The sequence below is a fragment of the Mugil cephalus genome, chromosome 8 (assembly GCF_022458985.1).
Source record: "Mugil cephalus isolate CIBA_MC_2020 chromosome 8, CIBA_Mcephalus_1.1, whole genome shotgun sequence".
Taxonomy (NCBI): Eukaryota; Metazoa; Chordata; class Actinopteri; order Mugiliformes; family Mugilidae; genus Mugil; species Mugil cephalus.
Genome location: NC_061777.1, coordinates 15,107,378 through 15,179,466, shown reverse-complemented (window position 1 = coordinate 15,179,466; position 72,089 = coordinate 15,107,378). Strand labels below are relative to the sequence as shown.

At 41.5% G+C, this 72,089-nt stretch overlaps 2 protein-coding genes across 2 annotated transcripts; one reads left to right on the top strand and one right to left on the bottom strand.

Annotated features, from left to right (window-relative positions):
* Positions 1-44,012: 44,012 nt before the first annotated feature.
* Positions 44,013-52,102, top strand: hapln1a (hyaluronan and proteoglycan link protein 1a). Its single transcript, XM_047592789.1, has 4 exons — positions 44,013-44,292; positions 48,729-49,070; positions 50,000-50,302; positions 50,432-52,102. The coding sequence occupies exons 1-4, from the start codon at positions 44,205-44,207 to the stop codon at positions 50,719-50,721; spliced, it is 1,023 nt and encodes a 340-aa protein (XP_047448745.1). The 5' UTR covers positions 44,013-44,204; the 3' UTR covers positions 50,722-52,102.
* Positions 52,103-53,689: 1,587 nt separating this feature from the next.
* Positions 53,690-66,305, bottom strand: LOC125012567 (versican core protein-like). Its single transcript, XM_047592565.1, has 8 exons — positions 60,235-66,305; positions 60,037-60,150; positions 59,811-59,924; positions 58,390-58,548; positions 58,092-58,174; positions 56,322-56,466; positions 55,779-55,961; positions 53,690-55,686 (listed from the first exon to the last, which is right to left on the bottom strand). The coding sequence occupies exons 1-8, from the start codon at positions 66,275-66,277 to the stop codon at positions 55,529-55,531; spliced, it is 6,999 nt and encodes a 2,332-aa protein (XP_047448521.1). The 5' UTR covers positions 66,278-66,305; the 3' UTR covers positions 53,690-55,528.
* Positions 66,306-72,089: the final 5,784 nt, after the last annotated feature.

Below are 72,089 nucleotides of genomic sequence, written 5' to 3'. Positions count from 1 at the left end.
CACTATAATCAGTACTGCTGCTCAAGTATCACACAATCCTGTGTAATTGCTGTAAATTTCTAAATCCTCACAGGCCTTTTGCAAAAGGAATGTTAAGTGGTGCAAAAAGGGTAGGTAGCTAAAAACACGTAGCAAGTGACATGTCTGACGGGGATGTAGAAGTGTGAGGTAACATGCAAATTTGTTCTTACATATGGCTTATAATTTGAGTCATAGGAGCTAATTTGAGCTGCTTTCATCGTTCTGGTATCTGGTATTCATGGTCTTCATGATGTGGGAAACCAGTGCCGTCAAAGTCAGACACCTATTCGTGCAGTATATACTGATCAGCCATTACAACATTAAAACTACTAACAGGAGTCGTCAATAACATAAGCAGGATGTAGCCTGACACAGGCACACACACAAAAACAGTTGACCTGGCCTCCAAATTTACTAGATCCAAAACCGATCAAGTATCTGTGGGACGCACTGGAACAAGCCTGACGCACAAGGCCCCTCCCCTCAACCCACAGGACCCAACAGGACACCCTCAGAACACCCATGTCCATTGTCTTATAAGTCAGAACTGTTTTGGGGGAGATCTACACAATATTAGGCAGGTGGTCATAATGTTATGCCTGATTAGTGTATATTCTGTTCCATCCAGTCAGAGGTCTGACGCTCAACATTCATGGTGTGTTCAAGGTGCACTACGCTAAATGTAAACATGAAGCCAATGTCAACACATCATTTCTTATACACTAACACTGAATTCTGCGTGATTACGTAATAGTGTGTATTATTTTGATTTATTATGAAATCATTTTCTTTCCATTTTAGTTTATAGTTTACAATAAAGTGGTACTCCATGAAGCTGAGGTAAATGCATTTGCTCCGCGTAAACAAACAGGAAATCTGACTGAGTACTGTTTCTTCAACATTTATGAGTTTGGAAAATCTCAGCTTCGCAGTTGAGGCATTAAACAGTGAGAGCAGATGTATCTTTTCAGAATATTCCCACAACTGCAAGAGGTCCCGTAGTAGGTTAACATTGCATGGGAGTGTTCCACCATCATCGTGTTTCTAGTCTCCAGTGTAAGCTTATAAAAACAATTCGCATGTGTTTGATTTGGACCCTTACTACAGCCAGTATAGTCATAATGATCTCTGCTCCACAGGGTGAATCTACACACAATGTTCACTTCATTTGTTTTGACTTCTTACCAGATTTGTAAAAACTGTGGTGACAAATTCCAGATTTGCCTCAGCTAGAGGCAAATAACTGGGACAGCTCACCTAGCATTTAAGTTATATATAGTGTCACTTATCATATGGACTAAATTTGTCTGCATGCTGCTCTGTTTGTTGCATAGAGTATTGAGGGCAAATGAGTTTCAAGTGATCCGTGATATCTCTCTTGTTATCTTGTTTGTGTAGCCTTTGGGGAATTTTTGGCAGAACTGGGCCAGCGTGTATGCACTGTTCACTTCTCTAATGAAACTGATGCAAATGTTATTTTTGGCTCAGCTATTGTACCTGTAGTTAGTTATGAGGGAGAGAAACTGCCACTAATAAGCTACTGAAAGCCTTAAACTATCTCTTTTACTGAGGTCAGCTGGAATTCCTCCTTGAGGAAAGATGGAAGTGAGTCACGGGTTGTTTCAAGTTTCAGAACACAACACATGAACAATACACAGTTCAGTCAAAGTAGGTGTTACAAGGGCATTTTAGAGGTATCTTGGAGAGAATCTGTGGTTCAAAACACTTTTTTTATTCATTATTTTAACTAAAGCTTTCATGGTGGTGCATGTCTGCAAGAAAAATAAGACCCTAATGTCCTCTTCATGGGTCTTCTAGATGCTCAAGGCCCCAATTAGTCAAACAGTGGACAATAGTTATTATTTTCCCTAAAGTTTAACAAACCACGCATAAATGGTACAGCGCGTAGTATATCAGTGGGTAAAGGACCACAACATTATCTGATTCAAACTCTCTCACCAGGCATCAGGGACCTAACTTGGGCTGGAGTTTTTTGACATCTAAATCGCAGCCTGTCAAAGCTCAGCTCAGTCTCCTTCAGCATCACAGCACTGCCAACAATTACTTTAAAACATTCACTTTAAGACTAGATCTTCTCAAGGTGATCAAACACATGTGTCTTCAACCTTTTTTGAGATCTCGAGGTAATCATTGATTCTCCATTGTCTTGATTTTTGTATAGTTATAAGTAACATGTTAGATGCATTTCAATGGCAATAAAGTGAGGGTAAAAGAGAACAGATTGTAGAGTCTGAAAATCAAAGCCTGTGAAGGATATGATGGGAGACAGGAGATCACAAAGTCATTTCATCTAGAGATGAATTCCTCGTTCCTCAGAGATGATGTGACTGGATGAAGGAGGTGACCAGAACTTTGCAGCAGAGTCAATGAAAGATACATGAGCTGAGCTTCAGTGAAGCTCCAGTCCATGTCAAGAGAAACGTGAGTGTCTGGGGCCTGTGAGAGTCACCTCTTCAAACACGCTGCAGAAAAACGGCCTAAAATACTCAGCATTTTAGGCAATGTTTAAAGGTTTGAGAACACAAGCAAAAGTTTAGAATCAGGGCAGATCGTCCTTGGAGACCTGAAAACTTCCTTAGGTAAGTATTTATCAAATGACATTATTATTTTTACAGTCAAACCTGTTTATTCTGCACCTTTGTACAACAAAAATGTTTAATATTTTCATTATATCTATGTCAAATTGTCCAAGATCCTGAACATCGTGACTACATGTTACTGCTAACTGATAAATTATATCTATTATAAGTTATTTAGCAAATCATTACTTTTATTGTTAATGATTTCTATTGAAATCATGCGTTTGTTTTCACAACCACCAGTTATACTTTTCTACAAGTAAATCTTTGTTATGATGGTGATTCATGATTGTGAGAAAATGTTTGATTTAATGTCTCAAAAATAGTTATTTTCTTCCCGCTCTGTGTAGAGGGGACCACATGGACACATCAATCCATTGTTTGGCCATAAGCGACTTTTGAATGGAGTTTCTTGACTTCTGAATAACTCTAAATAGCTTTGGAGTATTTTATGGTGGCGCTCAAGTTTTGTTGCCTCAAGCCTTGCAAAACATGCTCAAATTACTTCTTCATGTGGTGGTCCAAAGTGTGCATGCCTCTCCTCTCCAGATCCTCTGTGGACCCCATTAAAATCAAATAGTACAAACAACGTCCCTCGTGGTTGTGATAGCTGAGGCTTGTATCTGCGGTGATGTGGGGCTCTCTGAGCACAATTTCACAGTGTATATTTTATAACTGTACTATGGCTCTGCATTGTTTAGTTTTTTGAATGTCTGCTATTGCTTTTTAATGCATTCCTGTGCCCTGAAACACAACAGAACCCACAAAACGCAATACACTGCATTAATCCTCATCTGTTTTCTAATCGGAGCTATTTAGGACACATACTGTCAAGGTGATATGATTTTTGGTCTTGAATGACTTGTCATCCATTCATTTCTTTTCGGATTCTACCCAAATATTAAACTAAGTTCAAGGTTAGTAGTTGGAAATCGAGTTGTAATTTAATTTTTTGTTCTATGCAGATTTAATTTAATTCTGAATGCAGAATGAAACTTATCATTTGTGGTGAAAGAAATAATCAATCTTCTGTTGATGCCGATTCTCTTAGCTTGTTATGTAGGATGATGTCCATGTTAAAAAAACAAAACAAAAAACAATGCAGTACTATAATGGAGAAGTAATCCAAAGTATTTAAAATAGGTCCCTCAAATCCAATTACATTTGAAGGTTTTGTATTTGTTGTGAAAAGCATTGTTTATTGTTCCACACCAGTGACTGTCCACTACCAGGAATGTTGCCATCATCATTTTATCCCTCAGAAAATATTTTGTACTGACTAGTGGTCCCTGCAGCAGGGTGTTCCACTCCCCTAGTCCAAAGGCAGCATACATGTACAATGTGTGTGTATGAGAGACTGTAGAGTGTTACAATAGCCGTTCAGGCTCACAAACTGTCAAAGCTGCAGGAGGTGAGAACGCTGTCAGATTTGACGATGTAAGCTCTTTTTTTCTCTATATATCATGGTGAGACTGTCCTCTAACATCAATGCTGAGCAGGGCTTTAGTAGGATATGTGAAGAGACGTTGTTATCTAGAGGATAAACATACTATCTCATTCATGATCAGAACCCCAAGGACATTTTAACTAGACAGAGGTTGAATCCCTGGGTCAGTGTGATGGATGTGGCAGCTTCGTCTTTACTGATAAGACAAGAGTTGTACAGCTGAACAAATGAATGCACGCAACCTAATCCAATGGGGCATTTCAGCGTCGGGTAGGAATTCATGTTTTGTTGAGAATCAAAGAAGCAAGAAATAATCTGCAACACAACAAAAGATTGGTACTGACTCTCCCCTTTAAGTTACATTGATTTCTTCAATTCCTATTTGCATGTGCAAAAAAATCTCCAAATTGCATATATACATGCATATTTCTTGAATCCCATCCCCACGTTGAATTATATAGTCTACTTTCTGCTTCATTTGCATATTGTAAATTACGTACGAAAAAAAATAATCAAAACTTGTCATCGAGTACAAAGAACGACTCAGTCTGCATATTCATATGTTTTTCCTGCAGCATGTAATGCACACAGATATCCTCCTCTGGTATCATATAAGTAAACAAACATTTGAGCCCCTGCAGAAATATGAAATCCTCCTCATTTGCATTTTTCTTTTTATTTACAATTTGAGATGGCAGCGGAGATCATATCAAATTGGCATGAAAGCCCAATGAGCCATTTGGGTGCAGCGTTACACTTCAGAGAGCCTTTCAAACCCGCCGCCCTCTCATCTCTGCCAATGAATGCTCCATGTCATTAAAGCCTAACGCCAAAACATAGGAAGCGTCTCAGTAGTTTTATCAAGAGCGAAAAACTGCGACTTGAAATCCACATCAGAAAAAGGGGGGGGAAAAGATATGAAGAGGAAATGAAAAGGAATAACCACCGATCTCATCTCTGCAGTCATACAAGTTTCATTGCATGAAATATATTCAGGGCTGAAAGTGAGTTCACAGGAACTAAAAGGAGCTGCAGCGTACTCGGCGCTCGCAGGAAACTTTATCTTCATTCTGTGACTTCAGACTGATTGCTGGTTAATGGTCGTAAACAGCAGGTAGGCCGCGCTATTCACAGCTGTTGTAAATATTTTTATTAACAATATCGGGAGAGTGTGTATTTAATTTAAGTTTATTTGTAGACAGGCTATAGGAGAAATGAATAGAGGGACAAGAAGAGTGGTATGGGTATGAGATGAAAAGGGGTGAGGGGAAAGGAATGAAAAGGTTAGAAGGGGGTGGGATGTAAAGGTGTGAAAGGGGTCGAGGGGATGGGACAGAAAGTTGTTGAAGGGAAGACATGAAGGGGTGGAATGTGTGTGAAGCTTCAGATCCTTGTCCCCTGGTTCCTGTAATGAACGGCAGAAGAGGAAGACAAGAAAATGGAGGGTTGGGAGGATTGGGGTTTATAACTGGGTATTGATAGGATTTTATTGATACCTATTCTTATTGATTCTGCTTATCGGTCCAATTCTTTATCAATTCCTCCTGTTTTTTCCAGAAGAAGTAGCCGTGGTTTCATGTAAACAACAGCAATTATACTGTAAACAAGATATAAGAGCTTGTGTTAGAAACCTCTGCCAACGCGTCTTTCTTGTTGTCACATGAGCGTCACGTGATGTGAATGACGTGCTTCAATGTAAAGATTCTTTTTTTGTTTAATGGCGGTTGGCAAACAACTTTTAGGTGCATTACCGACACCTTCTGGACTGGGATGTAAAGATTCGGCACCAAAAGTATTGATAAGGGAAATTGATAAGCATGAAGGATAATGATGTTGATGAATTGAACCAGTTGGAACTGGTTCTTTAAAAGAATCGGTTATCGATGCCCATCCTTAGAACTGAGATGAACAGAAAAGAGGGAGAAGAAACAGAAACAAGTCAGGCAAGCTTGTGATAGGTTTTCCCCACCGAGTTTTCCTGTTTAAACATCAGCTTCCCACCAGTCTCTCAGAACTGAAGAAGCTACTCGGATGAGTGGCGAAACGTCTTCGAGAAATTCTACAAGTCCAGTTGCCTTTCTTCAAACGCCTTTCGGAAAGAGAGAGAAGATTAGGACACACTTATAGGTAAGCGCTGCAAACAGAATGATACGTGTGTTTGTCTAGTTCCAAACTTAAGTTACAGTAACTTCATTAAAAAAGTTATTTTGTGAGTCGACTGGAAGATATGTTACTAGTTTAATCCTCTTGCCTTGCTGACTGTAAACTTTTCGTGCGGTCATAAATTGCTTTTAGGGAGAGTTTGGCTTTTTGTGAACTTCAAATCTCTGCAGTTATCTCTAACACAGCACTTTTTTTTTAAATTCCAACATTCAGCAGACCTGAATATAGAGCAGCTCTGACCTTAACCAAACCTACAGCAACCCTTAAAGCTTGAGAGACATGGGAGGATGAAGACGGGATCACGGGGCAGGATGTGACTGGCAAGAGGAAATAGCTTCAATGCCTGCAATTTCAATCTGGTCAATCCGCAATCAGCGCACTGAAACACTAATGAGGGGTTTCAGCACAGGATTTCAGCAGGACTGCTGCTGATGCAGATGGGATATGACAGCCAGATCAGCTACGGGAATCAGCCTATGTGGTGCTCTGATGGAGCGAGCTGCACAGTCGCTCTGATTTGAAGGGTTATAAGAGAAAAAGACAATATTGTATTCCTGCAGGTATGACACCAGAGGCAGAAGGAAGTACGAGTCAAACAGCCCAGGAGAAGCGATAATAATATATGTGCCTGATATTTCACACTCTCAGATGTGAGAAACCCAGTTTTATAATATTCTCAATCCGTCTGCTGATATGTGTTACCGCAGTCGGTTTTTCAGCACAACAGGGCTTTTTATATTTTTTTGCTGTTTCTTTCCTTCTTATACCACCAGTATGTAATAATGCTGCATTAAAAACTGTTTTGTGAAACCGGAACTCAATCTGATTCATACCATGATATCCTAACATACCAACATCTGGACCTCTGGCTATAAAATCATGCACCTGTGTGTAAATCGCGACATCTGGTTGCATGTTTGTGAGTATTTGCAGTAGATAGTATATCTCTTAAAGACAAATACTGACAAGGACATAATACGTTCTTTCTGGAGTAGATATCGGTTTAATAAAGAAGTATGTGAACAAGTAAGTGTGTGTCCAGGTTTGGTAACTGCCTGAGCAGCGACTCCAGTCCGAGGGCTGCTTTGACAACTCAGCCTAATAAAACTCCCCATTGCTCTCCAAATGGTTGCATCTGTCCACAGCATCTGTCCTCGCTTGTGTTCTCATCTGCTTGGGTCAGGCCGCCTATCGTGACCTCTTTTGCCTGGCTCGGGGCTCGGACATCATCAGGATTGATGCCACCAGTTGTACAGCTACCAGGACAGGTGAACTGCCTGGGATGCATTGCTCAGCCTGTCTGATGTACATCACAAGTCTAACATGGGACTTTCAGCCAGCTCTTCTCATCAGTAGGCCACGATTCAAGTATGAGCAGTCTACAGGGGTCCAACAGATGGCAACAGCGGATAGTGGGGATTCATCAGATTAGATTGGTTTGACAAACAACACAGAACAGTTCATTTTAAATTCTCCCAAGGCTTTTCCCCCTATTCTTTTAACGACATGATTGAGGATCTAATATATGGTATTATCTCTTTGTATATATATATATATATATATATATATATATATATATATAAAATGCAGGAAAATTATTATTTTGTTGTTTAGTTCATATCCAGGATATTCTCCCCAGTATATTTGCAGGATGTTTTCATCCAATAATTCACCAATGAGAATACATTTCATTACTGTCAGTTTGAGCACAGTTTAACGGTAATACAATTATAGAACATGGCATTACAAATCTCATAGAAAATAATAGTAAAATGAGATTTTGCTTCAGCACTATAGCCATGCACCCCCATTACCAGTCTGCTGGCGCTGTTAGCAAATGTTATTGTTGGTGTGTGCGTGCACGCATTACCAAAGGTGCACTCAAACTCTCTGTCGCATGTTTTTTTTTTTTTCACACAAGGCTGAAAAGACTGTGTGTCATCATCTGGGGTTTGAAATGGATAAAAGCAGCATGAAATATAGACGCGCTAACTGTTCAAACAAGGGTTCCAAATTTACCCTTTATGTTACATCATGTTCAATTTCACAATGTCTTCTCCTTGTGATATCTCCGCTGTAAAGGGAATAAGTCCTTTACTGCTTGTTGTGAGATGATTTGTGTAGGTGTAGGTCTCCCATGTGCTTCCAAAACAACTCATCAGAGAATGACATGGGCCTTCTGAGGATGTCCTGTGGTGTCTGGCACCACAATGTTAGTGAGGACCTTTGGGTCCTATGGGTTGAGGGGAGGGGCCTCTGTGGATCAGGCTCGTCTCCAGTACATCCCACAGATACTTGATCAGTTTGGGATCTGGTGAATTTGAAGGCCATGTCAACACCTTGTGGTGTTCCAGTGGAATAAGTGGATAATCAGTGTATTTCACATAAACATTATTATTAGGGCTGCACAATAAATCGTTAAAAAATCGTGATCTTGATTTACACGTGATCTAATTTCGAAACACAACGATCCTTAAGCATTTTATTTCGCGAGCAGCGTCACAAACAAATGTTCCCATTTCTTCCTGGATTTTTTTGAGCGCCCCTAAAGGCAGCACTGCCGCTGACTCCTCCCTTGACCTATGGTAAAGCGTCTTTACAGCACGTGATTCCGTCAATGGAGGAAGCCCGTCTGCAGTTGAGTGTGTGGAAACAATGAGGGAGAGAAGCAGAGTGAAGTCAGCGGTAAAGAAAGTTAAATGGATGTCTAACAAGGTAACACGCCCATTGTTCAAACGTATGCTCTACATTCTAAGGAAATCTCAGTGTTTGATACTCTACTCGAATGACAATTTGAATGTTGTTGTTTTTGTTTTGTTTTGTTTTTTGTTAAAGTTCATTGGTGCAATCGTGATCTCAGTTCTAAGCAAAAAAAAAAAAAAAAAAAAAAATCGTGATTCACATTTTTTCCAGAATCCTGCAGCCCTAATTATTATTCATAAAAAATAACCAGGCAAACCAACAAGCTGCAGTTCCATTTATAACAGCGGCGTGAAACTGTCTGCGTGGCTCGTCTGAAAGGAGATATGCTTATATGTTCATTACTACACGTATGTTTTCACAAGCTACACTTCCATGGTCACATGGCAACACGCGTCTACGATGTGAAGTTTAAGGGCTGTGAATCGTCAGCGTTTGTGGTCATGAAACCTAATTTGCTTCTTTAATGAGATATCTGCACGAGGCGACAAACCAGTCTCCAAGAAATGTAATTGGCTAATTGTCAAAATGCAGTGCGGTCTGTCGCAGCCACATATATCCCATTAGTGAGATAGCTGATGTGAGGGTGGTAGCGGCGCGTGGTTCTGTCCGAGAAACAGGCAAGCTCTATCTTCCACGCACGCCTGCATTAAGAGCTGTCTGTGAGGTCTGATAAGGGACCACAAATAATGACATTTTAATTACTGGGCCATTTGGTCTCTGTGCTTTTGTTTTATAACACGGATAGTAAAATAACATTTAAGATGCTCACTATGCTCACAGCCCCTGTTCCATAAAAGACAACAAAGCTGGGCGCAGTGTTAACATACCGTACCACGTTAATATCAGTCAAAAGGAAATCATTTGCTGATAAGAAAAATAGTTACAAGTATGTTAACAGGATACTTGTCTCCCAATCAATACGGCCTTTTGTATGTTGTCAGCTCTCTGTGAACGTCATTATCCCCCTGGTGTCTGTGTCTACACCACTTCAAAATCTGTGCACTTGGTTTTCACACCTCATGCAAAGTCACACCATCACGCTGTCTGTCTTCCCCGGCAAAAGTCATATTTCATCTAACGGCTTCACAGTTTGAAGTCAACACTCTTCATTAGTTCTACACACAGTCGCTCATCACAAATGTGAACGGCAGTATGTTAACTCAAGTATGTGCTGAGAGTTGTTTCGTTTTTACTTGAATCAATTGTAAACATGATAATTTCTATCTTAAGGTGTCAATTAAATCTGATGACTTATGAATTTATTTTTTTTTCCCAGTAGACACTCTCTTACAGCAGCTTCTAATTGCAACCTCTCTTTTGCAATTTGCAGTAAATGTGACAGCACGAAATTGACTCTTGGCGAATGTAGGATATGAAGTGGCTGTTTGTTTTTTTTCCCTCGTACCCTTTAGTTTTTAAGCACCAACACTTAAACAAGCAAGACTCCTTTGTTACTTCTTAAGAGTAAAATTGTATAATTGGCAATATTGCAATGTGAGACAATAGGAGCGATACTTGTTAAGACTGTTATTTTTCTGTGAACTTCTCGCTAAGTATGTAACTGACAAATTACTATAATTCACTGTACAAGTCACAAAATAGGATGACTGCCAATGGTCGCATTTTTAAGCTAAATAATAGCCCAACTAGAACAGTTATGCCTCATGCAATCACCTCATTTAGAATAAACTGACCTAATTGGAAGGAATTTTCTATTGGACTGATAGGAGTAAACCTTTTGAGAGTGTGTTGAAAATTATTAATGTTTAATTACCTTGTAAATGCTTGACCTAGTCGTCCTGTCTTGCTCTGGCTTGTCCCACATGGGAAAACAATTTGGTGCGACGTCTTTCTAAAGGGACAAACAAAAGGCTTTAATCTAGTGTTTGAAAAGACAGACAGAGCCGTAATCTATGTGGGCGTTGCAACTGAAAACGTTGTCTGCTTCTGTCCGACTTTGTATTCCTTCTTTGTTCAATGGCTTTTTCTTCTCTCTTTTTTAGCATCTGTTTAAAGAGTTTAGGTGGACTCTCTAACCCAGAGGTCTTCAACGCTTTTCAGTCCAAGGACCCCCAAACTGATGGAGTGATTAAGTAGGGGTCCCGTACCTACTATATGCCTAATACGTGTTATGTATTAAACAAGGCCTAGTGCTGTTTATAAATACATATTATTATTATCGTTTTGCGTTCAATATTAAGCTAATCAAATCTTTTTTTTATTTATTTCAAACATGTGCAACAGCCATGCAACTGCCATAAACACAAACATACCTGTATATATCATGCACTGTTAGCTTTAATTTCTTCTGCTAATATTGCAACATTTTGCGACTCCCTTGCAGTACCTCCACGGACCACCTAGGGGTCGCGGAGTCCCCGTTGGAGACCTACGACTCTAGACGATTGCATTCTGTTGGACTATAACAAGGAGGCTGGTGTTAATGTCCCGTGTGTAGACAACTCATTAACTTGTTAGGATTACAAAAACAACATGGTTTGGTTTACATTTACTTTGGAAACATTAAGATTATGTTATAAGCAAACTTCTCTCATGGCCGTCTGCTGCTATCGGGCCTGTTTTGTGTTTATGTGTAAGCATATGCGCTTGTTTGTTTTTCTGTAGGTACCTTAGTCGGCAGGCCTTAATTTGAGAAACTGGGAGCACCTGTTCAGTCTTCCTGAGCCTTTAAAGTCAGGCAGTCACAGTCCTCATTCGTGCTCCTGCTCAGCGGTGCCAGAAAAACTGTGATTATCATATTTAGCCAATAATATTCCAATAATATTACCCTCTGTCAATAAATCAATAAATCCAAAAATTTCATAATGTACAATAATTTGACGCCTCCAACACATGGATATTAGCAAACACAAACAATGCTGTTAGTTTATTTAAACGTAAAACTGCGTTATGAGCTATTCTATATGGTCTGTGGTAATGTTTTACTGTAGTGGATGGTCCTGCGTAACATTACATCAGGTATGCACGTTCATTTTCCTCAAAATACGATAATTTGTCCTTCTTCTCGACCTCAACTCCTCCGACATCGCGTTTTTGCTTTGTTGGCTTCCGCTTAGTTATTTTATTTTCGCACCCTTCAACATTACACACACTAACAATGCACGCATCGAGACACTGATACTCGCACCTCATTTTGTTAATGTTTAGCTGCTGTCTGTAGTTAAACAAATGTGTTCGATTTTGCAGTTTGCTTGCGTCTCCCCGTTTGTTTGTTTTTGTTGTTGTTGTTGTTGTTGTTTTTTGTCATGGCTTACGAGGCAAGTCATGATATCTCCAGTCTACAACAAGCTCCTCAGCCATTTTCATGGCATGGTGTTGAGTCTCAGCCCAGCTTGGAGATATTAAATACATTTATTCACCAGCCACACAACGTAAACACCTTATAAATACAACCACAACTGTTTTGGTGGGGTTTTGCTGCTGCGTCTGATGCATGCTAAATCCAGTGTCTTCATATGCTCTTAGGATTACTCCAACTTTTAACATAAGCGTGGCAACTGTTATGGTAAAAGAGTACTGCGGCACCTAGACGTTGTAACTTATGTGTGAAGCCTGTGCCGGTGGGAGCCATTTATACTTCTGCGTTCATCAGTCTGGCTCGCTCTGTAAAAACAGAAACACTGTTTTTTTTAGGTTCATTTGCAGTTCATGCTTCATTTTCAACAATGACAATGGAAAGTTTCAGTTACATTACTAGGGTCTCCAAAGGCTCTGCGTAGGTGTCCGTGTTGTTGCCATAGCGACATATATAGCTCCTATAATACATTGTTTCAAAGTCAAATTATTGGACTATTGATAAAAAGTTAGACGGTCAATGTTTACCAAATTGTATTGCAACCTGTCCAATGAAATAAATGACGATGAATTTATGAAAATTAAATTCATAAAAATCAAGTTGATAACTATTCATCTTATTTTCAGCCGAGCACTTTTGTGACAGCACAAAACTGTTTCTCGTGTAGTTTTCCTTGTAGTGATGATCGTATCGTTAATATTTATAATGCGTCTGATGGAGAAACCGCAGTGCCTCTTCTCCTTGTATCACCGGAATTGCTTTATCGCATCCAGCTCTGCAACATCATGAAAGCAAAGACAACAGATACAGCGAGACCTGTTTCTGGTGATTTTCCAGCGTGTAGCCGGAGAGGGGGAACGCTGTCGGCGTGGCAGACGTTTCATTAGGATATGAAAAAGAAGAGGACGGGGAAAAGCGCATTTGCATGAAAACAACATTAGTGAAATAGCAATCAGATGGCGTGGGACCATGCTGAAAGTGTCATCCTCCTGGGACAAGACTAGGGTTATATCTTTAATTGAAAGGAGATAGGGGGAGAAAACCTTTCACAGATAAGATGCACAAGCACTTTCATCTTTTTTTTCACTCAGTGTTCTCATATTGTCTTCCATTTTCTGCTGTTGTTTTTCTCTCCACTCACTATTTCATTACTTATTTATCTGCTGTTTTTGGCATAGCCTGTTCTGGGATTACTATGCTGTGAATGGAATGACTATAAGTTGCCATGTAACTTCCTGATCCAGACAGATATTACTGCAGTGCCCAAAGCTAGCTGTGTGAATGCTGGCAGACAGGAATTGCTTGCCAGTGGCAGATAAACATCAGCCCGTATACAGCCTAGTATACAGTGCTATGTGATTGGACGCGAACAAACCAAATGTAAATGATAAGGTGGAAGTTTCTTCTTCTTTCAAGATTCCAAAGTAAACCTAGATTAAGCTTCAGAAGACACGGGGGAGGATTTTAAATCATTTAGATATGCCTTTGGTATATGTCTGTGTGCATGCATTCATCTCCCCACTGTATGTGAAAGCGAGAATACATTAATGCTCATGTGCACTTGAAGAGCACAGCGAGCTCTGTTACAATTCCTACGTGATTAAAGAACCTTTCAAGTTCCAAAATCAGTGTCGCTAAGTCGCCAGCTCCGCAGAAGGGACGTATCATTCATCGGTCGAAATAAGAATAGGGCTAATGAGTTAGCTGTGGTCTGCTGTGGTATCGCGTTGGGCCACATGGTCCTGTAATGCTCTAACAAGGAAAAATGGCCAAGGCATGAAGAGAAGCCAAGAGGCAGGGTGAAGGCCACTAATTCCCCCATCTGGAACCAGAGATAAGCGACAGATTAAGATTAACAACGTCCACCCTGTTGAAACGTTAATTATGAAGCACCCGGTGCTGTTCTGTAGGTGGCATCTCACAAAGGATGCCTGGAGTATGTCCACTTGTTGTTTGTGTGTGTGCATGTGCCCTGCGTGCCCCCTTTTCTCTTTAGTTCCCTTTGTTCAGTCTTCGCAGAGCTTCATATGTTTCACATGTCAGCTTTTTCCACCTTTCATGGCCTCACACAACAACTCGGCTCCTCTCATCTATTAGAGGCTGACAGCCCGGTGCCATTATTAGTTTGTATCCATCCAGCTTCAAAGGTGTTTTGCTTTAGTTAGGCTTGCTGTGGATGCGCTTCCTGATAATACTCTATATTTAATTATATTTTGAACAATTTATTGGTTTTTAAGCCCTTCCTGGCAGCACACTGAGCTATAGGTACATCACTGACATGTTATTGAATTATGAAGGTGATATGGGAATGTTTTTTGTGTATATATCTGGTAGGGAGTTATTAACTTCAATTTGGAGATAGGTGTCAGGTCAAACTGAGTGTTTAAAACTCAGTTTTCTTTTTTTACAGTTCATCTCACCCGATATGTGTAACATTTAGAAGCTGACATGCTGTAGCTATGCATCCTGGTGTTTAGTGTCGGAATTTGTTTAATGAGAAAAGCAAGAATAAGCTACAACAGCAAAGTACCAGAGACAGGGGGGATCTACAGAGCTCAGTGATAATTGTCGGACAGTTCATGACACCAACTGACCCCGTTACATAAATAATTAGTCAAAAGAATATAAAAATATTGTTCGAGTAGTTCTGGGTCTGTAAGCTCAGGTGTTCTCAGCACTCATATAGTTAAACATTTGGACCAGATTAGAGCTCATAAACATCAAGGTCTATCAGAGAACGAGTGACCAAATCACCCTTATTTCCATAAAATTAACTTGAGTCCAAGGAGTACATGCAAATCGCCACTGCCATTTAATATGCATGATTAATCTTCTGCAGCTAATTAGGGACACCATCCGCATCATCCACACCTGTACCAAGTGAGGAGCGCTAACGCTTTCTACGTGCAGCATCAATCAGTAAAACAAAGGAGGACGAACGCCAACCTATAAGCAGGCGGCGTGTAGCACGCTGCTGCTGACATCGGGTTTGTAAATTTTGATCACTGAAGCGATTTTACTGTGGCTCTTGTTTCCCGGCCCAGAACAGAACAACAGATGGAGAGACCTGAGAATTTCCTTTTAAAGCAGTTCTCCGCCGTTGGCCAATAAAGTGCAGTCTCAGACTGTCTTATGAGCCTGAAGGAGAGGGAGCACAGTCAGCTGTGGTGTGAGCCAGCGGGAGTAGTTCACACATGCACAAAAGTTCACACAAATATGCATGTGTCCTATACGCATGTGCCGCATACACATGTATTCTCTCGTGTTAATGTGTTGGAAAGAGCACAGAGAGAGCACTTGTCTAGGTCTATTTAATAAAGTTGGGCAAGTAACAATACAGTATGGCTCTGCTCAACTGTAACTGTGAATATCTTAGTGTTTCTTTTTATATCCAGCCTTCCCTTCCTCTCTCATGAATAATGCATATCTGTCACCTGTGCTCTGTCTGAGCGACTAACTCTTTGCATCAAAGGAATTTCTGACCTACGAAGGACTTCTCTTCAAAACCGGTGCACACAAGTACACAAACACAGGCACACAAATGCCTGCGCAGTGATAATTTGATGACTAAAGCCTCCGTTTCTTTCTCGCAACTTCTATTTCTCTTTTAGATTCGGTTAATGTGACTCTAGGTGGTCTGTGCTAGATCTTAGTTTTTTAAAGTCGACTAACGTGATGAAAATCGAGTCAGCGTCGACTAGTCGATGACATCACATAACAACAGAGAAGCAATGCTTTGCAACAAATCTTTATTTTTTGACCTGAAAACATGTTGGAGCGTTTCACACACAAAAAAAAAAGCTACAGAGGCTTTTCTGCAAAGTAATTGAACACGGGTTTGCGTCGGCCGTAACCCACGTCGACACCATAAACACAGTCAGTCTGACACTTCTAATACGTGTCTCTCGCTAGGCAAAAAAACAACAAAAAAAAAGACACTCTACAATCAGAGCAGCACTGTCGACCAGTTAGATCTTAACATGAACACAAGAGCTCATCAATACTGTGTGCTGTAGATAGCCTAGATAAATCTAACAACTTTAGACAATGAAATCCGGCGATTCACAGCCTCTCTGTTACCTCAGGACGTTTGATGAAGTTGTTACTTGACTGCTGCTGAGTGGATTTGGTCCATTCCTCCGCTAGTGTCAGCATTTGCCTTTTCAGTTGAGTGTGCATTGCAGTAACACATTTGTTGTATTTCATTTACATATACTGCATGTCACAGTAGAATGGGCTTCCTTTTTAATGAAGTCTTTCCGCATACTTGATGAACTGCTGCTAGTTTACTGCAATGACCAACTGGACATAATGACTGCATGGCACAGCAGTGAAGTTCAGACTAAGGTTCTTTTAAACTCTTTTAACATAGTGCCAAGTCTATACACCCAACGAGCCCCAAATGTGTGCCAATGAATGCATAGATTTGATCACTTTCAGAATTAGATTCATATACAACAATTTCATTTTTTTTCCCTTCTTAAATGAATTTGAAAAGATTTATTTTATCTCATTCATTCGTTTATACACACCAACCAAGCGGCAACTTCTGGAGCTGAAAATGAACCCGACACTGAACGACCACTTCAGGCTCACTCCGAAATCTCTTTATAGCAGAGATAAGCATGTTTGTAGTCCAGTGCAGTCTGGTACAAAAGTACAGTATTTTTCTCATTTATGACAACTGTACTGGGGTGAAATTTTCCTAAAACTGATTTACTGTTTTAATATCAACTCTTAAAGTTATGTATAATTTCTTTCATTAGCTGCTGTATTTTAAAAGTTACCATGAGATATGTTAAAGAACAAATTTAAGCTATGATTGTATCCGTGCTGCAATAATTGCTGTGAGCAGTAATTTCTTCTTTGAACATCTTCCATACTTACATTTTGCTTTTTGCACTGTTAGATGCTTTCAGACAGCAAGAAAACATCTTCTAACATCATACAATATGTTATCCCTTTACAGGATTGCTTTTTCTGTCATTTCATTATTAATCACAACCTCTTGTTATGGTGACTGAACCGGGCGCCCGTTCAGTTGTGCCAATGCCACACAAACATCTTCCTCCTCCTCCTCTTCAGATTTTAGCCTACAGCCTCTGCTCTTAATGTGCGAAAAGATGTTGCAGATTTTTTTCACAACTGTTTCCATGAAGCTTTTTGGCAGTTCATCTACTCTTTATGAGTTTGTAAAACAAAATCAGTCTTATTGTGTGGGCTAGCAGCTACCCACATTAAAGTACAAAAAGGAGAAGGCTGTTTATCGTAAGTTTGGACAGAAATAATTGTAATTTCCAATGCAGCACGCACGCCAAACATCATTAATATTAGTCTTTTTAGGAAAGGTGGGCGGCATTGCCAGTTCATCGTACACACACTGGTTTTAATGGTTGGTTCCCTGCTAGCCGCAGAGCTGCCTTCACTGTTTGAATTCCTCTTCGGTTTGTGCCGTGGAGCCAAACATGCACGTTGCATCCAAGTCAAACAGTGTTGCTCTATGGCACACACAGATAATTGGTAAAATCTCGCAGCCTGCAGTGATGTATTCTGTTCGTCACTAAATCAGACTGAAGATGGAGTCTTAGGAGGGCTCTCAGTTTCTGCTAGTGTAAAAACATCCGTCCAGTTGTTACACGTCTGTTATTGTAATTTTTTTATTTTTTTTTTTTTTACATTCTAATACTCCTTCTATGATACACTGGGAACAAAACGTGTGCTTAAATCATCATCCAGACACTCAGCATGCGATTCAGTCACAAAGACGAAATGTGTGCCTGTGAGATTCCTTTTAAATACAGCGGCTTGGTTTCAGACTCTTTCCTTATCATTTAGTGGAGGCAGAAAATTAAAACCAGACCGTGCAACCGGATGACTGTCAGTCTAAGTGTGCACATGGATGTTGTTAAAGCACCTGGAGGAGGGAAAAGAAGGGGGGGAATCCAACACCAAATCTTAGCTCTGGCTCCATCTGGTCTCCCAGTCACACTGAACGGCTCAGTCACTGCTGCTGGTATCATCGCGCACAGAAACACACCCGCTCACTTATCATGCTCAGCGCTAAACCCCTCATCATCCAGTGCATTGGTGTGTGGCAGTGATTGAATGAAGATTCAGATGTAAATACTTGAATATTTAGGCAGATGCTTTGGTTTTTTTTTTTCTCTTTTTACCCTGGGAGCACTGTGGAAGCTTACAAAGCTGTCTTTTTGGAGCTACAATTTCCAGGACGATGTATTCCTGTGTGCTCTTGAGCACAGGCCAGCGAGCTCTGCAGATGGCACATTTATAATTATTCCACACATGGTACGCAATTCTAAAGGATCTGCCCCGTTACAGGAGGCTTTCATTTGCATTGTATTCAGAAATTAAGTTACACAAAATTGAACACTAGTGGAAACATATGGCAGCCGGTGGAAGACAAAACTGTAAACTGTATTAGTTCTGGCACATTTTCCTTTGAAGCGATAAAATTCTGCCCATGTAAGTCTCCCCGTGACCTCGTACAGGTCGCGGGTTTAATTGCCTTGGCATTCCTGGTGATCTCGCTTCCACCTTTTTTTTATGTATGGGCATCACATACCTGACTGGAAAGACACAGCCCGGAAAGATTGAAACTTCTGAATAAAACACCCAACGAGAAGAAAGAACTGGCAGAAATTAGACAGGAGGAAATCTATAGTATGACATTTGTTGACCTGCGCAGTTCAGATACCGAACTACAGTGAAGAATTCTGACCCTTGCTGGGTATCGGATGCTTTGCTAACTCATGTGTGAAAGAAAGCATAGGATACGTCTGGGGGCTCCAGGAGGAAATGTTTGATGATCCACATCTTGCAGGACTATAGCTTAAGCTGACAGCAGCGCTGACAGAACGTTGAAGTCTTTCGTGGGTTCGCGTGTTTCTGACTTGGACACAGGACCAAGAAAAATCAATAGAATCACTAAAATTATTTGTTTTGTTGGTAAAGAATCAAACTCAGAGCGTAGAGATGTCCCAAACGTACCTGTATGTACATGACTGTATGCATCACCCACTGGATGTGTAAAGATTTATCTTCAGATGTCGCCATGTTGGCAGGAACTGACTAATTCGAATAGGCTGTGATAGCATGCACCTGTCACTCCAAGCCTCCACACGTTCATTCATTTTCTGGACTTGCTTGTCCTCTGGCGGGTCGCAGGGGAGCTGGAGCCTGTCCAGGACAGGTCGCCAGTCTCTTTTAGGGCTAACACAGCTATGGCCAGTTTAGAATCACCAGTTAACCTAAAGAGCATGTCTTTGGATGGAGTGAAGAGGCCAGAGCACCTGGAGAGAACCCACACAGACACAGGGAGAACATCCACATAGAAAGGCCCCAGTTGGATTTGAACACAGAACACTTATTGCTGTGAGGCATCTGTTCTAACGACCAAACCATTGCACCACCCCATGCACCTCCTATGCATTACTTAAATTAAGTCCTCATATAGTGTAAACAGGTGAGTCCAACCATGTACAGTCGTGAATGAGGAACATAAGGCTCTAATTTGCTCAAACTATAGTTTGGCACCTGTTGTCTTCTTTTTTCCTTGTTGACATCTACCTTCTTCCTCAGTGCACAGTGTTTATTTATTTTGTTTTTTGTACTTTTATTATTATTGTGTATTAACTTTTTTTGTGGTCCTTGCAGCAGCACGTCCTCCAGCAGGATGCGGCCACCTACGTTGCCTACGCCAAGAGCCCTACTCCCTTTTGCAGCCAGACTCAGGGTTCTATTAAAGGCACTGCAGATTTTAGCAAATCCATGTTGGCATTTGTTTATTTAATATTTTTGTCCATTTGCGTCCGCATTTGGGAGTCAGATTTGTTTTTTTGTTTTTTTTACCATTAATCTTGTTGATAGGGATTAGGGCCACTGAACTCAACGTCGATGACGTTAAAAGGCAGCCAGGGTCCATTGAAAGATTATTAACAAAAGGGAATTGCTTGTCTCAGAGCAGCCCTGACCTTAATTTAAATATAGCTTGTCTACTACAACTGATTCACAGACTCTGACCTGGTGTGCAGCCCTCTGGTCATGCTGCAGTATGTTCAATAATGCAGGGATAGGAGGCAGCAATGGAGGAGTGGGGCGCAGGGTGAGTTAAGGATGTTTTTCAATAATATTTCTCTCTTCTTCCAGCACAGAGAGCAAGGACAAAACAATTAGCTAGAAAGACAAAAGACAACACAAGAGGTAGCCTTGATATCTGAATATTGGGGGAAATCAACAAAAAACAATTTCCTCCCATGTGTCCTCTCTGTAAACTGGAGAGGGTCTGAGAGGATGTCATTAAAACCAAACCGACCATCAACATTTACCATCATGGTCAAGAGGAAAAAAAAAGTAATTTCCACTTAGCAGACCATCTGAGGTTTTAGCTGGAGCTCGCTGATCTCGCAGCTGGACCGAGCAGCAGGGGGACCGGAGGAAGGTATCTTAACACTTCAGCGTAGACTTATGCTTTCCAAACTGACCAAAGACCCACTGGGCCTAATCACTGCCATTATGGAGGATTCTCACAGCGGAAGATCCACTAATGGAATTTATAATCACCTGGTTTTAATGCCATAGCAGGAGGCAATGTCTCTTTAGGACACATTTTAATTACAGTGGTGTTTTGTTTGTAAGGGAGACATCATGACGTTTGCTGTGGTGCTGCTGTTTTGTTTCATTTTTTTTAATTTTTTTCATGAAGAAAATGGCTAATTTAGGAGAAAATGGGACACCTCAACTCCCCCAGCTCAACAAATACCCTCTCCCGCTGGATCTATCGCGTGAGAGCAAAAACGACTTTAAATGCTTAAATCTGTAGTCCGTCCAGTTTTCGACTTAAAGCTCCATTTACTTTCAAACACAGATGACTTCTACCTAAAGTCTCCATTCATGACCATTTGCCTATTCATCTCTCTGCTATTATTAAGTCCATTTCCATTCAACGTACTTTTTTTTCTCCCCCTTTTCAAATAAACTCATTAACTGTATCTTTTGTCGGGCAGTCTCTTGAGGGAGGACACAAAAGCAGGAGTACAGTTCCAGGCAGCCCTGTAGCACTTTCACCGCTGCAGACCGAACAACAAAACATTTCACTCCCATGTGTGTCGCCGAGGCTCCCCAAAGAACATCGGGAATTACGAAAAGAGACCTTCAGTCGCACACATTTGACAGTCACGGTTCAGCAGCAGTCTGCGTCAGAAGACAAAAGATGGCACGCAGTGCTTTTAAGGTTGCACTACTTTATCCATTGGGTAACTAATGGTACCTATTAATAATTTCATTCATCAAGTCTGTGACATTTTAAAAAAAAATAACTGCATTGCATGTTAGCAAGCCATGCAAGATAGCTGTGTGTATTTGCAACTAAAAGGGTGAATTTAGTATATTTTTTGTTTCCTAATGTTTTTATGGTTATGGAGTATCTCTGTCTACTTTATGTTTCCATGCAGCTAGTCACATCTTTACAGAATAACAGCCAGGCAGCAGCCTTCCACCTACAGACGTACTGTACATCTTGTCCTGCACCTTTGCTTAACAAATAACCAACAACAAGCTGTCACCAGGGGAAAGTAATGCTAACTGCTTTTTGCAGGGTGGAAAAGGTTGTTGGCTGGTCAGCTGCTCAGGTCCTTTCCTCCTCTTGTTAAGTATCCGTGCTTCGTCCGTGGTTTGTAATCTGCAGCATGTGTTTGTTTGCTTTGTCTGTCCTTCTCCTGCTGGAACTGAGCCTAAAGCAGCTGTCAGTCAAACTCTGGAAAGCCACATGTTCCAGGTTTACTGTATATACACACAAAACTTTATTAAATTTATTTAAAAAAGAAAAAAAAAGCCCCCCTGTCAGTTATCAGATCGTAGTTTTTGGAGCAGCGCTTAAAACCCCCACCCGAAAACTGTGCTTAAGTGCCATTTGCCTCGTTACTTTCCATCGCCCCTTGCATATTGAGCTTGTCAGAAAACGCTGTGTGTCTGTGAAAAGCAGCAAAACAAAAATCTGCATTTCTGAGTCGCAGGCTTTCAAAAGACTGAGGCTCCGCTGAACCCGGCCAATGAAAAAAACATCTGAGGATCTGTTGGTTCGCATCTTCAGTGGGTGCCATCATCCTCCGACTTTCTTGCAGCACTGTTACAGCACGCATACATCTATGTAATGACTCCCCCCAGTGTAATGTTATGCAATGCACCCCATTGGAGACGCTTTTTTCGGTACACTGGGTCAGCAAGACTTCGCTTATTTTCATACATCTCTTGATGCGCTTTAAATTTGGTCCCCGTGAGAACAGACGTGAACTGCAGGTATCAAAGGAGCTGTTTAGGATCTAAATATTCCACAACTATTTTTGTGGCGATTTAAAATAGAAAATGTGATGTGAATGTGTGAAAGGCCAGGAGAGAGAGCCTTGTACGTGCACATCCAGAGAGCAGTGATTGCATCCACCCACACCCATTCAACCCACATCTGTGCTTTGCACATTCGCAAAGAGAGTGGGGGAAACGTATAAATGGGGCATGATGTGTCCAATGGTGCTATCTGCTGTTCACTGGGTCACACTGCACCTTAATACATATTATGCTTTCAGGTTTAAATCCATTAAATCTGGGCTTCAATCTGAACTTGTCTATTGTTCATAAAATACCCCAGGGTTGAACTGTATAATGAACTGAAACTGCTTTGTTTTTGTCGCGTAACGTCCACGAAATTATGACTTTCCACTAAAATACACGAAGTTGTGATGGCAGCCGACAGAATCTATTGGGTTCTGGGTTCATCAACTGTGCAGACGGCGCCACCTGCTTTATTTCAAAGTTGCATGTTGACTGAGTTAGAATAGATGTACTGTCTTGAATGTGAATGTACTGCATCTGTCTTCCTTCCAGAGTCTTTAAATGATTCTTTGTTTTTTGAAAAACAATAAAGCAGTAATCCTGAGCGTGGAGTAGCAGGCTTCTTTGTGAGTGGGCTGAAAAAACATCTTACTCAGCAGAGGGCAGCTGATGTATAATAACACATACACACTAAATGCACTATTGTTTAACCCCTCTCCCTCCCCTTCTTCTTTTTCTCTTTTTTTCATACTCTTTCATGTTTTAATCTTTGAAATGAGGGGGTGGTCCTACCCCATTACCAGCCCCAGGAGAGACATTATCCCTGTGGTGATATCCATCACAGCGCTGGCCCTTCAGAGACTAATAAGGAGAGAAAAAACTGGGGCACCTGGAGGCTGCAATGATTGATGATGTGGTGAGGTCAATGTGACCAGCCAATCATAGCTCAATAAGGCCTACACTACGCAAGAACATCTCAGGCCTGTTGCCGTGTGGGTGAAAAAGAGACGCTGTCTGGCTGTAACAGTTTCATTTCAGTGTGGTTATTCTTGTTGTCTGGACCTGAAAATGGTGTCACCGTCGCGCCTGACGTCTCTTATCTGCGGCAATCTGATGCCCAAGGTGGATCAGCGGAGGCAGCGATGAAACAGCTGTCTGCCTCCCGCTGTTATGTGACATGTAACTCAGGATGTCAGTGATTTCCTGACGCTGTCGTTTGCCTGTTCAAACGTGCCCATCACGAAGACGAGCTAACGTTTGCTGTGAGGAGCGAGGGCGCGTGTGTGCTTGCACGGCGACAGCATTCTTCTCACAGTAATTTTGCGTCAAGTGACAAGCATTTTGGTTTCTTTACCAAAAAAAAACAAAAACAAGAAACAAACCTCCAGCAGAAATGCCGATTTACCATTTCGTTCGTTTCTGCAAACCTTTGCGAAGTTTGGCCGAAGTTTCCGTCACCTCAAAAGTCGTCTGAGTCCATCGTCCTTTCATTAATGTGTGTGAGGGAACATGAAAGGTCCGGAGAAATCCGCTCTCCAATGTATTGTCTGCCTCTGGTCTCCCAGTCGGAAGAATGTAGGCACACACAGAAAGTCAATATTGAGTCCAGACCGCTGCCTTTTCACCTTCACTGAATGATACTGATTGTCTTTGACCTTTGACCTGCCTTACACTTTGTTTGAGTGGCCACAAACTCTGCTTACTGTGAAATTTGACTTTCTCGGCCGCTGACGCCGTCCCTGTATGTGACTGCTCTGGTGGGCAGAAGAAGGTGTTGGAATCAGGGAGTTGCGGAGTGACTGAACCATGAACCATGTAGACGTAGGCCGTGCAAACAGTAATGAAACCTACTGCGTCGTGACTGGTTGAAACGTTGTGTGTGAACGTGCAATGCAATTTTTGCGCTCGAACACTATTTTATAATTCTTACAAATCAATACCAATAAAAAGAAACATCTTCCCAACGTTCACAGGAGTTTAAACTCCTCCTGACTGGCTCGCCACACTGCAGAAAGACACCAGCTCAGTAAGTTATCCTGACTTGTTTCTATCCTTTAAATCTTAAATAAGATAATGAGGAAAGAAATTTCAACTTGATTTAATGAGTTCTTGCTGTTCCAATTTAAGGGCTTAAGCCAGTCAGTTAAATGGAGATTTCAGTGTGTGAATATTGAAGCGCCATAAAAAATGTCAAAAGCTGCTTTAAAGTTGGATTTAGTTGCAAATGGTGTAAATTATTTCAATTGGTCATTAATTAAGCATTTTCTACTGTATATCTTACAAATAAACTCAGCTTTCGAACTTAAGTTTATGCATTTAAGGTTAAGTTTATAAATTAAACCAACCTGACATTTATGACAGCGCTCCTTTAACTCCTCTAAGAACTGGAATGGACTGAATCTGTGTGGAGGTTATATTTAAGTAACCCTTTAAAAGCCCTGTTTGCCTCAGTGTGTACTAATAGTCTGCTATGAGCACTGCTATTAATACTAGTAGAGGGAAGAGGGTGACAACAGATTTTTTGTGAAGAAACTGCTGAAAACATAAAATGAACTTTACTTCTCATCTGCAGCAGCAGGATGCTGCAGATCAAAATATTGATCTATTTATAAAGAGTAATTGAGGGCAATTTCCCGCCCATTTATTTCGATTTTTCTTTTGCAGCATGCAAGTTCAAAATGTTTGCGTTTGACTTTTGACCCTGAGCAAATAGGAACAGAATGGGCTCATCCTTTGAACTTGTCCCGCGACCTGGTGCTTCTCCTCAAACGCTGACATGTGTGAAAGCAAATATTAGTCCGGCAGCCAAAAACCATAGTGGGAGTTAAACACCGGCTTTAAAGTATTCCGCCCATTTTCAGCAGCTCCTTTGCTCGCTGCATTCTTCTGTTTAAGATGAGAGCAGATTATCCAAAGAGGCTCTGAGGCGGCCGCTTTACAGTCTGCAAACTGCAGTTCTGTCCAGTCAGCAGAATTATTTTATTGCATTTGTTGCATAAGAGCTTTGATCATATGGCAAAGCTTGTGGATAATTCGTCATGTATACCCTCCTTGGTCTTTTATTCCTCTCGTGTTCACTTGTTTTTCCTTCACTTCCTTTGCTTTCTTATGTCAGTGGTTCTATATATTTCCACACGGGGGATTATTGTGGCTTTTGATGATAGCAGACACAGTCGTTTCCATTGCTCTGGGTCCTATCTTTGGAGAGAAAACAAGCTGGTGCAGTTCAATCGACCTGTCAAAAAATAGAAGCATAACCATAGATAATCCTTATGAGAATTCACCCAGAGAAAAAAAAAAAAAAAAAGATGGGGCTGGCATCGTCCCTGCATCAGAGACTGCTGCTGTGCATTCAGTTGACTCCCTCCTCTCCTGTCGCCTCCACCCCCCACCCCCGCCCACCCCGCTTTTCCCACGTCGGCGGGGGAGAAAAGTGGAAAAGCGAAACGAAAGGGCGAAACCAAAAAAAGTGCTTTTGAGATTCGTTTCTGAAACCAACACACACACGCAGTGGCGCCGTCCGCCGTCACTTTTCCCATTTCGCCTCTCGCGGATCTTTTGTCCTGGAAACTCCAGAGTTCTATAATCCATAAAAGTTCCAGAAACCGGACCCATCGTCAGGTACGCACACGGGAAATCAAATTCTGCCATCCGTTCACCTCCCTCCTCCCTCACATTTGAAGGATGTGTGCAGAAGCCTCTCAACGGTGTGAAATTACTCCCCTGGGTGGGCAGAGAAAAGGCAGTCAGCCAAAGAATGTCACCTGGATCCCATTCAATGTCCCCTCATTTGTCACGACTCCACTGCACAGGACAGGCCCAGCTTACTTACTGAGATGTCCTTTTTTTTTTTTTTTTTTTTTTGTGATGCACTCTAAACTCTTGTTGCTGTTTTTTTTTTCTTCTCCTCATGTTGAGGAACACTGACGAAGCCTGTGGTGTTGTTGTTTCCCATGTATATTGCCTTTAGTTCCATTAACAATTCAGCAGCATCAGAAAATAGCTCTCTCAGCTGCATATACTTTTACAGTGACTTAGCTCTTTTCGTGCGTTCCCTCGCACGCACCTTATTACCATAAGTCTTCCTCCGAAAATCCTTGAAGTAACACAAAATAAAACTGCGAAAGGTGAAAATGTAGAAAAGAAAGTTAGGCGGCGCCGACGTGTTTGTGGCAGACTCTGCACCTGATTGGTTTGAATGTCACATTGTGCCCCAGGAGTGTGAAGGGGTGTCGTTACATCCTCAGAGGAAGCAGGGGAGAGTCTCTTTTTGAACTCTACGCATTTGTTTTGAAGTTTGCTTCCAATTATCATGACTAAGGCACTTCCTCGGGCTTAACATTTGGCATTTAATGTGAGCATGTCACACGCACTCTCAAAGCTGGTGCTCATTTGTGAATGTGTGCCGTGTGAATGTGTCCTGCATATGTTCTGCTTTTTAGAAAACCGGAAAGCTTTTCCATACATCCATGTCCAATTTAAACATTAATAATCAAATATTATATTTTTCATGGAATATAGTTGAGTTAAACCAGAATTCAGTCAGAGCTGGGTCTGCGTGTGCAGTCTCTGCAGGATGAACTGTTACCAGTAGGTCAAATTCTCTCATAACCAATAAAGCTGCACTGCAGGTTTTCTACCTCGAGTTGGCACACAGCTGTATCAACATGGCCTTTATGGGCTCTGCTTACGTCACCACTCACTTGTGCGTGTAAGTATGCCAAAAAAACTATTAAGCGTGTTTCTTTTAGCGTAATAAATGCTGCATGTACCATGTCCACAACTAAAAAATCTCCGAGAGTCCTAGTTGAGAGACACCAGCAGTCAAACTGTTTGAGGAGAAAGAGTGAGTCTGTGTTAAACAGGAGTTTTGAAATTCTGATTATTTTGTTAAATGTAGATTCACTCAAGGTCATGAAATGTTGCCGCGCATCACACCAGTGTCCTCACATTACTGCTAACCTGTGTGAACATGTCTGAATGCTCATGAACGCACGAGTCTGTAACTGGCTTTGTGTCTCTGTTTTGCTTATCTTGTTCTGTTTTGTTTTGTTTTGTTTTCTGTGCAGCCATGGAGCCTCGCCGAGCTTTCTGTGGGTGTTTTATTGGCCGTCGCTCCAGCGAACCAGCTCGTCTCCTCACCCAGGTGCTGTTTTGCCACAGTTTGCCCAAGGAATCTCACTGGGGTGGTTGAAGCTGGAATCTGATATTTTTTTATTTTACATGTCATATTCCTTTTGAGAAACACAATGACCCTGCTTTGCTTCTTTGTTGGGAAAGAACATTCAGCATAGTTAAAAAGTTAGCAGAGAGTTTAAAAAGTCACACAGGTTCTCTTGCTCTTAATTTCACATACAAATTCCAGTGCACAGAGGGAATGACATAACCAGCACATCACCAGAAGAACTTGCTACAGACTCAGTGCTCTGCTGTATATTTTACATGTGTGCATGTCTTTTTAGCCCAAGAGTCCACAGGGCTTGATGTTTTAAGTAGCCTCTGCTCCACAGAAACACAGTGCAGCTGTATGGCCATGCAAATGTAATAAACCTAAATCCACTCTTTATGCGTCGTATGCAACTCTTTATCCTTCCTTTATGAACCCAACTATCATGCAGATGTTCTACTGAGTTATGCAATGCATCTTATATGACAGGACACACGGAGGGACCTCTGGCCAAGAACACTATCTGCTGCACATTTCATTCTGGTTTTAGTCTCCTTTTTCTTCATTATATCGACGTTTATTAAGTAGCCACATGCTGCCCCTGCATTACATTACATCGATTGCGTGATGTTACACCAGCTGCACTGGGTCATATCTTCAGTAATTTATGATATCATATCACTGGTGGTTTTTCATCAGCCCGACGCAGTATGGACTGTTGCACGATGTCAGTTTAATGACATGAGTCACCATTACCGCTTCATGTCATTAGAAGCACTCGAACAAACTGAGTTAATTGTGTAGAGATGGCCATTAAGTTAACATAATAGTAGCTAAATAATACTAATGTAAAGGCTTGGTCAGATCTGCTCCGTTTAGCGCAAACTTAAGTACCTAATGTGAGGAATTTGTACCTGAGTATTTATATTTTATGGTTTTCTACTCATTTCAGAAGGAGATGCCGTCCTTTCTACTCTTCTGAAATGACAGTTTTAAAACGTAACTCACCTTTAAAGACTAAACCAGTGGTTTCTGTCTTACAGAAAGCACTTTGTAGTTAGGGTCATATTTCATTTTTTTATTTTTTATTTTTTTCCACTACCCCTTCAAAGTCCCATATGGTTTCATTTCAATCAATGTTCAGTTGATCCAATAAAAAATTGGAGAAACTGTCCAAAAAACTCAAAACAGATTTGTGTATCAGAACAATTTTTTTCCCTCTTTCCTCTCCAGTCATTTCTCTCATAACCCCTGAGATTTATCTGCTGTCTTTCTATATAAAACTGTACATAAACCATAATTTCCATCTCCAGATGTGCTCTTCTTAATAAATACTAATAATCAGGGGGCCAAAGCATCACCTACCCAGCACTTTTACTTCAGGACTTTAACTACATTTTATTGCTAGAACTTATGTAAGGCTTTTATTCATTCTGTGGTGTTTCGCGTTGCTGTCCTTCTCGCTTAATTCAAGTGAAAGCTCTGAGTACTCCTTCCACCCCTTTCTGTCAGTGAACGGTAGCCAAAACGTTTCGAGGCTCAAATAATAAACAATGTTTGGGGCTGTGACACCCACGTTGACCTGTGTGCTCAGCAGCGTGTGGGGCATTCGAAGAACAGCAGTATGCGCATTAGTGCCATGAAATAAATAATTCACAAGGAAATTACCCAACGGGGGCTGTGGAATAAGTGAGGACAACTCTCTAGTGAGGCTACTTGAAAGAATTACAAAACATTTATTTTTTTTTTTTTTTAAAAAAAGGACCATTTTGTGGCTGCGTTGCTGCACTTGACTCAGCTGGTTTAAGGAAAAAAAGTGAGGGAAATATATGACTAAAGCCCTGCGCTAAAGAATAGTTAGGTTAGACCAACTTTTACTTTTACCTTTACTTCACACAATAAAGTAATTCCCATCATTTTGCGTAGCTTATTAAGACACAGTGCCCCAAAACTATGTAATTCATCCTCAGAGGAAGCAGGGGAGGTCCATGTTTTGAACCGAGCGTGCTTGTTTAGAAGCTGACTTCCAATTATCATGTCGCTTCCTCGGGGTAACATTTGGTATTTAATATGGATATGTCACACCAAGTCTCAAAGCAAAGCAAACAAACCAACCTTTATTCTCCATATATTATACACACGTGGGTATACTTTATTTATAGAGTGCTGAAGGAGTTTTGTTTGACGGAGTAAGTTAGAATCGATGCAATAAAATCATTGCCCTCTCAGTGGTAACTCCTGTCAATTTCGTCAGCTTTATAGGTGCTGTAAATATAGCTTTTATCTTGAAAGTCTGAGTCTGATCCCGAGTCTGTGTTGAGTGTAAAATCTTCTACTGCCACTTATCCTCACTCTCATCGGACGAGAGCCGCCAGTCTATCACAGGGCTAACACAAAGACAAGCAACCGTTCACACTCACGCTCAAACCTTCGGGGCAATTTAGAATTCATCAGTTAACCTAACGAGCATGTCTTTGGAGGCTTGTAGGAAACCGGAGTATCCGGAGAGAACCCATGCAGACGTGGGGAGAACATACCACCCAGCGTGAAAAGCTATTTGAGAAATTTGTTTCTATTTAGGCGAGATCTGTGGGTTCCATTATTACGCCCAACTCATGGATTTCAAACTAACACAACTTCTTGTGGTGCCTGAGAGCCTGGAGTTGAGTCATATCTCAGCCTTAAGATAATGCCTTAATAATGAGCAGCAGGTCATAGGAAAAGAAACACTGGATTTGATGGTTTTAAATCGGGGAACATGCTGTTAATGCTGCAGCGTTATTAAGTAGGACACACTCTAAATAGCAAAAGCCCAAAGCCGTAGCTGTGCCAGTGCAACCGCTGAGCCATCAGCCGCAATAATGATAATTTATGGAGTTGTCTGCTGATGATGTGATTAGCTAATTAAATGCTGTGCACCTATGAGGCCAGCAGAGGCCAGGGCATATTAATAGTTTCTGCTTGTGCTGAGAGGAAGTATTCTGAGGGATTCGCTTCAATTTAATGATTACTGTTATTTATTATCCTGTCATTACAGCTTTAATTGCCGTCCCACGTTAGGGAGTGAACTTTATTTATAGTATCCTTGTCTTTATTTCGCCCATGCTTCTTCTGCATAATTAATTATAGTTTGTGTATACTTTGGCACTGTCACATAGCGAGAAAACGGTTTTAATCCAATGTGAGTTTCTGTGCTCTCTTATCTGCACGGAGATACTCCAGGTGCTCTTGTTTTCGTCCCATGGACTGAATTAAAAGGTCTGCTTGTGATATCAGATGCTTTCTGTGTATGATGTGGATTGTGCCTCTTGCCCAGTAGGAGCTGGGAGACGCTCCAGCACAGGATGAGCGGGCTCAGATAATATATTTTTTTATTGTATTTCCATTATTTAATCAAGACAGATCTGTAACATCACGAGAGAGAGAGAGCTAAATGAGAAAATACCTGGCAACTATGCCACTGTCTGGTATTCAACCAGCTCTGAAGCAAATTTTGTGCTGGCTGTTATTAAATGGGCATTATGAGTTTTCTATCATCCTAACGGATGAATCAGTAAACAGTAGCTCCCGCCTGCTGTGAACAACTGAGTTCAGGTTTTTTTTTTCGTATGCAAATTTTATCTTATGTCAGCACCATCAGTGATGAAGTGAGCGTGACGGGATTTTTCCATGTTCATTAATACCACCACTAGTTATGCAGTTGTTTCCTGCACGGGTCAAGCCAGCCGTGGGAGCTGGTAAGTGAACCTCTGAATACTGAAAGAATACACAGTATGTGAGCATCAACAATAATTAAAACCAGCCCGGCCGCCCTCAGTTTGCGTTGTACTCGAGCAGTGTGTGCTTGCGTTAAAAATGGGCGTTGAGGGGAAATGAGCTATCAAGAGCTGTTGCTGAATTGTGAGATTTAATTTGCAAGAACATCCAAGTACCTCTAGAGACTACTTATGCTTCAGACATGAGAATGAATTGGTACAAAGGAGGTGTTCTGCACTATCATATAAACACCCTCCCCCTTCCTCATCCAAGAACATTATCAGAATTATCATCTTCCTCACTGGAGCTTCAGCTGCTTGAGGAAACATATGGAACTCCTCTGAACTAAGTGGTTCCAAATGTTTTTTCCCCTTCATTTTTTGCAACAATGGTTCAGTGTTGAGCGGAATCATTTGCAGGAGTGCGAGCGGGGTGGCGCTTGTTTCCAACGCTTCGGTCGAAGCCAGCCAATCTCCAAGCTTGAGAAAGCTTGTCCATCAGGTTGCTGTCAGTGGGCTTTCAAGTCGATTGCAAACATGTGCAGAAAATAATGATTATTGTGCTGCATAGATCTAACTTAAATATATTACTGACTTTATTCCAAATCTGTAAAAGAATGCCGTTTCTGTTACTGCCCGGCTTATTTAATATGATATTACATTGTCAGCTGCCAGCACGCTGTAAACAGTACTCTTTATTTCATCCATATGTTCCCCTCTTTCGTCCCAACTAGACATCAGAGCTTAGCATTAAAGCCCTGTAGATAGGTGATGGCAGGACTAACAGTTTACATAATCCCACTGAGGCCTGCTGGGATCTACTTGTTACTGAGCACAAATCTGGACCTCCCTCAAAGTGACAATTGCTCAAGCTGAGACTAACTCAGCTATGATGTCTGCTGAATCAGCTTTAAGCTACAGTCCAGACACCGTGGTTCAGGCTCTACCGCCATTGGATGTGAAGGCAGATTTCTTGTCTCTCTTTGTAGCAGATGTCAAGTCAATCATATAATCATCTACTTGGTCAGTGTGGAGAGCTTAAGTTTTAACTTGAGCTGCTGTTTCTTTACATTTGAGGGCGTGGGTGTTCAGTATCGAGAAATGATTTAAGGTCAGAGAGGAGCCAGCATTGTGACTGGCTGCTTTCCACTAAGTGTCACTGGAGATGAATTGTAAATTTCCTACATCAAGTTCTCGCTCTCGGAGTGACGGAACGGGGGAAGACAGACAAATCCTATGACCCTGTTCAAATCCTTTACAGGATGACAAACGCTTAACCTAAACCAGACTCCAAAATTCATAAACAAATTGCAATATACCATAAATTAAGCAGGGAATCGCTGCTGATGTCCTTCCATTACTGTGTCACACGCTTCCACTGCTGCGGTTGCACACTCAGTGTCATGCGGCACTGACATGCAGAACATAGAAAAATTATGTGCTGCCAAAGTTTTGAAAGCCTTTAATTTTCTACATAAAAAGAAGCCAAACCGGACAAATAGCATCTCAGAGGGTTTCTGCCCTTTGAGTCGGACAAGATGTTTTAGTTGATCCACTCAAATATTGACAGCAACCAAAGGCCCGTTCAGAGTTTCCACATTGCGTCAGATGGTTCTGAAAGAAATATCACCTCCGCGTTGCTACATACCCACTGTTACTATAAACCAGAGAGATGACGATACCAGGCGCGGATATCTTGACTTTCACTTTTTCTCTTTCAAGCTTTTCCACCTATACAACATCATCAATAATAAATTAAACACCGAAGCGGCACAGAGCACATAGAGGACTATGTATTCTTGTCACAACATCAACCGCTGGTGGGAGAGTCAGAGGAATAGATTCGAAACAAGTCAATGTTCAGTAGCCTGTGAGTTTTATTTCCCAGCAGGGGACACGGCATGCATGTGGTCCATTTCAGCCGGACAGTGATCTGTAAAGTGCAGACCCCCATAGAGGAGTATAATTATACTAACATTGAAGGTTTTACTTTCTCTTTGAAGGTGGCCTTTATTATTATTCACGGGGGACATTTTAATAAATTCCATGAGATAATGTCACTCTAGTCTTGTTTTTTTTTTTTCAGGCTACAACACGATTTACTATCTAAGACAGATGAAGACTTAATAGGAACTCCCTGTATAATCCGTTACGGTTTTACTGTGGTTCTTTGAAGCGAACCACATATGGAGTTTTCACGTTTTTCCCCTCTTTGTCCCCTGCAAACAGTAAGTAAGGTCACATGTACGGCTTTAGCCTACATTTACACTCAGAAGGCCTTTTATTTGTCCTTGTATGTAGTGCAGCGAGAGTATGGTAAAAACATGGATTTTTATTTTTTATTTGTTTTAATGAAAAACAGCTGATTAACCCTCATTTACTCATGGTCTGTGAGATATTGTACTAAATATTGATTGAAGTGGTTAGTAATGGAGTTAAAATTAGATATACACAAGGTTTATTGAGGTCTTTGTGGTTTCTGACACTTTTACTTAATTAAACATGGCCCCACTAACTCAGGAGCATCGTTGCTGTTCCTGGGAAACGAGCGTAACGGGAGGGTTAAAGTCATCTCCTCCGTGGCTTTGTATAAGAGCTAAAGGGAAGATATTAGAGAAACACAGTATCAAAAAAGCAACACAACTACTCAGTGGTAATAAATAGGTCAAAGCAGCAGGAATATGTGTGGATATAGATACACTGTATAGACTTTATTCATCCACAGGAGAAATTGCTTGGTCACAGTAGCTCAGTTGCACATAAAAGACACTCTTGAGAACCACAAGTATCTGGATCAGGATGGTGTAAATGGTCAAATTTAGACAGATGTTGTATCACATGTAAAATGCAAGGGTGGAAATGTGGAACCCATTCTCATATTACACAGAAATTTAGCAATGACACCGTGTTTTTCTTTCAACTGAATAATTATCCAGGGTGAGGAGTAACCCCATTTGCTGCGAGCAGCCAACAGTAGCAGCTGATTCGTGCAGCGCATCTGGTCGTGTGTTGAAGGTAAACATGGCTATGTGGAACTCATAGTGAGTGTGGACTTGGACAGAAAAAGATTTGAAAGAGACTTCAGCTGATACGTTTTCCCTGTAACGGACATGAATCCAGGCTGACTTCAACTGCTGTTCTCTTTCATGTTTTTAGGTGGTGAATTTCTCTTTTATGAGAGAGACATCATTATAGAGATGAAAGGAAACTAGGGGAAGGAAAGATGGGAAAAGACTTAAACCTTGGACATTGCAGTTAATGTTCAGCATGTTAAACATCCACCAGGACACCCAACATCAAATAGGCTTTTTTTTTTTTTTTTTTAACTGGACTAAAAAGTTTCTTCAGTCTTCTTTGAGGATGTCTTCCACACTTATATTATAAAACCTGTAACATCCATACTATAGTCAGGCCCCAGATGAAGATTCTAGGCCATTTTATGCTTTCTGTCTCTATACCCATTCATTGTTCTCATGCCTATACTTTGTAGAGCACATGTGGAACCTATTCTCATGTTGCAGTGCAGGACATAGATCAGGGAGGCAGCTTGAAGCAGCTGCACATCACTGTTAAAACGGCAGCAGAGTCAATCAGACTGATTTAACTGATACTGATACACCCTACACCAGAAGAAACTGTAAAATGGTTTGGAGAGCGAGTGGAATCAGCAGTTTCCTTTTTTTTTTCTCTTTGCACACGTACAGTATATCATGTCCAGCGAGCCTTGTGACCGAGCCCTTTTTTTGGATTATGAAACGACACTATTTTGTACAGTAATATTAATGTAACTGGCAAAGGGAGGAGTGAATAGTCTAAGGGAAAGTGTTGTGCTTAGCAGTGTAGAAGAAAGGAGGTGTGAAGAGACAAGGGCAGACGGGAAACAGACCGTGAGGAGAATGAAAGGGAATGGGCATGAATAGAGCATTACACACCGCAATAAAAGAGTGCTGTTACTGTGCCCAGAGCGCACAAATGCTGGGCAGCTGATGCTGAAATCTGAACTTTTTTAGATTACATTATGGGACAAAATCTGGGTTGAGGCTGCACTTTACAATTCACTGCACTTGAGAAAATCTTCATTTCTTGTCAGAAAAAAAAAGAATATCTTGACCTTTGACGAGAGGTAAACATCTATCTTAGCCTAGCCTTAGGTTGGTCACCAGCACAGTAAATTACAAAATACACTTTTAATTTGTTACATTCTGCAAACAAACAAAGGGACAATGTGGAGTAGGTTACGCTGAACACGGCAAGGCAGATAAAAGCAACCTATTTAAAAGTCTCCATTAAACCCATGTGTTGCTTCGGTTTAAGCTTTGAGGGACCTCAGAGGTAAACAGGAGCAGCTGGGCATTTTACTACAACCCTGTCCCAGAACCCCATTTGGGGTGCTGAGAGTGGCCTTCGTGTCGAGTGCTTTAGAAATGTGGGGTGGTCCTGAGACCTTAGTTCCCCTAGCTCAACCCAGTTCCCAGCACTGGGACTGCTCAAATGCACTTTGTGTTTATAACCTCTCCAGACATGGACAGTTTACACATACGCCCAAGACTCTAATGAAAGATGTGGACTGATACATGAAATAGTCATTCCCAAAACTGCCAACTCATTCACTTGGGTGGGTGGGTGTGGTGTGTTAATGTGAAATTAAAAAAAAAAATGTTTTTTTTTTACTGGACAGTAAAACAATACATACAGTACTTTGTAGTGTGTTATCTTGGACAAAGTACGTCAATGTTTCAATGAATCACTGACCATTAATCCTCATATTTAACCTCTGAGTGTGATCATCCAGATTTTTCAGTGAGAACAACCCTACAGGCCATGTGTCTTTTAGGTATTACTATAAAACCGGTAATGAGATAAAGTCAGTTTGAAGTAAAGGTTGGAGGGTTTTCAAAGTAATATTATTGGGTTTTATGAGTCTTTTTCATCTTTTCATAACGCGTTTTTGTGTTGTTGTTGTTGTTGTCATCGTTTCGTGTGATTCACGATTCTTATTTTCAGTTTCTCAGCAGCACCTTGTTCCTAGAAACACAAAGCTGTGAAATGTTTTTGAGCAAGCAGGTCACAGCATGTGAATTAGGTTGCCCTGCATGGGAATGCAAATCAACAGACACTTGGGCTGATCATTTACTCCTGAGTAAAAAAAAAACAAAAAAACGGAGGATTAAGTGGGTTTACAACCATCACCCCATCCATGGATTATTTCATGTCAAACAAGGGGTTCGTTTAGCAGCACCGAGAAGAGAAGAGGATGGAACAAATTCATTCCTGTCCCATTTCTTCTCTTTTTTTCTCACACCGCTTCCCCTTTACACAAAGGATCCTCTGTGAGAGGAGATGGTGTGTTACGGGGGCGGATGGTGGGAGTTGGATCTGTGCACTGCTGGCTAAACATTCAATTTATCAATAACTATTCTACTATGATGCAGAGGCATCATTCTGCACAGTTAAACAGAACAGATTGGGCATCATACTCACTGGTTTTAATGAACTTTAATTGGTAAAACTACGACTCCCCCAAAAACGAAAATAATGAAAAAAAATAAAGGAAACACACATCTGTTGCTTGTTATTAATATAATGCTTGATGGCCATCTTTCCAAGACTTCAAGTAACGGTTAAGTAAACTAGGTGGCTCTAACATAAACTAACCATGATTTACATGTTGCAACTTACAAATGAGCACAGTTTTCAGTTTTCAGCCAAACAATCACATTTAATTTTGAGATTTTTCAACTTTAAGTCCTATCAATAACAAAATGAGTCATAAAACGTGGATAAGATGGACAAGAATTAAAAACACCTTTTTTCCCAGTAATAAAACAAAGAACCTGGGAGGGCTGCCCAGACACTGCATGCACATTGATTTCCTGCTGAAAAGCAAATTGAAGAATCTGCAAATTTTGGACATTTTTAAAGGTGCTGCACCTGTACAAGATCAGACAAGATACCATACGTTACCATACGTTACGATACGATACGATACGATACGATATGTACAATAAGGTACGGTACGATACGATACGATAATACTTAATTGATCCCCATTGGGGAAATTCAAATGCTACAGCAGCACAAGTCAAGAAAAATAATGACCAAAGAGAAATAAAATGAGACAGAGAGAGCAGGCTGCAAAAAGACATTAAATAGGAGAACAAAGGGAAAAAAGTTGTAGATAATGTGACGATAAAAAAGTGAGGTCAGAGCTGTGTGCTGTCCAAACTGCTGTTTTACAGTCTGATTCCAGTGGCCACAAAGGAGTGTCTGCAACATTCAGGGGCATTAATTTACAATAGAGACAAACGAGTGAAGACAGTATTAACGTCCAGCTTAAGCCGGCAACTCAAAATGATAACTACTTACACAATGAGTTGCGGTTTCCGCCCACACATGTCTGGGTGTAAACGTGGATAGGACCATTGGACCAGTTAATTGAAGCGCAGCAGTTCTGCCAAAAAAGAAAAAGTTGATTAAATATTGCTTGAAATTTCTTGCTAGTAATTTTTTCTTCTGACCACTGGTGATCTGTGTATCCAAGTTTTATAGATGTACTAATAACCAAAAGAAACATTTGCAGAGGCGGCCTTCATCAGAGAACTGGTGGCCTGTACTGATCAGATTTTCCCCTGTGTTTGACTCACTTAATGGGTTTTATGTTTAATCAATTGTAAATGGAGGAACTGGAGCGATTCCCAGCCTTTGTTGAATACCGGCCTAGAACCAAAGCATACAGTTTATGCTGAAGATATCACTGCATAACGCTCAGTCTCCGACGACATATGGAATCTATACCATTGCCATACAACCAGCTGGGGAGAGATCTACATCACTCCACTTGAGGTCTTACTTACATGTCCAGCTGTGCTGTGTAAGTTCTACGGGTTAACTGACGATTTTCACGTCATTATACTATATGTCGAGCGTGTGTGGTTCCCTCAAGTCGGAGTACTTGTGACTTTTTAAAATAATATATTGCCACTAGCTTGTCTCTGTTTTTTTTTTTTAGGCTTATAGTTGTTGCATTGAATTTGGAAAGCATCTGTTTCCACTCTGCAAATAAATGGCAAAAGCTCTTTATTGTCTCTATTGGAAACAGACAGAAAACTCCATGGTGTCCTAGTTTGTTCTCTTTCACAAAGAAATGTGATAATGCTGCTCAGTTTCAAGGTGAATGTTACATAAACACCTTGACAGAGATGTTATGGAAACTGTTTTTTTCTTTTATTCATTATGTTCTGTGGACGAGTTACCCCAATCACGTCCTTGGCTGAGACTGGTTGAGTTTGCGTGGATTGTATGACTTTTTATGGCTCCTTAAATCAATCGACTATGAAAAGCACATGTAGCTGCAGTGCTGGCTTCTTAGTTATTCATTAAATTACAAAGGGTGCAACAATTCACCACGAACCCACCCAAACTATTCCCAAAATCTCAATATCTCAATTGTCATTCGATGCTGATTTTTCTTTCCCTAAGTTAATGCTGACTCCCAACCACATTCTGGCATCCCACCTCACTGTGGCTGAACAAGGCATTTTCAAATTTTGCCAGTCTCTTTTATTTCAGCTCCAACTGTAAATCTTTTTGAATCCAATAAACCGGGTGATAATGACCATTCAGCAATAAAAGGAAATTATGTTTTTCTCTTTGTATCATACAATATTCTCCTTATTGACTGCACAGGAGGATTGCAGTACTTTCAGATGTTTCAGGGAGGCCGTGCAGATGAGTAATGATGAACAAACTGGCCTGCAGGTCCTTGTGAAGAGAGCAGCTAGAAAACATCCAGATGATGACACATCGCACGTTACACTATTGTTAAAATTTTTAGCACGTTTACCAGAAGAAGACTGAATGCTGATTAGCTTCCCATAAATTAACGTAGACATTACTCAAGGCAACTGTAAATTCTCGTAGTGTGGCTGTGTGGTTTGTCAGTGCATCCCAGAAAACATAAAGAGTGATGTGTGGGCTTCAGCAACATACAGTAATTACATTTAGGTTTCCATGGCACCCTTTTGTGTGTATCTTTACACAGCTCAATCACAGTGGAATTTACAGCTCTCCATTCAAAATATTTAAAGGGGCATTGTGCCATTATCTTCTTAAAGGCCCATTAAGCTTCTTACAGTACATGTTACCAAAATGTGTTGCAAACATTTTATTAGAAACTTTGCGTACTGGTGCCTTTCTGACTTTCCCATTGCTCACTGTCTTCCATTAGGATGGAAATCTACACAAATAGAACTTGCTTGAGATAACTAGCCCTTCATGAAGAACAACAGCAGGCTCATTGTGTTGGAAGTAGTCTCAAGCTGGTTCCAAATCTCCTTATCTGGAAGTAATTTGGGGAAGTAGAAAGTGCACATTTAAGAACAGATTTGCTTGGTTTTTGTCGGTAAAGTTCATGTGATATTTGGAGGAACACGCACATATAGTTGAACGCTGAGGAAGCGTGGCTGAATGAAACGTCATAGCAGATTAAACATTCACTGCATTAATTGTCCCACTTAAATTTTTTACATCATATCTTACTCACTATGTCCTGGCTGCCCGTACTCCGTTAGCTCACTTTCAAGCATAGGTCAAATGAATCCATTTGTTTCCAATTAGACCTCGCTGTGCATTCAGACCATGAGCCACTTGTTCTGCAGGCATGACTCACATATATTCTTCTCTGAGTCATGTCTTACAAGGTAACATGCATAAGTCAAGCATTGCATTACAGACTTCCAGCACTCCCGCACACTGTCACGTAATTTTTTACAGCAGATGACGTTTTGAAGGAAAGTTAAGACTAATTATTTCCATTGCAAGCCGTCTGTATGCTTTACCAGTCTAAAAACATAACTGTAAGAACTGTAAATGATAAATATCTCAGTCCATTTCTGTGGCTTCTTACGACAGTGGCATTTCTTATGAAAACCATCACATGTTTGCCATGCTGATACACATTGACACCATGGCTTTTATTGTCTCAAAAACCCTAATTGGTGTTGCTGACAGTAAAATCTGCCGATATGCCTGCACTCAATGATGTACAAGCTCCGATAACTGCATGATTTGATAACATAAGCTATCATAAGTGGAGCAATTGCTCAAGTTGTGTTACCGTGGTGATTCTCCCACAGCATTTTGCAGCAGTGACTGATATGGAGCCACCCACATGCCCTCTAGTGAGACCTTAGCGGGCAAGTGCATGAACAATGAGACAGGAGAAAACACTGAGTCACATGGGGAAACAAATGCCCTTAATGCCCTTTCACAAGAGGTAATCACAAAACAGTTGCACACAATATATGCAAATGCATGCATGTTATGTTGAAGGCATAATATGTTATGTTGAAGCGTGGCAGATGTGAGTTACTCTAACCCATATCTGGCACTTGTTGCAGTTTTGTCACTTGAAAGCTGCATGACTTTCAGACTGCAGGACTTTTATAATGATTAACATGCATATGTTTTAAATTTGTTGTATATCACGGCTCAGTTTCCGTTGGCCTTTGTGGTCACAAAAATGTTTGACAAACAGCTATTGACTTGTAAACCAAACTGACATACGACCAAATCACAAAAAGATATGTAACAGTGTTTAAAGCACCTTGATAATTCATAAATTAGATACAATAAATGTAGAAATACATTTTAGCCGCCTTTCATATCTTTATCCTATCCTTGGCTGTGAAAAATTGTTAAAAATTGTTTCTGTGTCAAACCCGACCAACAGATGACACTTCCCAGCATCAAAGTCTAACTATACCTCTGCCACCTAGCCACACTTCAATCATTGCACAGATTGCTGACAGAAACGTTTGATGCCCACCACATATGGAACTGTCTGTGATCAGGATCTGTTGACAGGGCGTATCCATTACCAAACAAAACGAATGAAAATGATACGCGCTCTTTTTGTTCCTCCCAGATCTGATATGGAGGGGAAGGGACTGCGACACACCAGCTGTGTAGCGTCAAAGCTTCTCTGCTCACGTAAGTATCCATGCGTTCTAATCCCACCCAGAGCCTTTCTAAGTCCAAGTCTTTCACTTCATTGTTTCATTACCAGGAGTGAGCATTATTCCTTCGTCATCTTCAGATATGATTCCAAGTCTAATCATGTGGTACACGTGATGAGGAACACATGTTTGGCGGTGGCTGATGTGAACATGTGTAACATGGGGTAATTTAAGCTTGTTCAGGTCCAACCTTTTCCTGTCCAGCATTATGGAGAGGTCCTAAATACAGTGCTCTCAAGGGTCCTGAAGGGCCATCTTGCCCTTCATTGCATTCAGTGACCAGCACACAAAGAGTGGCAATTTCTTGACAACAATTCCACCACCTGGTTCCGAAGTCTGCAAGCTCAGGCTTCAGAGAGCCAGCTGTGAATGCGCTCATGGCCCTGAGACTTGACACAGCAGCGTCTAGGCGGGACACTCAAATCCTCTCACTAATTCCCAAAGTGTACATGTTCAGACCTCTGTGTTGATGGAATAAATACATTTTGCAGCACTGAATGTCAAATATGTTTTACTTTAGAGTTGTGAGGTTCATGGTCGGAGTTGGCCAGGTTTCCTTCTGGACCGTTGTTCAGAAATGAAGTCAAGAACATGTCTCTGTCAAAGATCTTTCACTTGGCACCAGAAAAATGAGCACAACATGCAGCTGTAAGCTGTTGGTGCCTCCAAAACAATTATAAAAAAAAATATATATATATATAAAACAAGCTATCTCTGTCTTTCTGTCTGCCCGTCCGTCCCTCTATAGAAATTATGTAACATTTCATCACTTACATTTAACCAAAAGAGAGCACAGGAGGTTTGTGCAGATCAAAAGTCCTGCAATGACTGCAAGCCATGGAGCTTCACCAAACCCAGATCCACATAGTAGTCCTCAAATGAACTTTCCAACTCCTTCAAATGCAATTATGCTGAACTACTAAACATGTATGGTTTCATAACACATCTTTTATGTCTGCTGAAAGATCAACAACCCCACAAAGCTAAGTCGCACTTTTCGCTGATTTTGGTTTCTTTTACATCACCACCATGCACACACACTGCTGGAACTTATTCCTCCTAATTCTTTTTGAGAAGCTGGACTGAATGGGAATATTGTAAGACAATCGTCAGTTCTTCCAGACACATGTTTGCCAGACTATTGTATCCTCACAAATGGTCAGTTGCCGGGAGCCAAGGAAGTACTCACTTATGCAGCTATCTCGCCATCAACAGTTAAACAGATACAGACAGGATTTGAAAATCGTTAGACAACCCCGCACATGTTACAATTATGCAATAGGTTGGATAATCGAATCTAAACTTGGATTTATAGATTATTTGAATATACAACTGAGGCCAGCACTGCACTCAGTTTCCATTTCTTCAGGGTTTAAAGGGACTGATGAATGCGGCAGGGGAGAGAAAGAAAGAGACAGAAAAGAAAACTGTTTGGATTTTCCCAGCTGTAATAACTCAAGTGATGGAGTGGTCCAATAGCGAAGCATCTGCACCGTGCTCCCCCATTCCCAGCCTTGTCATCTTTCAAAGAGCATCAGAACACCTCAGAAAACATTCAAGGGAGACCACACAGGTCCTCTCTCTTTGCTTAAGGCTGATCACAAATCCACGTCCTGCCTCCCCAGAGCTGCTCTGGCTGTTGTGAGCTACAGCTGTCCCTGCTCTGCGGCTTACAGTAACTTTGGTCAGGGTGGCTTTCAGAGTGTGTGGTGTTTTGCCTTTTTAGTTACAGATGTTCATAACAAAACAAGAATAAATGCTGTAGGGCAACTAAAACCGAGAAGAGACTGTAATGAATACAAGAATAAAAGCGGTAAGACACAAGTGTGGCCAGCAGGCAGACTTTTTGCATGCATAACGTTTATGACCCTTTTACAGTTAATGGGCTTGTATCAAATGTATGCGTAAGCTTCCAATTTATAGTATATGCATTTGTTTTCATCTGCGCTTAGAGAGAGGCCGTTAGTTCTGAGTTATGCCTGACAATTATGTTTAACCTACACACAGTTAACTTGCGTTTAACTGAAGTCTAATAAAGAAACTGAAAAACAAGAATAATATAAATGGGACACAGCTAGAACGAGTCGGGGGTAATGGGGTGAGAGCATACATAGATTGCAAGTTATATTTTGAGATCATGTTCCACTAACTGCCCCTTTAGGGTAAATTTATTTTTGATCAAATTCAATGATATAAGTAAAGTTGTGTAATTGTTACTGTATTGCATTTCACACAGGAATCATCACCATCAGTTCTGCTTTCATTTAATACTAATGCTTAATCATCTACAGGTGTATTATCTGGATTTTTTTTTTTCTGTATTCTTCTCTCTCCCCCAAGGGAGAAGAGGGAGTTTTTCATAAACAAAGTGGCAAAAGGGGAGCCGGTGTGGAGCTATGCATGGTGATGGGCTGAGGAGAGGAGGAGTGGTCTCAAGCATGCAAGGCTACAATAAAAGGCACTTGTAGGGACCTCTGAGGAGCCCAAACTTTCCAGTAGCACCACAGGCGGCTGCTGCACAAAGACAAACAGAAAGAGGGACAGCTGTAGATTGATAAAGAAAAATATTTAGTGCAAGTTACAGTTTAGGCAACTTTTTTATTGCTAAATTTTTATATTCATATTTTGTTTGAAGGGCCCTTTGTGTCAGACAACAACAAAAAAAAGAGGAAATGCTGAGTCTGCTGTTCATCACAATAATCCCCCTGACCCTGGTTGGCAGTGTGTTCAGCCAAGTGACGACCTCTCCAGTGCCAATCGGTAAGATTCAAATTATGTAATTTTGTAATTCAATATGTGGGTAATTGTGTCATTTTGTATGTGTGTGTGTGTGTCCGTGCATGCAGAAGAGCAGGAGGATGAGCTGCATAGAGGAATTGAGTAAAGTGGTGCCACAGCACAGGCTTGCGCAACAACAGGGTCATTGTAGCAGTAGGTAACAGAGTCGTCTACGGGGTAACACACGCACAGACACAGTGTGACTCACCATTGACTCATTGACTTGCTGCATACAGCCCACCGCGGCATGGACTGGCTGGTGAATAAATTACCGTGTCAGTCACAGGGGCTTACCGCCCGCTTTCCTGAATGACGACCACGCCGCCGATACCACCGGCTGCACTCTTAAAACGGGTCGCCGGTACCTCTGTGGGTAAAACTTGCCAAGAAGTGCTTGTCCCTTTTTTGTATGTAAATTCTTTTTTACAAAACCGCCAAGAATTTGCCACGGGGAAATTTTTGACTGAGACGGAAAATGAAAACCTCAAAAGACATCTTATCAGAGAGCACCTGCCCTGCGCTCCATCACAAGGCTGTTCTAATTTCAAATTCACACCTGCCAGTGGGGTGACACTGCGAGATGGCTGCTGCAACTCCGAGCTATGAATTGCAAGAACAGACCTACTGCTGCAGTGAATTAAATAAAAGGGGGCTACCTAGAAGCACTCATGTTATATGGATTGAGTGATATTTAATGTGCCTTCAGCAGCCCTGGAAGCTGACTCAGTAGAATGTCAAATTAGGGATGTCTCAGCTTCCTCCCTTCTCAGAGCGGAGGAAATAACTTGTCTGTGGAGAGACCAGCTTCATTCTGGGAGGAGATTATTCTTTTTTATCCAAACTTTAAATCTTGTATATAGGTGTCTGTGCACATTCTAAACAGTGCTTCAGTGCACGGTGTATGAGTGACCTCATTGACTGTATTATGTACGAGCGTTTGCCCTGCTCAGGCCAGCTGTCATCGTTCCATATAGTATATTTTATTAGCCACAGGAGCCGTGTATTCTCTGTCTGCCCATGGGGCGTTGCCTGTCCTTATACCTACTGACTCACTCTGGCACAGGGAGCTTTTGGAAATCAGCCGGCGTAACAGGCAGCCTGACAAGAGCAAAGTTAAGATTAATGACCCACAGCCAAATGTATAGAGCCCCATGCTGAACGGCAACCAAATTACTCTGTCTTTTCCTGTGAGGTAATAGTCTGTTAAGGCTAATGCTTACTGTGGTTGTTGGTTACTGAGGCCTGGCCTAGTTGCTAGGGCTGGGTGGGGAAAGGGGCTTGGCTGGAAATGGGCTGAGGCTGGGGGGCTGTGTGGGAAATGTGTTTAGGCTAGGAGATGAGACGCTGATGGAGCCATGTTTACTGCCTCTGCACAGGCTATTGTAAATGTGGGCTAATGACTGTGCCCACGTGAGCGTGCACGCACGCACACATTTCGAGTTTGTGCCGGTTCTGCATGACGGAGCACAGGAAAGTGTTTTTTAGCGTGTAGGAGTTGGTCTGTTTGTCCCAGCTGTGCTTGTTAATTCTTTCTCCATATTGACACAAGCAGGCTAGCAGCAGAAGAGGGTAAAGCTGCGAGGTGTTGTAAAGCATCTCCTGCTGTGCTGCTCTCACAGAGGGTGTGGCACATTGTATACACACTGGTATAAATATGCGCTCTGCAGATTTCCATCCTTTCACAGGGAGGAGATTTGACCCCGTTTTGTTTTCTCAGTGCCCATTATGCTTAAGAGTTTAATAACACCATTAGACTCTCATCGTTTCAGAGTATACAGGGCAATGAGTAGACACCGTAAAGTTGTCGTTAATTTACAGTTCGGTGTGGCAGAGGAGCAGATGGTTCCAATCATTTGCTAATGCCACCTTTTACAAAGTGAGAGGGAATTGTGCTTGCTCATAAAATGGCAGCAGGTCTTGGCTGCAGCTGCTGAGCTTTTTTTTATTTTTTTATTGTTAAATGCATGTGTTTGTTTAGGTTTTTAGTCGTGTTTTGATTCCGCGCTGCATTCCTCACGAAATGTTCAGACAGAATCTCTTTGAAACGTGACAATTTTCTGCACCACCTTGAACCTCAGACACTCGCATGCGGTTAGAGGAGTGTCAGAGAAAAGAAGGGCTTCCTTCTTTTCCCAAAAGGCTAAGTACACACAACAGGCTGTCGCTTTATGAGCGCAGTGTGCCCCACATGGTTGGGGCCACATTCTCCTGTGGGGCATATGTTTGCTGGCAGGAACAGGAAAGAGTTTGGAATTACTTTCAGCACGTCTGTCTGCTGCTACTGTCTCTCAGACATTATTACCTTCAAAGCTGCCCTGGAATTCAAATGCCTCAGAGGAAAACTTCTTTAATGTGCTTTCATTTAGTGTTCTATAAAGTATTATGGTCGTATTTAAACAGTAAGCTGAGTTCCATCTCACAATTCAGGATTACTACCAACCACATCCAGTGTCTGGTTCTCATCTCTGAACAGAACAATGTGTATGTAAGGCAGCACAATGAACCCCTTTATTCTCTGATTTAACACTAAGAATTGGAAATTTGGAAATGTTTATGCATGAATTTGTGATGGCATCACATCTGGTGAGTTGCGGTCACCAACACCTTTTACGTATGCCAGAGATTTTGATGAGCAGATTAGTCATCCTGGATCCCTCAGCCTTCCCTCACACTTCATTCAACTGTTACCCATGCAAAGAATTTATGAGGAGCTGTGAGTCATTTCTCACGGACTAAACAGCCGGACGGCTTTAAAACTCTGCGCTGCTTTCAATGACATTAGTCATTAGCTGCAACACGAGGGTGTTTCCCCGCTCATAAAATGCCTGGCATTTTACTGACCACTCGAGTGGTGCGTGAGGCTACTGGGTGCGGTGGTTTGGTCATAGATGTAGTAACAGTCTTGCAGAAGAACAGAATGAGAAAAAAAAGAAAAATGGAGCATCAAGTGGCATAAGGTAGGACTGAAGGGTAGATTAAGTCTGTCAGCAGAGCTCCTGCTAATTAAATCCTTATGCTGGAGTGCTCAATACTAATGATCTGAGCACCAGTGAACGAAGTCCAGACACGTGTCTACTGTGTGGTTAGACTGGAGGACTGGGACAGTTTAGGCATGGATTTGATTAGAAGTCGATTCAGTCTCCTCTCTCCCCCCTCTCCCTGTGTGTATGTGAGCGTTTTGGGGGAAGTTTATGGGTTGATCACAGGAGAAGGCAACAGGCCAGTAGCTCCTTTTATTTCATGTATTATCCATGTGGGAAACGTTTCCCCCGTTGAAGAGTCATTGACACAGTATTCGAGTCTTGGCTCTGGTGTGGCGCCTCAGCATAAATGGTATCCTCTGTCAAGCTTATTTAGACACAGGTCATCCATACTGAGTAGGCGGGAAGAGAATAAATCAAACTCACAGCGGCTCAAGGTGGATACCAGACTCTCAAGGGACAACGTTTAATCACTGGACCTGGATTCAGGTTCTGTTCAGTGTTTTCTAATCGATTAGTAGCTATGCTTGAAACACCACAGCATGAAAAGCCAGTTAATTTCATCATCTTGTTTCCATTTACAAAGTATGTTGTTTAAGGCTGAGCTTCTGCTGTGTTTATGTGTGGGGTGTGGTGATTGGGGTGGAGTGGGGTCAGAGGTCCTGTACATCTCATGCTTATTATTGACCGACCCCTTGCTGGCCAAGGTCTTCTTAAGTAAGCAAGTCTTGTGAGGTCTAAACTTGGAGGTGAGGGAGTTGATGGGTCTCACGGTGGGACACAGATGACTTCCCATTCAATTGTGGTCTAGCCCGGACAAGATAGTTAGAAAGTGAGTGTACAGAGGATATAAGTGTAAAGAAAATATATGATGACAGTGAGATTCTATGTTTGGTTAACTTTATTATCTATTGTTCATTTGTTGCCTGGCGTGTCTAACACACATCAGATGGAAGGGATGAAAGACGAGGACTTTATTTTGCAGGTTAATTCTGAAGAAACAAAGGCGTGTAAATGCCAGTGACAACGGCAGGAAACAGAACGATTGACTCCAGAGCCGGAGGACTGGCTGGTGCCCAATAACAGATTTAATCAACTAAACAGGATCTCTGGGTTCTTTGATCGTTTTGTGTGACAAAGAGATTAGAGAAGGCCTTAACTGCATATGTATACGTGCATGCATATTACAATAATATGTACAATATGCACATGCCAAAACAGATAGCAAAACTATTACATACAAAGAAGTTATTTTGGTATTTTTTTTTTCATTTTCTGGGGTTTTTGCACACTTTGATTTCATCGGCCCACCACAGAGCAAAGCCAAAACTTCTGCGTTTAATCTTTATATAATGCTCTCTATTTCTATATATCATAAACCGAATCACTGCCAAGACACAGTATGTTTACATAATTGTTCCTTTCTTTTTTTTCCAGTCAAGGTTATGGCCGACCTAGGTAGCAATGTCACTTTGCCCTGCAAATTATATCAGCAGTCGTCACCTTTTGACAACTTCGGTTACCGTGTCATATGGACCAAGTTGGCAGAGGATGAAAATTACAATGAGGACGTGCTGCTTGCGATGGGCGAACACCAGAAGACCTATGGGAACTTTGAGGGCCGTGTCTTTTTGCACGAGATCGATACTGAAGATGCCTCCATAGTAATCACTAATGTCTCCATGGATGACATGGGAAAATATCGCTGCGAGATCATCAATGGACTGTTTGACACCTTGCAAGAGATCGTCTTGCAGGTTCGGGGTAATCTCACTGACGGTAAATCATGTTTTGTCCTTGTTTGCATTTTTATTTTTTGTACAATAAAATTTATTTCTTGGACTTTAATTTTAAGAATAAATCTTGAAGTATAAGCAACTGTCTTGTTGTTAATGGCAAAAAAAAAGTCTTGTTTTGATTTGTCCAAACTGCTGTAATGATTCAGTCATGGTTTCATTTGAATCTCCCCAACTTCAGTAAACAGAACCATATTAGTACATCATGTTCTCTTCCACACACTCAAACATCTAATTTATTCACTACAATACTTGGATCAATACTTTTCTGTGGCAAATAAAGAGCAACCTCTGATCATGCCAACAAGGTTATTTAAGTGTTTATACATATGTCCAGCAGATGTCTGAAGTCATAGTGACACATAGTGATACATTATACTATAGCACTCTGGGACCAAAAGGCAGTGTCCACTCACCTTTTCACACCTAATTAAAAATTACACTGCTGTTAGCACTGTTGGATTTAAAGCAGCTGTGGATCAGACCTGCACAACTTTCAGGAAGAGTTGTGGACTGTTCTTTCCAACAGAACAATCCTATAGGGGAGTTGTTATCTGAACCAGTGGCCCTCTTCTAGGGACAGTAGCCCCGCTACTACACCATGTCTATTTATGGACAACTGTGGGCTGATCAGTGTTTAAACTTAATTATTTTTTAAACTTTTCAGGATTATGCAACTAGTTTTGATTGTCTCTGGAGAGCCATTCTCCCAACTCATACTAGATACTAGTTGCTGTAACTTTTATTGACATCTTTAGCCCAAGAGTTTATATTCTTTTCAAACACCATAATGATTGAATAATATTCATTGTGGAGTCATTTAATATATAAGTAAATGCAGATAATTATTTTTATTCAGGCTAATAGGTTGACATATTATCATGGAATTTGCATCTCTTCTGCTTGTATCAGGTGTTGTATTCCCATACCATCCTCCCCTGGGACGCTACAACCTCAACTTCAATGATGCAGTGCAGGCCTGTGCAGACCAAGACGCACTTGTTGCCACCTATGATCAGCTGGAACACGCCTGGAAGAGTGGTATGGACTGGTGCAATGCTGGCTGGCTGAGTGATGGCACAGTGCAGTATCCCATCACCCAACCCAGAGCGCCTTGCGGTGGTTCAAACAACTCTCCTGGGATCAGAAACTATGGACGTAGAGACAAGGACAAGAGCCGCTACGACGTATTTTGCTATGCATCTGCACTCAAGGGTGAGTCTTTTTGGGTTGTTATTGGGGTGGCTTCAAACCTGGAAGCACAAATACATAATGTTCTTAAAACCGCTTGAAAGCTGTCAAGAAGATCGCAAGTTCATCAAGTTGTGCTTTTTCTGCTTTCAGGACATTTCTACTGGCTGGTCCAGCCTGACAGGCTGACCTATGATGAGGCTGTGCAGGCCTGCTTAGATGATGATGCAGAGATTGCCAAGGTGGGCCACATCTACGCTGCCTGGAAGCTTGAGGGCTACGATCGCTGCGATGCTGGATGGTTGGCTGATGGAAGCATCCGCTACCCCATCTCAAGGCCACGCAAGAACTGCAGCCCCAATGAAGCTGCAGTGCGCTTTGTTGGGTTCCCCGACAAGACAATAAAGTCCTATGGCGTGTACTGCTTCAAGGCTAAGCAGTGAGGGGGTAGGGAAGCCATGACCACCAAAGACCAGCAACAACCACATCATGTAAAGTCAACAATAAAGCAGACAAGCTTTGGATTTAACTAGCATGAACTCAATATATTTCTGAAGCTGTGATAACCCTTACCCTTACTACAAATACTGTACACACTATATGCAATAAGTGAAAAAATGTTGTGTAGCTAGTTAGAAAGTTTTAGTTTTTTTTCTCAAGCTGTGCATTCATTGATTTGACACAGACTTTTCTAAAAAGGATCTAGTGTGACAAAGACAAAAACTTAATGGTCGATATTGGCTATTTTTTGGTTTGTCCACCACAGAATTGAATGATTAGATGTGTGAATTTCGAGATTTAGAGCAATTACGCTGATGTGCAGATGGTGCTTGCTGCTTTCGAATTTGGTCTTGAACAAAAAACATGATATGTAATTATATTATATTTTATAAAACCCCACGAAAGACCTTTAATTAATAACAAAGTGATGAACATAACCTTGCCATGACTGCTTGAGCTGTGGTTTTGCTGTATACATGTTATACTGCAGTAAGTTACCACTTGGCTCAGAGCTGAAGCTCTTAATTTAATTCTGAAGCTGCAGAAGATCAAATTAATTGCTTAGAAAATTATGTCTTAGTCTGTCTGTGACCTTTTCTGCATCGAAAGTTCCTGTTGAATGATCTCCACATTGCAATCAGAATTTAGTTTTACCATTATAACCTTTTTTTTTCTAACCACATGTGTAATTTGTAATGACACACACTTTGGATGAGTTACAGATTCTGCCTTGTACTTGCAGACAGTTTTGTGAAACACATTTTTTTGGACAGACAATAACTGCTTTACTAGCAGGATTTCAGCCTAACAAAGAAGCAAACCCAATGATTGTAAGAACAATGGCGATGCCCAAAGGAAGACAATAATCACATTTAAGGGCAGAAATCCATTGCGACTGCAGACACAATTCCTATTTCTTTTTTTTTCTTTCTTTTTTTTCTTTTTTTTTTTACGGTGAGCTGTGAAGTTCCACTGGTAGTCTATTCTTTTAAAGGTCTGATTAATTATGATAATCAGAGATTGTAATGTAGAGACGTGGCAAGTAGATGGCACGGTTTATAGCTACCAGTCGAAAAAAATAATTAGAAAACTAGTTTTTACTACATTATTTCTTCTCTAACCCTGGCCACTGACATAATGGTACTTACTGCAGATCACATCAAATGTGGTAATATGGTGATGCATTGTTTGTAAAAGCTAAAAAAAAAAAAGTGTATTTGTACACAACTGTGTATGAGAAGAGATGAAAGTACAATATTTTGTATCTTATCACCACGTACCTCTTTCAACAAAACAGTTTGAAATAAAGTTTTTTGACCAAAATTTCAGAGTCTTTATTGATCATCATTAGGCTGCAGAGAGTTTCAGCTGTCAGATCAAGGCCCGTGCATGTGGCATACCTGTATGTCATTGAGAATACTCGAGATTAGTTTATTCACCTCGCATTTAGCTTGACATATTTATATTCAGCGTCAGACTGCCAGGCCCACAAAAGGGACAAGGACCGTAGTCTTGAAGAGGCATGTGAGAATCCCTGGGAATGGGGTCAGAATTAGGTGGCTACAATGGGGAAATGTCTGTGGACAAAGCAGGTGAAAACAACAAAATCTACAAAGAAATAGCAGAAATGTTTTCAGCGTAGAAATTAATGTTCAAAATCCTTAACAACTACAATATTAGCTGCTTACATAAGTTACACAACACACAGCAGTAGTGCTAACCCATGGTATAAAGTGAGCCTCATTTTGTCTCCAGACATTTAAACTGCTGGGGAGCTGCGGTTCTGCACTGATTTTGCCGGGGTAATGATGACCATTTGTTTTGTTTATTGCAGAACTTTCAGCCAATCAACTGTTGTGCAGACTTTCAGCAAGCCTGATAATGTTACGTGCCCAGCGCCTGTCACTCAAATATCCAGATTAACTCATGCCTGGCAAGGGAGGAGCAGAGTAATGAGTGAGCGACAGACTCGAAGTCTAGGGCGCCTGTCAAACCCAAGAAGTCTACAAGATTCAGGGTGCATTTCCTTCCCAAAACACACACACACACACAGACTCCCTGTTTATTCCCTGGGCAGAGAGGGCCGGCGTTTGCCACTGATCAGCCTCAAGACATCTGCATTTCATCAGGCGAGATTGCGGGTTTTACTCTCCCTGGGCATCCGAGAGCGGCCTTTAATCACAAGTCAAGTCCTCTCTAATGACAGAGCGGGCAGTTGCGGTGAAAACCACAGCAGCCTCAACTCACACAAAGATTACACCAGCCAACGTGATGTTATTACCCAAGTGATGGTTTTTTGAGCTGTTAGGTAATGTCAGTGTCAACTTTGAGTGACTGACGCACAAGCAGGCGCTACGGAAATAGTACTGAAGGGCGAGCTTCTATTTTTCCTCCCGGGGAGTTCATCCGCTTCCTTTTTGCATAACCAAGGAGTGTTTGGCTTTCCTGAAAAGTAGTTCCACTCATGCTATTTGGTTCCATAGTTTTAAAACATCAGTCATTTCATTTTAAGAGCCACTTTTCCATAATCCAGTTTTTACTGTGTATGTTTTCTCAGGTCACACTACCACTGTAGCACTGACCTTTATACAGGCCTAATACAGCAGGAGATGCTGGTGCTATAGGAAATAAAATACCACAGGTTTATGGTCTAGTCTGATAGCACTACCTGCTGGTGAATCCACCACAGTGCTTACTCCATACATTGATCTCAGTGTAAAAGGACCCTTCATTTTCATTGATTCAACATCTTGACTTGCCTAGTCTAATTCTGATTTTTGCAGCAATAAAAACTAAAAGCAAAGCGAAGTTCCACTCCATTATACTACCCAAAGATTTGAAATGTAAGAGGAAACCACACAATCTGGAGAATAACACGCTATATATCACCATATAAACCCAAATGAAATGTTATAGGTGTATAGTATCCTTATATTTATTTCTTTGGTGAAGCAGAAACAAAAAAATTCACAAACATACAAGACATTCACATTGTAAAATAACAACAATAATAATAATAAAAAGTTATAAATATAACTGTTATTATGTGCACATTAAGGTTAAACATACACAGACATTCACAGGCAGACACAACGGAACATTTCTCCATTTCAAAAAAAAGTTCAGAGAAACACATTTAACCATCCACATGTACAAACATTTTGTTAATGTTACAGAACAAACGTATTGCAGGTTATTGCTGATGTGGCCCACCATGATCTTTGGTCCACTGCTGGCATAAAAAAAAAATAAAACATAAAAAAAAATAAAAAAGACATGTAAATCGCTCATACTGATAAGTAACCTTTCACCTTCAACGCATCCCATTTAAACAGTCTGAATGTGGCTGCTCTCCTCTCGAACATACAATAAAAATACATGAAGAGCACTGCCAGGCTGAGTGACTGCATCATATTTCACCTGTCAGTCTATATAAGGAGATCAAGAGCAGCTTGAAAATAAATTATACGCATCTCCGCCTAAACAGCTGTTACGTTCAAGTCTTTTTGAGTGTTTCACAAAATACATTCTAATGGCTGGTTTTAATTGACCACAAAAACAAAAAAGATCAGTGAAGGAAAGCCTTAGTTAGAAAAGCAAAACAGCGACGAGTGAGACGTTTCGGCGCGTGACTATCAACAGCTCTGCAGTTACTGTAAACACGCTGCAGCGACTAATGGTGGCAGAAAATACAGGCCACACAAGCCACACTTCCCTTCTTTCATTTTAAAAATACTGATGGAAATCAATTTCCATCTGCGGATAAAGGCTTTGCCGATACTTAGGAGAGCAATCTCTCATATAAAATTGCATCATACAAAAGAAATGTGTGTAACATTTTAAAGGTACTCTCTGTAGTAGAAATCTCTCTTTAAACATTTAACTTGACACTGGAAACATCCGATGAACTCATGCGGTGTGAGAGTATGGTAGTTTGATACTTTGAAAGCTGCCACCACAAACAAGGTCTCCAGATGGGGCCAGAGCGATTTGCAGAAACTTCACCGGACTTGGGTGAATAGAATCTGATTTGCGCTCCGGCTGATTAGAGACTGGGGAAAGAAAGAAGGAAAGAAAGGTTTGTGGTAACACAATATTTAGATAACTGTAGTAGGAGGTTTTTGATTACCTCCATTTATTATTCTGAGAACCCATGCTTGGATTTCTTGACGTGGAATAAACAAACAAACAAATAATAATAAAAAAAAAAAACCTGCAGACTTCGTCATTCATCATTGATAAGAAGTCCATCTTAGTACAGAACAACATAATCGAATCCTTTACATAAGCGCTATCATTTCACAACAGCTTTCTTTGTACAAGTAAGGCGCACTTCATTTTAAAATGCACAGTTGGTGTACAAAGGTATTAGAAAACAGTAATGAAAGGATCTTTTTTTGATAAGCTAAAGACAGAGGAAACTTCCATGGTTAAAAAAAAAAAAAAAGGTTTGATGAGAGTACTTTTTTTTGCTTTTTTCCAGTAGCCAGCTGAAAGTTGTTTTCTTTTTTAATCCACATTGGCAACGTTAGAAAACAGTGCCCACTGATAAGTGAAGTCATGTGTCAGCATCTCTTTAAAAGGCACTTCATGAGATTCCATCGTCATCCGAAATGCAAGAAAACTGCAGGTCATCCTCTTGGTTTCTTTGATAAGTTTTCTCTTGTGCTTTTCCCCTTTTTCCTCTTTTCACACAAGCGTCTGGCTTGCGCTCTCGTCTCTGGGGAGCTGTGCCACGTTACTCGGCAATCACTGCCTCTTTCGCTTGTGGTCGGTTCTGTCTCTCCGTCCCCGGTAGCGCTGCTGGTGAAAGCGGAAGGACTCATCTTGCCATTTTTTGAAGTTGTTGATGCTGTAGAGACTATTGTGTTGATGTCTTCTGATAAAAGTCCTCTGATAGTTTGAAGCTGAAAGGACACACGTATATATTAGCCCTAAAATAACCAACAGAGTCAATAGATAGAGTTGATGTGTTAGAAGTCGTACTTAATTTACTTACGGTTCATGCAGGTGATTTTAGGGACATCCCAACGTCCATCGCCACGACATCGGATAGTTGGGACATGCCTCTGAATAAAGCCTGTCCGGCACTGGTATCTCACCAGTGAGTTAATCTCGTACCTCTCGCGATGCTTCCCAAAGGTTCGTGCATTCTCTACCAAAGGGGGCTGACTGCAGGACACTGACAAACAGAAAAAAAAACAATAATTTGCAAATGAAAAACTTTACAGAAAAATCCAGAAATCCATCTATATATATACATGTGTGTGTGTGTGTGTGTGTGTGTGTGTGTGTGTGTGTGTGAAGGGGTAGAAAATGAGTGGCAGTGCTGGACCCAGTGAGAAACCAAAAACTCGCCAAAGCATGGGAGAAGGAATGTATTGAATTGTACATTTTTAATCTAGGTTGATCATTTTGACTTGTAGAATTAGTTCGTAAGACAAAAAACAGTAACAGAAGATTTGTACTTTGTACACCTTAAAATAAATGATCTCATCCAAAATTAATAGGTGGTTTGTGCCATTTTTTTTTTTTTTTTTACCTGTCCCCTTCTTGCAGGTGAAGGTGAGGTGGTAATTGCAAGGAACGTCGTTCCACTGGCCATCCTCGTGCCATATCATCACCACACAGTCTTCGCCAGACGAGAAGAAGCTGTCAGGCTGGTTGGGCCTCCAGTTTTCATATTGCTGAAACATGAGCAGAGAAGACAGCAGTGAGGTAATGTATGCACTGTTACTCGAAGGGAGTCAGCTGTTTGGGCAGCAGTCTCCCACCGCTGTTATTTAAAAACATGTCCACAAGAGGGAGTAAAGGTATCTTTCTAGAATCCCACTGTGGTCAGAAACTTGAACTCGTGTGGCAGCTCCTTTCAGATTAACTATGACAGAAACCAACTACAATTGCCTTATAAAACATACTGTCATTAGGAATGGCCAGATAGATTAATGAGCTACAAATCTTATTGTGACCCACACAAAAGTAACGCAAGCTAGGATTTTACTAAGGAAGCGAATGAATGAAACAAAATTATGTGACATTATCTACCGGCATGATTGGTATCAATGATTCAAGTGCTGCAGTTTGCATGTCTAGAATTACATCCAACATCTAACTGCAGGTACGACTACTAAACTATACACACACATTTATACAGTATACACACAGCTGTGGTGCTGTGGGGCATTCAAGCTGATGCTACCTGCAGTCTTTCAGCGCACTCTAGGTTCAAACAGTTTCTTCAAAGCTGTGACCCCCTCACTCCTCCTATCATGCCCTGAGGCTCTGCTACTCTGTCATTATGGTTGACAAACATACACCGACTTCCTGCTCTGCTTCCTTCACGTTAACAAATGGGTAACCCATCAACTGCTCAGCAGGCTTGCATCCTCCTCCAAATAATCAAACAAACTTTGATCACCCATCTAAACACACACACAAATATATTTCAGTTTGTGTGCTTCACTGTCCATCCATTATATTCATCTATTTTCTTCATTTTTCCCCCAGTTGTAAATAGTTCACAATTGTTTAAAGGCAGTCTTATTTATTGTATTTAAATCCACTAGAGGTGACCACCCACCCAGACCCCCTGGGCTTCGTCGATTCAGTTTTTTTTTCTTCTCTCTCTGTCTGCAGCTGAGCACAGGTGCTGTCCATCTGTGTGACTGCCTGTTTGTTGGCCCTTCCCCCGGGTGGCTGCCTGCTGGCAAGGCCTTCCCATAAGTGTGGGGAATGAATGAGAACCATACCTGTCCACGCCTGCCAAACTCTCATCTACACAACGTCACTCACACCCACATCACCCCTCAAACTCTCAGCCGAGCAGGGATCTCCACAGGAGGCCTGTGCTTATCTTTTATCCCCCAGGCAGTCTTTATGCTTCCTCCCTATCTCTGGTCTTGGAGGATAATCTTTGAAGTGTGGACATCAGTCTGTACGACACGGATGCACATAGTAATTAGCCACTTCTCTGTCTAGTGAGGGGGATCTTCAGCAGCTACAGCCACTAATGTAAACATGCTTGTATGCTGTTTTATCAACACAGCATTTACGAAGAGTGTGCATTTTTCTTTCTTCTTCTTCCACTAAAAGGATTCAGTGCCGCCTTACAGCATCTTCCACACCAGATTTTTTACTTGAGCAGTCACTAGGGTGTAGCAACATCAGGCAGAGGAAAGTACGTCATGAGAAAGTGACCAGAACGGCTCTCCCTTGCTGACGGTGTCTGTTTTCTTGCATCACTTCCAAATATTTAGACTGTCTCTGTGCCATGTTTGTTGAGACAAATTTGAGAGAAAATAACAAATCTTACCATAGGACTGCCATCAGTCCAACGGAAGTCGTTGTCAAACATCTTATCATTCAGGCCGATCCACTGGTAGTCCTGTCCAAGACCTGCCACGCAGGGCAGAGTGACACACAGCAGATTATGCTTTAGCCATAAGCCCTTTTAAGGACTGTTTAGTTAAAAAAAGTACCAGAGTGCCTGAATCATTGTCTTTGATTTACTGTATAAGAACCCTGATTCAATCCTATCAAGAGCAGTGGTTCATAATGTGAGGTATGTGTGTGGCATGTTCCTGTACATTTTTTCATCATGTTTAACTTACGGTTAACAAACTGTTGCTCCTCATGGGACAGGATGCTGGCGAGGTGAGCCCTCTGCATGCGACACTCTCTCTCCGCTGTGTCCCAGTTTCTCCTCTGGGGGAAGTACCTATAGCAGTGCCCCTGAAACTTATGCCAGCCATAGTCACATGTTTCTGTGTCTGATGGAGAAGAGGGAATGAGTGAAAGGGAATGAGTTATACAGGAAACAAACATATGTCGAAAAAACATTTTAAGTACCACTTTAGCATTCACAGAGCCATTGAATGTGCAGACAGCCTTCAGGCCTGTTACCTCTGACTAATGTCTCTACATAAGATGAGGGAGGAATAATGCGATGGATTAGTTCCTATGGTCTCTAAAAGTTGCACTATGAAAATGTGATGGCAAATGTCGATGTTGTTTACGATTAGAAATTACAGTCAATTTATGTCCAACTGATATTTAAAACGCACATTCGTATCATTTCATTTTAACTTTCATACTTTGATACCACCCATATTGTCACCCCACCAATAGTTTGTCTAAATGTACTGTCACATACAAAAAAATGAGAATGCTGACTGTTTGTACCACTGTCTACAAGCCAATTTACCCTACAAAGACCTAAACAGACAAAAACATGTAGTAAACGTTTTGCTGGGTTGTCCCTCTCTGCCCCTTCTCTACTTTGTTTTGGCAAACTTTCAGACACCAGCTGTCTCTGAGTACACAATCTGGGTGGGATTCACTGATGAGTGACCCTGACAAAAATGAGGGTGTCGACACTAGTCAAGAGAAATAAGTCAAGGCGTGTGATATCCTGGGTTCAACACATGTTGTATAAAAGGAATATGTAACTGGATAGACAAATACTATTCTATATTCCACTAGATATGCTTGGTTACCCAGCAAGTTCTTAGGTGTTATATGTACTCTGATTTTGTTGTCCTAGATGGAAACCTCAATCAAGTGACTTAGGATCTTGCTTATCTCCAGTGACTTTGTCTTTACATTAAGAATTGGATGTCTGAAAAATGGTGAGCTAACTACTGTGTGTAAGTATTCCAAGTACTACCAGTATGGCAGACCTTCAGCCAACAACAAAAAGAGACTGTAAAAAGCAATTGTGATAATGACATAGATTACAAGAAGTTGCTTAAGACTCAACTAATGTCTGATAGAAACACACAATACTCAGTTATATGCAGATAGTTTGATCATATTTCTGTGGTGTGTCTACAATATGAGTGACTAATTTTCTCCCAGAGACTCGGGGGGATGATTACATCAAGTGTCTAAATACAGTATGAAATGAAAGAGGGCATTGTGCTAAAATGTATCATAGATAATCAGTCTAGAAGGATGACTGGAATTGATTGCAATATCACTGAATGGAACAGAATACTGAGAAGGAAATTAGGGTTGGAAACCATTAACCTACCTTCCTCACAATACAGGCCGGAGTAGCTTGGAAGGCACACACATGTAAATGAAGCCAGCCCATCAACACATGTACCTCCATTGCGGCATGGATTTGACTGACACTCATCAATATCTTCATAGAAACAGAAAATATATATTTGCAATGGGAAATGGAGATAAAGCTTCAACGTTAAGCGGTTTTAGTCATGATTTAATGAATCTTTTGTGAAAGACAAAAATCCTACCTATTTCGCATTGATCACCACTGTAACCTGGGGTACAGCTGCATGTATGGACACTGCCAGTCTTGTAGCAAGAGCCTCCATTCTGACAAATGTTCTCTGTGCATGAGTTAATTCCTGTTAAGAGAGACAAATAAAAGATAAGCAAAATAAAATCCATCTGAGCGTAAACATTTTGTAGTAACTCTTGTAGAAACGTACCGGGTATTTCTACAGTCTCGCCAACAACGGTGTGCCCCAAATCAAGTCTTGTATTGGGCTTAGTAGATGTTTCTTCTGGTTTTATTGGGGGTCCTCCAACAAATGATTGAGGAGCAGTGAAGTCGTCATATTCATAAATAGATGGGGTGGTTGCAGGTGCAACAGGCTGGCTTGGTGCCTGGGTTGGTGACACTGCTGAGGACTCTGAATGGATGTTTGTGGCTATTTTGGTCTGAGAATAGACATCAGTTATAGCTGCCTCTTTCTCAGAGGTGTCACTAAAATGAATCGATGCAACAGTTGAAGCTTTAGTTGTATCTTCCTTGAATATCATCTGGATTTCATCTGGGGACAGAGGTTGTTGTTTCATACTGTCAATCTTTGGTACCTTTGTAGTCATCAACTCTATAAATTCCCTATCAGAGTTGAACAATGAATTCTCAGAAGTGACAGACCCACTTGCAGCTTCAGTGCTAAGGATGGAAGGCATGGTAGATGGAAGTTTAGAGGTGATGCGTTCAACCTTATCGTCATCCAGATTAACAGTGCTTGCTGTTGCCATGATATCTTCTGAGCTGCTTTCTGAACTGCTCTCAGAACTAGAGACTGATGCTGCACTGAAGGGAGGTGATGCCAGGACTGTGACAGCTACTCCTTCTACAGGTGGCTTTGTTGACTTTTCTTTGGAGCTACTATCGGTGCTGTTAATTGTGTCAAAGTTTGGTTCAACTGTCCCATGTTCAGCAGATCTATCCAGTGACAATGTAGGAAAAGGTGTTGTTTCTGCAGTCTGGCTTGTTTCAAGATTTACAAAAATGGGTTGAGTTGTTGTAGTTGATACATCCTGAGATGAAAAATCAGTGTGTGTTTGTGTTAGCGTTATATCTTGCTTAACTGACTCGAAGGAATCAGTCATTAGCTGTGCAGGAAAAACAGTGGTTTGAAATTGGACTGAAACTCCTTCAGCATCAGTTGAAACTTCTTCAGTTAAATATACTTGCTTTGTTGCTTCAGCTGTTTGAATATCCATTGCTGTGTTTGTAATGTCCATAATAGGACTCATAGCACTAGTGTCAGTGCCCTCACTTGTCTCCTTACGAGGCAGCATTGGACTGGTGGTGGCTAAAACTGTTTTCTCAGAGGAGTCAATTATGGGTAGATGAGTGAAAGTGATCTCAGATCTGAGCTGTTGGAAAGACACCTCAGGTTGTGTTGTTTCTGGTTTTGGGACAAAAGTGGTGTCAAACTGAACCATGACATTGGGCTTTAATGTACTTTGTAGAGAGGAAGTGGGCTCTTTTGTCGATACAGAGGCAAGCTCTTCATGTGGTGCAGTGGTAGATAATGAAAACAAAGATTCTTTTGATCCGTCAGATGTCACTTTTGTAGATGGTGCAACTGTGGTATCTGAAGCCCCAGAGCCTTGCACACCAGCAACATCTGTGATGCTTGAAACTGAGAATTTATCATTGTGGGAATAAGATGGTATTGTTGTAATGGACAATATGTGCTCATCAAGCGAGGATGTGTCAGTTGGCTTCTCAGTACTAAACTGCGACGAGCCTGTCAATGCTGATGCTGTCGATTTATCCACAGAGGATGCTGAAGTTGTCGCAACCAAGGACACATGAGTGACAACACTGGTGTCTGGAGTTTCAGGTAAGGTCTGAATAGCCAAAGAGGAGGAGGAAGAGGCAGTAGTTAAATCAGTTATTTTTTCAGCGTTAGTAGCTGGGATGGCCTGAAGTGATGATTTCTCTTCACTGGACATTTCCGCAGATGATTTTGAAGTGGGCAGCGAAGAGTCAGAAGATATTGTGGTTAATGAAGAATCTCTGGCTGAGGTTGCACGTACAGTTACTGGTGTAGGAGTATAGAGGATCCCACTAACAGTCCCTGAACCCTCGGGTTCTTCTGTTACCCCCACCGTTTGTATCATTGCAATTGCAGTGATGCCTCCAGCTTCCTCTGTCTGGATTTTTGAATAAAATGAAGAAGAGGGAACTATAGAGATATTATCTGCGTCAATCATTGTATTATCTTTGCTAATAAGCTCTGGAGTGGGGCTGCCTTCCCTCATACTGTCTGTTACTGATGAGAACAGATTATCTTCATCTGTTGTATTCTCGGTGAATATGATGGAAGTGCCTGCTGATGGTTTAGAGACATGCAGGACCATGGTAGGTGTCTGTTCTGTTAGGTCAGTCTTGACTTGGCTGCTACTGGGAGTAATGATTTCAACCTGCTGGTCAGTAATACTATGGTAAACAATGCTAGGGATTGGGGTAGACATCGGCATGAATTCATCTTGCTTAGACTCATTGACTGAGCTCACTGCAGATAAATCAGCAAAAGTCTGATCACTGACTGAAACTTCAGTTGTGTGGGAGGACATAGTTGTGTAAGAGAAAAGCAACACATCATCAACTTTTCCACCACTTGAAAAAATTTGTTCTGTTGTTTCAGAAGCAACGGGACTTTCTGTAGCTTGAGTAGTCTCACTCTCTAAGAAAACTTGGCCATCATAGGTTGATGCCACTGAAACAAGAGTATCCGTTTCACCTGCTGCTTCTGAAAAGGTGACACTCTCCATCACTGTTGGCACTGAGCTCAACATTTCACTAGTTTGGTCACCAAAAGTCGTTCTCTCTGTTGCAGTGTCACCTAGGTCTAATGTTGTATTATCAGTTGTCAGTAGAGGTGTATTTACTGAATGGTTATAAGCTGTTGTTACATGTGACTTTTCAGTGCTGTAGAGTGAAGAAGCTATAATCTTTGAGCTTTCAACAAATGCACTTTCATGAGTTTCTGTTGTTATTGTTGGTCCTTTTGTGTTTAGTAATGTAATATCATCCACATTTGCAAGCACTTCAGTGGTATGGTCACTTGAACTATCTTCTCCTGTATACACCGAGCTTGTACCTGCTGAGGTAGCAGTGGTACTACTCACATCTGCCTCATATGACCTTTCGGGTGCACTTGTGGAGGATAACTCGGATTCCAAAAATGTGGGTTTTTTGCTGATATCATAGTCCAAAGTGACACCAGGAGATTCTGAAGTTGACACTGAATCCATTTGTGAGAACATATCAACTGAAGTATCCTGAAATATTGACACTGCCATTGGCTTCTCAGTGCTGTAGAGAGAATCCGTAGAGACAGCAGGGTATTGTTCCATAACACTGTCAGTGGACTGCATTGGTCTTGTAGCAGTTGTGGTAGTGAACATAACAGGAAGACTTGTGACTGATATAAATGTAGTTGATCCATTCATGTCAGCACCTGAACTATCATCCTCAAAAGTAGGATCATCTGTGGAGGATCCACTTCCCTGCCCAGTAATGTAGATCTCAGTGCTAACCATGTGCGGAGATTGTGTGGATGACGTGAATTCTTTTGTATGTTGTGTACTGCGGTGAGTCGAAGATGCAGCACTGAATGTGTCAGATGTGCTCTCAGTTTCATCTGTTTCAGTTTCATCTGTAAATGCAGAATCATCATCTTCAGGTAAGCCACTAGAGCTCTCTGTGTCAGTGTAAGCAGAGCTTTCCTTTGTGGTAAATGCAGCGACACTGGGAATTGCAATGGGTTGGGAGGTCACAAGTGTAAGGGGACTTTGTGTGGCAGTTGTAAATTCACTCAAACTTTTTTTCTCAACAAATGTATATGTGACTGATGGTCTAAATGTAGTTGTTGCAAAAATTGATTGATCACCAGAGTTCTCTACATCGGAAAAATCACCACTTTCTGACACAGACACTGATGATGCCACTTCCTGAATTGTGGTAGAATCCCCTCTAATGTAGGCAGATGAGGACTGGGTTGATGATTCAACACTGGGCTGTGGCGTGGCAGCACTAGTTGACTTGAGAGGGGTCTTTATGAATACAGGCTGGGATTCAATAAACTGCATGCTGTAGTCCACTCCGTCGTCTGGTTCTACTGAGGACTCAGCACTGACAACAGAAGATGTCATAGAAGAGGTCTGAGTAAACATGTCGAGTGTTTCTGCTGATTTTGAAACTAATGCACTTGCAAGGGTTGTGGTCGTAGGTTTCTCTGTGCTGAATGCAGAGGGTGTTGTGATATCAGAGGAAGGAGAGCCCACTTCCGTACTTTGTCTTCTTTCAGTAGCCATGACTATTGTGTCTGTTTTAAGAGTTACAACACTTTTTTCTATGTTGGGTGTAATGACAGTAGAATCTGAGCTGTCATTGGTTCCAGTAAATGATACTGTTGTTACTACTGGTTTTTCGGTAATAAACATTGAAGAGATAGTAGCTGATGTCTTTTCTGCATCTTTGATGGTAAAATCAGGGCTTTGATCAATATACTCAGTCTCATCAATTATAGGAATGGATGGCCCTGTGGAACTTGGAGATACTGAAGATATTTCCTGTGGAGTTCCAATCACTGCTGCCAAGTTGCTGCTAGTTTCCAGGGTTTGATCTGTTGTTGGCAACAAAGACATGGTAGATGATTCCTCTGTTAAAATTTCTGTTGTTTTTCCAGTTGATTTGTCATTTCCTGTCAAAGTGATTGCAGAAGTAGTTTCAAATTCATCAATGAGTGGGATGGCTGATGTTTTTTCCGTGCTTAATAACTTTTCAGGTAGTTCTGTAATTGTACTTTTTGCTGTTGCCTGCAGAGGTGTGGTAGTGATGGTTCCTGACTCATTGGAGCGATCAGTGAGCAACTCCATAGGTGACTGTGTTCCTGTTGCTTGAACTATTACATCAGGTATAATGTTTGTAAATTCATCTCCTGAACTTTTGGTTTCTGTAGAAGAGGAGACTGTAATTGTGTTATGGTCACCAATGGCTATTGGTGTGGATGGAAAAGGTTCAACATATGCAGAATTTGTTGTCAAGTTGCGATCAAAATCCCCACTCTGTTGAAAAGATGATGTGACACTGGAAGAATCTGTTGTTGAGATGGTAGATGAAGCCACAATAGATGAGAGTGAAACTGAACCTTCTGTACCGATGGTCACAAAAGTTGTTGATGTGCTTTGATCAGATTTAGTCTTATATGTAGATGTTGTGGTAACTACAGGTGTTTCTGTGCTGAATGGAGAGGGCTCAATTGTGACTGATGGCATTTTGGTCTTATCCGTTACAACAATTAGAGTTGTTCTAGGTGATACTGTTCCTGGGACCTCAGAACCATACTGCGATGAAGATGTAGATCTGGCAGAAGACGTTAGTGTAAACATGTCTGTGGTTTGGTAACTTGAACTCTCTGCATCTAATGTAGTCATGACTGGAGATTTGTCAGTCTCATCCGTAACAGCAGTAACAGAGGATGTCTCTGTCTGATCTGTGTGAGCACTGTCTTTGGCCTGTTCTGAGTGAGGAGTTGGTGTCTCTGTACTTAATAATGAGGAACCTGTAGGAACTGTTGTGTGTTTACTGGAGACATGAGTTGTAGGTTCACCTGAGCTGTCTTCATCTGGTGTCCAGAAAGTGGAACTTTCCTGAGAAGTTACTGAAACATCTTCCGACTTACTCGGGGTAACAGTCTCTTGTGGTCCAGCTGACACTGATGTTGGTTTCTCAGTACTGAAGAGTGACGAGGCCGTGGTCCCAACTGTCTTTGAAGTGACCCCTGTTTCAGTTTCCTCTGACATGGACATGGCTGTAGTCTCTTTTCCAGTGACTGAAGAGACAGTGGTTGATACAGTCAATGAATCAATAGTAAAGTCCTCCTTTTGGTCTCCAGAGCCCTCTGTCTCAACAAACATGAAAAGTGTTGTGGTTGTGGGTTCCATAGTTGATGTGCTGATGGAAGAAATCGATTCTGCTGTTGAAGACTGACTACTGATGTCTTTGTCTCCAACAGTTGAGGAAAGGACAGGTGACAAACTAGGAGACACGGTCTCTGAGCTTGTTATTGGAGAAACTGATGACTCATCTGTCACTAATGGTACTTTTGTCTTATCTGTTTCAATACTTGCACTTGGTCCAGGTGATACTGTTGTTGGTTCCTCGGTACTGTACAAAGATGAAGATGTAGGTCCGGCAGAAGCCGTTGGTGTAAACATGTCGGTGGTTTCGTCACCTGAACTCTCTGTATCTAACTATAGTCATGACTGGAGATTTGTCAGTCTCATCCGTAACAGCAGTAACAGAGGATGTCTCTGTCTGATCTGTGTGAGCACTGTCTTTGGCCTGTTCTGAGTGAGGAGTTGGTGTCTCTGTACTTAATAATGAGGAACCTGTAGGAACTGTTGTGTGTTTACTGGAGACATGAGTTGTAGGTTCACCTGAGCTGTCTTCATCTGGTTGTCCAGAAAGTGGAACTTTCCTGAGAAGTTACTGAAACATCTTCCGACTTACTCGGGGTAACAGTCTCTTGTGGTCCAGCTGACACTGATGTTGGTTTCTCAGTACTGAAGAGTGACGAGGCCGTGGTCCCAGCTGTCTTTGAAGTGTCCCCTGTTTCAGTTTCTACTGACATGGACATGGCTGTAGTCTCTTTTCTGGTGACTGAAGAGACAGTGGTTGATACAATCAATGAATCAAGAGTAAAGTCCTCCTTTTGGTCTCCAGAGCCCTCTGTCTCAACAAACATGAAAAGTGTTGTGGTTGTGGGTTCCATAGTTGATGTGCTGATGGAAGAAATCGATTCTGCTGTTGAAGACTGACTACTGATGTCTTTGTCTCCAACAGTTGAGGAAAGGACAGGTGACAAACTAGGAGACACGGTCTCTGAGCTTGTTATTGGAGAAAACTGATGACTCATCTGTCACTAATGGTACTTTTGTCTTATCTGTTTCAATACTTGCACTTGGTCCAGGTGATACTGTTGTTGGTTCCTCGGTACTGTACAAAGATGAAGATGTAGGTCCGGCAGAAGCCGTTGGTGTAAACATGTCGGTGGTTTCGTCACCTGAACTCTCTGTATCTACTATAGTCATGACTGGAGATTTGTCAGTCTCATCCGTAACAGCAGTAACAGAGGATGTCTCTGTCTGATCTGTGTGAGCACTGTCTTTGGCCTGTTCTGAGTGAGGAGTTGGTGTCTCTGTACTTAATAATGAGGAACCTGTAGGAACTGTTGTGTGTTTACTGGAGACATGAGTTGTAGGTTCACCTGAGCTGTCTTCATCTGGTGTCCAGAAAGTGGAACTTTCCTGAGAAGTTACTGAAACATCTTCCGACTTACTCGGGGTAACAGTCTCTTGTGGTCAGCTGACACTGATGTTGGTTTCTCAGTACTGAAGAGTGACGAGGCCGTGGTCCCAGCTGTCTTTGAAGTGTCCCCTGTTTCAGTTTCTTCTGACATGGACATGGCTGTAGTCTCTTTTCGGTGACTGAAGAGACAGTGGTTGATACAATCAATGAATCATAAGTAAAGTCCTCCTTTTGGTCTCCAGAGCCCTCTGTCTCAACAGACATGAAAAGTGTTGTGGTTGTGGGTTCCATAGTTGATGTGTCTGATGGAAGAAATCGATTGCTGCTGTTGAAGACTGACTACTGATGTCTTTGTCTCCAACAGTTGAGGAAAGGACAGGTGACAAACTAGGAGACACAGTCTCTGAGCTTGTTATGGAGAAACTGATGACTCATCTGTCACTAATGGTACTTTTGTCTTATCTGTTTCAAGACTTGCACTTGGTCCAGGTGATACTGTTGTTGGTTCCTCGTGTACTGTACAAAGATGAAGATGTAGGTCCGGCAGAAGCCGTTGGTGTAAACATATCTGTGGTTTGGTAACTTGAACTCTCTGTATCTAATGTAGTCATGACTGGAGATTTGTCAGTCTCATCCGTAACAGCAGTAACAGAGGATGTCTCTGTCTGATCTGTGTGAGCACTGTCTTTGGCCTGTTCTGAGTGAGGAGTTGGTGTCTCTGTACTTAATAATGAGGAACCTGTAGGAACTGTTGTGTGTTTACTGGAGACATGAGTTGTAGGTTCACCTGAGCTGTCTTCATCTGGTGTCCAGAAAGTGGAACTTTCCTGAGAAGTTACTGAAACATCTTCCGACTTACTCGGGGTAACAGTCTCTTGTGGTCAGCTGACACTGATGTTGGTTTCTCAGTACTGAAGAGTGACGAGGCCGTGGTCCCACTGTCTTTGAAGTGTCCCCTGTTTCAGTTTCTCTGACATGGACATGGCTGTAGTCTCTTTTCTTGGTGACTGAAGAGACAGTGGTTGATACAGTCAATGAATCAATAGTAAAGTCCTCCTTTTGGTCTCCAGAGCCCTCTGTCTCAACAAACATGAAAAGTGTTGTGGTTGTGGGTTCCATAGTTGATGTGCTGATGGAAGAAATCGATTCTGCTGTTGAAGACTGACTACTGATGTCTTTGTCTCCAACAGTTGAGGAAAGGACAGGTGACAAACTAGGAGACACGGTCTCTGAGCTTGTTATTGGAGAAACTGATGACTCATCTGTCACTAATGGTACTTTTGTCTTATCTGTTTCAATACTTGCACTTGGTCCAGGTGATACTGTTGTTGGTTCCTCGGTACTGTACAAAGATGAAGATGTAGGTCCGGCAGAAGCCGTTGGTGTAAACATGTCGTGGTTTGTCACCTGAACTCTCTGTATCTACTATAGTCATGACTGGAGATTTGTCAGTCTCATCCGTAACAGCAGTAACAGAGGATGTCTCTGTCTGATCTGTGTGAGCACTGTCTTTGGCCTGTTCTGAGTGAGGAGTTGGTGTCTCTGTACTTAATAATGAGGAACCTGTAGGAACTGTTGTGTGTTTACTGGAGACATGAGTTGTAGGTTCACCTGAGCTGTCTTCATCTGGTGTCCAGAAAGTGGAACTTTCCTGAGAAGTTACTGAAACATCTTCCGACTTACTCGGGGTAACAGTCTCTTGTGGTCCAGCTGACACTGATGTTGGTTTCTCAGTACTGAAGAGTGACGAGGCCGTGGTCCCAACTGTCTTTGAAGTGTCCCCTGTTTCAGTTTCTACTGACATGGACATGGCTGTAGTCTCTTTTCCAGTGACTGAAGAGACAGTGGTTGATACAGTCAATGAATCAATAGTAAAGTCCTCCTTTTGGTCTCCAGAGCCCTCTGTCTCAACAAACATGAAAAGTGTTGTGGTTGTGGGTTCCATAGTTGATGTGCTGATGGAAGAAATCGATTCTGCTGTTGAAGACTGACTACTGATGTCTTTGTCTCCAACAGTTGAGGAAAGGACAGGTGACAAACTAGGAGACACGGTCTCTGAGCTTGTTATTGGAGAAACTGATGACTCATCTGTCACTAATGGTACTTTTGTCTTATCTGTTTCAATACTTGCACTTGGTCCAGGTGATACTGTTGTTGGTTCCTCGGTACTGTACAAAGATGAAGATGTAGGTCCGGCAGAAGCCGTTGGTGTAAACATGTCGGTGGTTTCGTCACCTGAACTCTCTGTATCTACTATAGTCATGACTGGAGATTTGTCAGTCTCATCCGTAACAGCAGTAACAGAGGATGTCTCTGTCTGATCTGTGTGAGCACTGTCTTTGGCCTGTTCTGAGTGAGGAGTTGGTGTCTCTGTACTTAATAATGAGGAACCTGTAGGAACTGTTGTGTGTTTACTGGAGACATGAGTTGTAGGTTCACCTGAGCTGTCTTCATCTGGTGTCCAGAAAGTGGAACTTTCCTGAGAAGTTACTGAAACATCTTCCGACTTACTCGGGGTAACAGTCTCTTGTGGTCCAGCTGACACTGATGTTGGTTTCTCAGTACTGAAGAGTGACGAGGCCGTGGTCCCAGCTGTCTTTGAAGTGTCCCCTGTTTCAGTTTCTTCTGACATGGACATGGCTGTAGTCTCTTTTCTGGTGACTGAAGAGACAGTGGTTGATACAATCAATGAATCATAAGTAAAGTCCTCCTTTTGGTCTCCAGAGCCCTCTGTCTCAACAGACATGAAAAGTGTTGTGGTTGTGGGTTCCATAGTTGATGTGTTGATGGAAGAAATCGATGCTGCTGTTGAAGACTGACTACTGATGTCTTTGTCTCCAACAGTTGAGGAAAGGACAGGTGACAAACTAGGAGACACAGTCTCTGAGCTTGTTACTGGAGAAACTGATGACTCATCTGTCACTAATGGTACTTTTGTCTTATCTGTTTCAATACTTGCACTTGGTCCAGGTGATACTGTTGTTGGTTCCTCGGTACTGTACAAAGATGAAGATGTAGGTCCGGCAGAAGCCGTTGGTGTAAACATGTCTGTGGTTTGGTAACTTGAACTCTCTGCATCTAATGTAGTCATGACTGGAGATTTGTCAGTCTCATCCGTAACAGCAGTAACAGAGGATGTCTCTGTCTGATCTGTGTGAGCACTGTCTTGGCCTGTTCGGTGAGGAGTTGGTGTCTCTGTACTTAATAATGAGGAACCTGTAGGAACTGTTGTGTGTTTACTGGAGACATGATTGTAGGTTCACGAGCTGTCTTCATCTGGTGTCCAGAAAGTGGAACTTTCTGAGAAGTTACTGAACATCTTCCGACTTACTGGGGTAACGTCTCTTGTGGTCAGCTGACACTGATGTTGGTTTCTCAGTACTGAAGAGTGACGAGGCCGTGGTCCCAACTGTCTTTGAAGTGACCCTGTTTCATTTCTCTGACATGGACATGGCTGTAGTCTCTTTTCAGTGACTGAAGAGACAGTGGTTGATACAGTCAAGAATCAATAGTAAGCCTCCTTTTGGTCTCCAGAGCCCTCTGTCTCAACAAACATGAAAAGTGTTGTGGTTGTGGGTTCATAGTTGATGTGTGATGGAAGAAATCGATTCTGCTGTTGAAGACTGACTATGATGTCTTTGTCTCAACAGTTGAGGAAAGGACAGGTGACAAACTAGGAACACGTCTCTGAGCTTGTATTGGAGAACTGATGACCATCTGTCACTAATGGTACTTTTGTTTATCTGTTTCAATACTTGCACTTGGTCCAGGTGATACTGTTGTTGGTTCTCGGTACTGTACAAAGATGAAGATGTAGGTCCGGCGAAGCGTTGGTGTAAACATGTCGGTGGTTTGGTACTGAACTCTCTGTATCTATTAGTCATGACTGGAGATTTGTCAGTCTCATCCGTAACAGCAGTAACAGAGGATGTCTCTTCTGATCTGTGTGAGCACTGTCTTTGGCTGTTTGAGTGAGGAGTTGGTGTCTCTGTACTTAATAATGAGGAACCTGTAGGAACTGTTGTGTGTTTACTGGAGACATGAGTTGTAGGTTCACCTGAGCTGTCTTCATCTGGTGTCCAGAAAGTGGAACTTTCCTGAGAAGTTACTGAAACATCTTCCGACTTACTCGGGTAAAGTCTCTTGTGGTCCAGCTGACACTGATGTTGGTTTCTCAGTACTGAAGAGGACGAGCCGTGGTCCCACTGTCTTTGAAGTGTCCCCTGTTTCAGTTTCTCTGACATGGACATGGCTGTAGTCTCTTTTCGTGACTGAAGAGACAGTGGTTGATACATCAATGAATCAAAGTAAGTCTCCTTTTGGTCTCCAAGCCTCTGTCTCAACAAACATGAAAGTGTTGTGGTTGTGGGTTCCATAGTTGATGTGCTGATGGAAGAAATCGATCTGCTGTTGAAGACTGACTACTGATGTCTTTGTCTCCAACATTGAGGAAAGGACAGGTGACAAACTAGAGACACGTCTCTGAGCTGTTATGGAGAATGATGACTCATCTGTCACTAATGGTACTTTTGTCTTATCTGTTTCAATACTTGCACTTGGTCCAGGTGATACTGTTGTTGGTTCCTCGGTACTGTACAAAGATGAAGATGTAGGTCGGCAGAACCGTTGGTGTAAACATGTCGTGGTTTGTCACTGAACTCTCTGTATCTACTATAGTCATGACTGGAATTGTCAGTCTCATCCGTAACAGCAGTAACA

Coding starts and splice junctions, on each gene's coding strand:
- LOC125012567 (XM_047592565.1), bottom strand. CDS start 66,277: ATGTTTACACCAACGGCTTCTGCCGGACCTACATCTTCATCTTTGTAC. Junction 60,151..60,234: donor CGAGACTGTAGAAATACCCG/GTACGTTTCTAC, acceptor CTCTCTTAACAG/GAATTAACTCATGCACAGAG. Junction 56,467..58,091: donor GGACTGATGGCAGTCCTATG/GTAAGATTTGTT, acceptor CTCATGTTTCAG/CAATATGAAAACTGGAGGCC.
- hapln1a (XM_047592789.1), top strand. CDS start 44,205: ATGCTGAGTCTGCTGTTCATCACAATAATCCCCCTGACCCTGGTTGGC. Junction 49,071..49,999: donor TCGGGGTAATCTCACTGACG/GTAAATCATGTT, acceptor TGCTTGTATCAG/GTGTTGTATTCCCATACCAT. Junction 50,303..50,431: donor CTATGCATCTGCACTCAAGG/GTGAGTCTTTTT, acceptor TTCTGCTTTCAG/GACATTTCTACTGGCTGGTC.